General features: G+C 35.0%; 4 protein-coding genes across 14 annotated transcripts; 1 reads left to right on the top strand and 3 right to left on the bottom strand.

Moving 5' to 3' along the window:
* Positions 1-7,934: 7,934 nt before the first annotated feature.
* LOC18439977 (uncharacterized) lies at positions 7,935-9,528 on the bottom strand. The gene has a single exon (XM_006850131.2). It carries the CDS (start codon positions 9,485-9,487, stop codon positions 8,351-8,353), a length of 1,137 nt encoding a protein of 378 aa, XP_006850194.1. The 5' UTR covers positions 9,488-9,528; the 3' UTR covers positions 7,935-8,350.
* An 8,460-nt stretch (positions 9,529-17,988) lies between these two features.
* On the top strand, positions 17,989-26,561 carry LOC18439976 (protein translocase subunit). Of its 2 annotated transcripts, none has more exons than XM_088863093.1 (4): positions 17,989-18,092; positions 21,111-21,550; positions 21,816-21,937; positions 26,232-26,561. In XM_088863093.1, the coding sequence occupies exons 2-4, from the start codon at positions 21,304-21,306 to the stop codon at positions 26,397-26,399; spliced, it is 537 nt and encodes a 178-aa protein (XP_088719219.1). In that variant the 5' UTR covers positions 17,989-18,092; positions 21,111-21,303; the 3' UTR covers positions 26,400-26,561. The 2 variants fall into 2 exon arrangements, with proteins under 2 accessions (XP_088719219.1, XP_006850193.1); XM_006850130.4 differs by having other exon boundaries at positions 17,989-18,173.
* Positions 26,562-36,356: 9,795 nt separating this feature from the next.
* Positions 36,357-41,754, bottom strand: LOC18439974 (interferon-activable protein). Of its 3 annotated transcripts, XM_020670613.2 has the most exons (7): positions 41,474-41,622; positions 41,168-41,332; positions 40,332-40,387; positions 39,482-39,543; positions 38,359-39,174; positions 37,221-37,437; positions 36,357-36,890 (listed from the first exon to the last, which is right to left on the bottom strand). In XM_020670613.2, exons 2-7 carry the CDS (start codon positions 41,313-41,315, stop codon positions 36,762-36,764), a joined length of 1,428 nt encoding a protein of 475 aa, XP_020526272.1. In that variant the 5' UTR covers positions 41,316-41,332; positions 41,474-41,622; the 3' UTR covers positions 36,357-36,761. The 3 variants fall into 3 exon arrangements, with proteins under 3 accessions (XP_020526272.1, XP_006850191.1, XP_088719217.1); XM_006850128.3 differs by having other exon boundaries at positions 41,168-41,754; XM_088863091.1 differs by lacking the exons at positions 40,332-40,387; positions 41,168-41,332; positions 41,474-41,622 and having other exon boundaries at positions 39,420-39,527.
* A 2,968-nt stretch (positions 41,755-44,722) lies between these two features.
* LOC18439973 (RNA-binding (RRM/RBD/RNP motifs) family protein) lies at positions 44,723-60,661 on the bottom strand. Of its 8 annotated transcripts, none has more exons than XR_016052853.1 (9): positions 60,413-60,661; positions 56,075-56,558; positions 55,507-55,586; positions 55,289-55,422; positions 54,764-54,860; positions 47,013-47,181; positions 46,289-46,389; positions 45,742-45,828; positions 44,723-44,933 (listed from the first exon to the last, which is right to left on the bottom strand). XR_016052853.1 is itself a non-coding variant. In XM_020670864.2 (9 exons), the coding sequence occupies exons 1-8, from the start codon at positions 60,620-60,622 to the stop codon at positions 45,777-45,779; spliced, it is 1,320 nt and encodes a 439-aa protein (XP_020526523.1). In that variant the 5' UTR covers positions 60,623-60,661; the 3' UTR covers positions 44,723-44,933; positions 45,742-45,776. The 8 variants fall into 8 exon arrangements, 4 of the variants coding, with proteins under 4 accessions (XP_020526523.1, XP_088719218.1, XP_006850190.1 ...); XR_016052855.1 differs by having other exon boundaries at positions 55,289-55,419; XM_020670864.2 differs by having other exon boundaries at positions 47,020-47,181.
* Between the last annotated feature and the right edge of the window lie 5,947 nt (positions 60,662-66,608).

The raw sequence follows: 66,608 nt of genomic DNA, 5'->3' as shown, positions 1-66,608 counted from the left end.
CAGCCAAAATATTGTTTTTTCCAGAAATATGCTTGTACTCAAAATTCTATTGAGAAAACCCATTTGACCATCTGAGTAATTGAGGATTCGGAAGAATCTTATTTTTGAATTTTAGCATATTTGGAAAAACAGATAAATCCATTTCAACAAGGAAAGTATGTCCTATCAAGTGAAATTGGAATTTTTCAATTCCTCTTTTTACTGCAAGGATTTTTTTGAATGTTGAATGGTAATGGAGTTCAGAGTCTTTGAACTTTCCTTTGTTGTATCCACATATCATTCTGGTTTTATCTTTTTGTTCAAGTAGGATACATGCCCAAAATTCATTAGAAGCATCAATTTGTAAAATTCTTTTTCTTGAAGAAGCAATTTTTAGATAAGGTAAATCTTGAGATAATCTTTTAAGCTCTTGAACACACTCAATCTGTTTTCTTGTCCATGGTGGTGCTCTTTTTTTTAGCAATAGATAAAGATGACTAGTGAACAAGGAAAGTTTAGGAATAAAAGGGGACATATATATATATATATATATATATCATCTATATACATCAGTGCTTGTGTTAAGATTGGTTCGAAAATGGTGGTTAAAACTTTTTGAAAATATGTGGGTGCATTTTTCAAATCAAAGGCCATAACCGTCCATTGAAAATGGTAATTTGGTAAACAGAAAGCTGTTTTAGGACGGTCATCAGGGTGAATTCGTATTTGCCAGAATCCTGATTTCAAATCGAATTTGGAAAATATATGAGCATGAGAGATTTGAGAAAACAAGGCAATCTGATTAGGTAATGGGAATTTATCATCAGAGAGAAAAGTATTTAAAGGCTGATAGTTGATGACTAACCTTAGTTTTCTTCGAAGATCTTTTATTTACATAAAAAGCTTCACATGCCCAAGGAGAATTGGTTGGCTCAATTAACTGTTCCTTTATCAGATCCTGTATTTCTAGCTTAGCTTAATCCATCAAATCTGGATTTAAACCTCTATGGGAAGCTTTTGTGGGATTTATGTCTTCATTTCTCTTGAAAGGTAATTTGACATAGAAATTCTGGTTTTTCCATAAAGGGTTGGTACATTTTTTAAGGACTTCAGAATGGGAATTTGCACAGCAGTCTGATATAATTTTTTGTTTCCCTGATTCTAAGGTGCATGGTTGGTCTATACTGGCTATCCATGGTAAGGTGATGTTTCTAAAGTGTAATCATCTGGAGGTCCATTGAAGCTTTACTTGATTTAAAACATCAAATCCAAGTAAATGGTCTTTGTTGGGTAAATAGGATTCTAAGAGTTTATGCTGGATGACCACTTTAGGGAATAGTTTTATCAAAACGGGTTTGCTAATTTGGGTTATTGAGAATTTTTCACCGTTTGCGGCTCTAAATGTTTGGTTACATGTTTCTCAAAACTGTTTTGGTAGCAAATCAGGTTTTAAAATACTGGCAACTGCTCTTATATCAAAAAATGCTGGGATGGTTAAAGGTTTGGAATAGTGTTCTTGGAGTATCTGAACAAGGGCTGTTGGGGTAGGTTGGAAGGGTAGGTTATTTATTTCTGAAATTTCATCCCATGGAGACAATATCTCTGGAACAAGCTCGTTGCTTATCTCATTCAGCTCAAAATCTTCAGAATAAGAGATGGATATCAAAGTTTCTGGACTTTGTTCATCATCCAATGAAAACACAGATTCTAAATCATCATCAATTTCTTCATCTAAAACCTGTGATAAAAGATGTATAATATTTTTCTTCTTTTTTTGGTTCGGACAATCTTTTGCAAAATGGCCTTTCTTTCCACAAACATAGCATCTATCTCCTTTGTATTGTCTCTTTCGTCGAAATCTCGATCTTCTAAGAAATTTGAATATTTTGAATTTCTTCTTTTTTCTCTTTTGATCAGACTTCTTTTTTTCTTTTCCTGCAAGTGGACATGAACGCTGTTTTTATGCATCACATTTAATCTTGAGATATGGTTTATCACAAGATTTTCTTAATAAATGCTTATTTTTTTCCATTTGTTTCACAAATTCAACTTGATTGCAGAGTCTTTCTAAAGCATGGAGAACAAATTGGTATAATTCACCAAAAGTGGTATTTTGAATAGTAAGTCTTTGATTTTCCATTGTTTTTGTTGTTTCTTTACCAAGAGTAGGAGGTATGGATTCAAGATAAAATTGTTTCAAATTTATATCATCTATCCCTCCTATTTTATGGTATCTTTTGTTCATATCAGAAAAATGCTTTTCAAGATCTTGTCTCTTGAATGAACAACACTTACACTGGAAAAATTCTTTTCGGGCAACAATTTGTTCATGCTTAATTGGGCCTGAGAATTTAACAACTAAATAATTAAGAATTTCAACAATAGACTGACTATTTCTCAACTGTGTTTGTCTGTATTCTCCGAGGCTTGTATACCAATCAAAAAGGCGTCCTCTTAGCCTTACAATGACTTTAGAAATTGTACTGGCTAGAGTATTTGCAGGATTAAGCATCTCTAAATGCATCCATCCTTGGATCTCTCGGAATCTGTCATTCCATTTTGCTGGTGGAATGTCTTCAACAGTAAATCCTTTAGATGAATCTCCATAGGTTGGGATAGGCTGTGATTCTTGGTGGTTTGGAGGTCTAAATTCTTCATCTATATATGGGTCTGGTTGTTCAGGGGGGTTCATCATTAATAAGGATTTTGGGTCAGAGGAAATGGAGGAAGATTTTTCATCAAATGTTTTAGAATTATCAGTCATGTTTTCAGAGGATTGGGTTTCAGTTTGGAGGTTCAGTTCAGGTTGTTTGGTTAGGTTTTTGAGGAATGAACTTATATTGAAAATGGGTTCAGAATAAGAAAGTGTTTGAGTTGGGACTGAGGAGGCAGTAACATCTGGTTCATGGTCAGGTGTCAGGAACATCTGAGTTTCATTCTTAGGTACTTGTGGAGTAGATTGGGTTTGAATTGGAATAGGTGGTGAGGTAAAAGAAGGCTTTGGTATTGGGGTTTGCGAAGAACTCGGGATTGAAATATTTGGTTTGTTTCTCAATTGGGGAAAGAACATTTCTTCAGGAAATCTTTCTTCAGGAAATCTTCTTTCTTCTTCAAAGGAAGTTAAAGCTCTAAAACCAAAATATCTTGGAGGAATTGAACTTGTAGGTGGGTAAAGGGTTTTGGTAGGTGGTAAAGGGTCTGGACTTCTTAAAGTAGGATAAGTCTGAATATATGGGTTTGCAAGCAAGGGTTGGATTTGTGAATGATATTGTGGTTGAGAGTATTGAGATTTCATCCAAATATCTTTTTCAAGACTCTGTAATTGCTTTTCCAAAAAAACTTTTTCTTTGCCTTTTTGATTCAGTAAATAAGATTGCTCATGAATATCTTTGACTGTATACAAGATCTGCATCAATTCTTCATGCAAAGATTGAATCCTTTCTTTCAACTGAATAATTATACCAACTAATCCCTGTAACTACGAATTCATCACATTTTGTTTTTCTTCAATCCTGAGTAATGCTAAATTTTGTGATTTAGCATTATCAGCTTGCCAATTGAGGCTTGCTTCTGCTGGAGATATAGTTTTTAACAATCCAGAAGAATCTCTAGCTGTGAGATTTTTTATCTTCCATACATGTTTTTTATTTTCTTGAATTTTTTCATAATCATGTAATAGAGGAAAATTAGAGGCATAACTTGGACTTTGAGGGTCAAAGGCTAAGTATTCTGGAATTTGAATTTTTCTTTCAGATCTTTCATCTGAGTCATTCCATCCTGTTGGGACGATTTCTAGGACAACAGTGTTCTTGGAATTTTGACTACCATAAGTCACATAATAATCCCATTTTCTTGAGCTTTCACCAAGTAATCCAACTGTTGGATCACCTTCAATGAATCTCTAATGAAGTTTTTGTTGAGATGATATCTTCTTTTTATTTCTCCTTTTTGGTATATCATCAAAATCATCTTGAAGACAAGTGGAACAACTGCAACTATCAAACCAATTATGACCATCAGAAGTCTTCTGTTCATAAATAGGTTTCCCTGTTTTATCAAATGCAACCACTGGAACTTTTTCAAGAAGTTCCTGAAATTGGGTAGGGAAAATTTCTCTGGTTTGATTTTCAATAGGTCTTGGAGTTTGAAAACTTATTTGTACTGTTCCATCAGGCATTCTTGTCCTTCTAGAATCTAATTGCATCACTGGCTGACTTTGATTTTGAAAATTTTCATAATTTGTCACCCATGTAGATGGTATCAACTCGAGCAATCTTTCTCAAGATATTTGTCTAGGGATGTAATGACAGACAGGTTGGAAATTGTTATCAACTTTAATGAACAAGGCAGTATTTTTATGTTCTGGGGACAAAAGGGGTTACTATATCAAAAGCATGGTTCTGCAGTCTATACACCATTTGATAATAGAGTGTAGCTACAGTGGCTGTTTCAATTTGTCTGATTCTTGTAATTTGTAATTGAACTTTAAAAGCAGAACTCAAATGGGGGTCTTTAATTGGGATGTTAAAGTTTGGGAAGAAGGTAACAAAATGGTGCCAGCATTTAAGGTTGTTTGTACAATTCTTATGCAAGCATGCTGGTATTCTAAAAATCTGGAATCTAACAAAGCAATTCGGGAAATTGCCTCCATACCTTTTCTTTCATGAAAGGTTAAAGCTAATTTAATGGCTCCAAAATGAATATGTGTATACCCATCTTTAAGCCATTGGAAAAAAAGGTTTCTATGCAAGGTGATGGTTATGTATTACTTAGCTTGGGTAGCAGGGATTTGATGTTGATCAAAAGAAGAAGCTTGAACATATTCTTTGATGGCTTCAAGATTCTTTTTTCCACAAAGTTTTTTTATTTTTTTGGTCCAATTTAACCTAGACCTATCATAAACATGATAAGGATTAATTAATTGAGAACTAGTTTCAAAATTTTTTTCAGGAGTATAGGTTATTTCAAAAAGATGTTTTTGTTTAGAAAACATGGTCTTGAGTCTGAGTTAAAAGAAGAGGCACTATCTAAAGAGATATCCGAGACATTTTCTTCTGACATTTTGAAATCAGCTACAGTGTTGACTGTAAAATTTTTGAGAAAAGGTTAAGGCCAACTTTCTTTTTCTGATTAACAAAATATGAACTCCAAATACGCCCTTCTCGCCTTCAACAAAGCTCCTGTTATGTTAACATTAAGAAAGTATTGACAATGGAATATCATCAACACTAGTAGTTAACCTTTAATTCATACTATGTTTTCTGATGCGAGAGATCCTAGATCAACTAGGCAGTCGCAGAGCATACTAATATCAGTATGAGTTATAGATTAACCCAGTCAACAAAGTAAACTTTTAAGAACTACGCTCAATCACATAGCTCTGATATCAATATAGATGTGCATAAATATAAACATGTATATATGAATAACAACAACAACATGGAACAACAAACAACAAGCAGATAACATATTCAAGCACATTGCACACCAAAGTTTATATTAAAACACCATTTGAAGCTTTCAAGGGTATTTTGGTTATTTTATTTTAGTAGGAATATATTTATATATATATATTTATGAGTGCAAGTTTAATAGAGGATTGGACGTTCAAAATTTGGTGTCAAAATAGTTTATATAAAAAATATTAAAAATAAAATAGTCTAGAGATGTGATATTGTGTTTGGGACAACCTTAACTCTCCATTTAGAAAGGACGGTTGGATTAGAGGAAGTATATAAGTTTTATTTTGCCGAGGAAACGTAGAGGAAGGATATAAGTTTTATTTTGCAGAGGAAACGAAAAAAGCCTGCCCAACAAAAAAAAAAAAAAAACCACAATCATCGCGTTTTTCTTTGCATCTCTTCTTCTCTAAACTATCTCCTCCCACTTGCCATCTCTCTCTAAATATTCTCGTTATCTCTTTTTCTCCAAACTCTCTTCTCCCACTTGCTCTCTTTCTCTCTCTAAATAGCATGAAAACTTGATTGCAAAGCGAAGCCTTGAAATACACAAGCAAAGAGACTTACGAGCCCCTTTTGTATATCCGTCTTGCTTTTCTTTCTCAGCGGCCTCTTCCTTCTCTTTTCAAACATGCTTTGGTTTTGCATTAGCAATATCCCAAAAACCAGCCCAATTTATTGATTCATAAACATCATTGGTGGTTAATTTATTGATGCATAAACATCATTGGTGGTTTTTAGTTTCAAGTATTCGTATACTCCCTTACTTGGTACCCAAAAAAAAGAAAAAAAAAAAAAGGCCAGACCCCTGCTGCTATGTTTGCCCTCTCTTTTCTTCTCCATGTACAAGAAAAAAAACCTATTGCATAGAATGTTAAAACCTCTTCCCCAAGATTTCATCGCTCCTGGTTTTGGAACACCAATGCGGCAATGATAAAAGACCATCACCATGGATGATTGCTATGGTGTAGAGAGTGAAAAAGGCAGGAGATTGAAAGGGGAAGGTTTTAATCGGGAGAGCGAGGTCAAAATAATAAATTTAATTTAAACCTAATAACTATTGAGGACCCCTAGTTCGATGGGTTATGCAATTCAAACCTATTAACTATTATTCTAACTATTAAGAATAATTCAAACCTAATAACAATCATCATGTTTTTTTTTTTTTTTTTTTTTTTTTTTTTTTTTTTTTTTTTTTTTTGTGAAATTTTGTGCATATTCTCTAACACTTTTACAACCACCCACTTAATGTAGATAATCTTTTTTTATTTTGCTAAAATAAATGGCGTTGGTTTCAAATACATGGATAAACAAAACAAAGAAGGAAATATATGCTAAAAGCGTCATAATCCCTTTAAAAAATCGCCTAGGGCTTAAAGGACTTAGGGTTTACCATTTGGCTTTCATTTGTACCTCCTAAAATAATTTAAATTTCTCCCGTGGAACCCAATCCAATGCCCCTGTTCCTAATCCTTGACAAAGGCAACTTTTTAAAGAACACGGTTTTGGTAAGTTGCCGACTCACCTATTATCTGTCCCGTATCTATTAAGGTCTATCTCTGAGATGGATGATAAAAAATGTTCATCTACCAAAAGTTTAAAATGGAGGGTGAAGAAAGGAAATAACATTCTTTTTTTTAAAAAAAATAATTTCAAATTTAGATCATTGTCATGGTTGAGCTTGTTGAACTCTAAAATTTTAAATTGAAAATACATCTTTGAGATATATTTGATAGGGAGAACACACAAGAATAGTGTAAGTCGGCCGACTAACCAAACACGTTCTTTTTTTTTAATTTAGAAATAGGTACCAGAGAAAGTAACCTCTAAAAAAAGTATACAAAAAGATCTTTTTTTTAATTTAGAAATAGGTACCAGAGAAAGTAACCTCTAAAAAAAGTATACAAAAAGATCTTGGTATAAAGTGGTCACAATTAATCTTGACCACTAGGTATAAAATTGAAAGGTTACTTTTATTCCATTGCTCAAACACAAACTTCAAAAAAAAAAATTTCAAATTTTTACATCGAATGATTATAAATAATTGTGACAACCGTGTATCAAAGTTAAATGATAATACATAATTATGACCAATTGACCTTCTTGTGAAGGGTTTCAACCCTTAAATATTCCAAAAAAGAAAACACATAAATAGTACTAGACATCGTCGAGCAGGTGTGGACCAAGTCCTTACAAATCTTTCTCTCTCTTGGACGACGTGCCATAAGCAAGAGCCTATGAACAATAACAAGAATATGTATATATATATATATATATATAAAAGACATTGAAGCATAATGATTCTTAGATGGTTCTTAAAATTTAAAATTCAGAAAATCCTACAAAATATGTATTGTAATTGAGGGAATAAATATATATTATGTTTCTACACGATTATAGTATAGTATACGTCATTTATTTTATTTAAACGATACGGATTTGATACGTTCTTAAACGAAAATTACACCCATAATAGAACACACAAGATTTATATAAACACGAATGAAAGGTACTTCTTTATTCAAGAAGGAGAACTTGAAAGTTCGAAAAAAAGGAAGCCAAAAGTCCAAATAACATAAACCCTACGACCAACCCTTGGCTAAATCTTGGCCGTGCCCACGCAAACAAAGCAAAGCCTACGACCAACCCTCAGCTAAATCCTGACCGTCCATTAAAGGCCCACACAAACAAAAGACCCACGCAAACAAAGCAAAGCCTACGACCAACCCTCAGCTAAATCCTGACCGTCCATTAAAGGCCCACACAAACAAAAGCAAAGCTAAAATCTTGGCCCTCCATTAAAACCCACCAAAAAGAAAAGCAGAAAAACCTGAGGCACCCACAATTATTTCCCACTTAATAATTAATAATAATAATAAGATAAAAAGAGAGCAGCCAATCCTTCTTAGCAATCACACCTCATAGAAGTCATCACACACGTGTGCCATTCCTGGCTGTTCCTCGAGGCCCACCCACTGCTGCTGACGGGGCAGAAAAGGCTGAGTCATGGGCACATGTGGCAGCATCCTTGGATGATGACTTGGCACTTGCATGAAAGGGCCCAAGCTTGAAGAAATGGTGTAATTAGAGGTAGAAGAGGACCCCTGGTAAATAGTGTAATTGGGGTTAGGGTTTTGCATGGCAAACTGTGGTTCATATGTGCATGGTGCATCCATAGGCAACTTCATACTCCTCTCTCTATCCCCCCTTTCTCTCTCTTCAAAATCCACAAACTTAACATCTTCTCTGTCATAAAAAACCCCCAACTTATTATCCATGGGAGCTGAAAATCTCCTTACTCTCTCATCAAAACCCAGTAATTTACCACCATCGGGCATCCACCTCAATGGTTGTGCACCTATGTACTCCATACCTAAACTATAATCCCCAACACCCATGTCCACACCCCCCATGCCTGTATAATTCTCACTCATCAAGCCCAAGCCCATTTGGTTAATGGGGTCCATTGCTATGTAACTATCTTCCAAGCCCATGGGCTTTTTCACACACAAGGGCCTGAAATCAGAAGTTCTCATAGGATATGGAACCGTGTTTTGTGCCCTAGCCTCTCCCCCTTCCTTGATGCTCACAGAGGCCATTTCGAGTTCGATTCTCTCTCTAACTGTAGAGATCTTCCAGTCGAGATGCCTTGTTAGAGCTTCGATGCGATCCGAAGAGAAGTCGGCGAGACGATCATCCCATGATGGGTAGAGGATTTCCGCATTCTCTTTGCGCTTACACAGAAGATCTTCTCGCACCTTCATGATCCTTTGGGTTAAGAAGCTCGAGAGGTTCTGTTTCTTCTTGTCTTGATCATCTTTGCTGAGGCTCTGGAACCTCTTGATTACAGCCATGCAGGCGGATCTGTCTTCGGGCCACGTCTCGAGATCTCCGTTCGGCCCGAAGCATATGAAGCACGTATCTACGCCACAGAGAATCGAGAACTCTGAGGCCTTCTTCTTGAGACCTTTTCTTCTCTTTCTGAAGGTGTCACTTCTTGGATTTGCACGTCCCATGATGTTGTTCATGGGGAGCTTTGCACGACCCATCTCCGATACCAGTTTCAGAAAGAGAGAGAGAGAGAGATTGCAGTTTTAGAGAGAGAGAGAGAGAGAGCTCTGCGTCTGCTGGTATTTAGAGTGAGAAAATAAGAACTTGCAAAAATTTCGCTAGTTCAAACAATCGAAAATTTAGCTTCAAAGTAACATAAGAATTATGGCAGCTTTCCATTGCAAAATATCCTCTTTTCTGAGAATCTTACTAAATTTCTATTTTTTTAAATAAAAAAATCATGTCAACCCTTGTTCTTACCAAATTCACGAGGATTTTGAAAAATCAAATAACAGTAGATTTTTGGGGGTGATTTTATAGGGGATAAAGTTTCTATAAAGCCTAAGCTTTATGAAAACGAAATAAAGAGTTATGGAATCTCGGCTTTAAATAAACTGAATTTCCAATACCGATAATAAAAATTTATATTTAAAAAATGGTACAGATCTTACATATATATGAATATTTATTTTTAAAACGAAATAGACGGTCTAGATAATTTATTACAATATGCAGGATTTTTAAATCTTGAAATCCTAATTTTTTTCACAACCATAATGTTTAAGCCGCATGTAAAGGTTTTTCAATACTTGTAATGTAATTTGAGTTTTAAAGTGAGGCCTTACTTATTTTGATAGGGTTGAAGCCTTATCAAATCATTTTCCTTTTATAAGTAAAATTTTTACACGTCATAGTCCTCCTCTCTCTCAACCGTTGGATCTAAGCAGATGGTTGAGATTGTTTCTTTGTAGACGTCACAAAACCCATGGATCTCCCCCTCTCTTTGGTTTTCCTGGTTCTTTTTTTTGTCTCTCTGGACGAATAATCACTCTCTCGCTCAAAGCATTTAAGGAAACCCAAAAAAACCTAATACTTCTTTCTCTCTCTATCCGCCTTCTTTCTAGAGAGAGAAGCCCATGCCTCTCAACTTCTTCAAAACTAACTTCCTCTCTGTGATTTTTGATGGTAGATTGAAGCGAGGACATGCAATTTGATTGTGAATTAAGAGTCTTTTATCATCTTCATCCATTTGTTTGATCAAACTATGATAATTAGGTGAATTCAGTTGTTTGTTGATACTGTTGAAGGATTTGAGACCTGTGAATCACCAGTTGAAAAAGTTATGTTTCCAAGCTTTTAATTATACACTCAAAGGATGAGAACATAGTTTGGAAACTGACAGCTGAAAATTTACCAGCAGCCAATACCCGACAAATACAGACGCGTTTTAGAGAGAAAAACAAAATCCGAAAAGAAATCAACAAGAAGAATGTACAGTGGGGATAGGAGATCTTTGCCACGCCTCACAAGAGTTCAGAGAAGAATTTAATTTAAATTTTTTTTTATCAGCTGAGTCAGAAACATAGTGCGAAAGATGTGTTTCCAAAAGATAAAGAACATATTGTTTCAGTTTATTAGAATGTCTAATAAAGATGTAATGTTGTGAATTTTTTTCTTTTCATGGGGCCTGTAGAGTTTAGAATTGGCTGATGCTTTATGAGATACCTTTTCAAAATCAATAACAAGATACATCCGTGTCATCGTTTCCAAATGATGAAAGTGGATTGTCAAGAAAAAAAACTCAATTATAACAAGGAGATATATGTAACGCGAGCCATTTACTTTTTATAAAAGAAGATCATGTCAATCATTGGATGTGAAATCAGATGAATAGTATCATAGCACAAAGTTCAAAATAAATTTTTTCGAAAACTATGATACACTACATTTTAATATATAATCTTAATAACTAAAAAAAGTGGTGAAATTTTTTGGTCTCATAATATATAATCCTATAGATAACTGTCATTAATTTATCCTTGAGCGTTTGTTTGGACTGTACATCGTCACATGAAAATATGGGACCATGGCTTCGTAACGTTGTTTAATTTGAGATTTATTCGCTTTTACCTTTTGGGTGTGAAGTGTATCTTAGCATGTGAATGTTATGTAACTTTTTTTTTTTTTTTTTTTTGCATTTTAGTGAGGATGATACAACCCTGCTTGTTTTAAATTACTTAGTAAGAATGGTGTTAGGATTTAAGAATCTTTTTAGATGTGGAAATAGAAAGCTCAAAAGTTGGATCCTACCAAAATCGTGTACTTATTAGTTAGAAACAAAATAGGCAATAGCACAAGCCATGGTAGGAGAAATAAAGCACGAAACACTCATGCCATATGAACACAAAGATTTATGTGGTTCACCCCAAAAAGGCTAATCCACCGATACGGCAAATTGAAATCCACTATACCAATGAAAGTTGCATTACAGATTTTGGGACATTGAATTACTTCTATATCTCTCGACAAAACCCAGTCAAGTAAACTCTTTTAGACCCAATCTCCCCATCAGCACCATCGTCGACCTCTCATCTCTATTCCACAGCTAAACCACTGTCTAGGAAGAGACCATCTCTATTCTACAATTAAACCACTTTTCAAGAGAACCTTGAGAGGAACTGATTCTCTACAAGAAACCAGTCTCGCAATTTACAGAAGGTACATCCGTAGTGTTTCGCTCCATAGGAAGCTCTTTTCTCTCCAATGAAAGTTACATTACGGATTTTGAGATACAGAGTTGCCTCTATAGCTCTCGACAAAACCCAATCGAATAAACTGTTCGGGACGAGACCATCTTCATTCCATAGTTAAACCACCTCTTAATTTATAGAAGGCTCAGGAGGCCCTGCCTCTCTCTTTAGAAGAAGCCACTTTTTCTATATGGTAACTCACATACGACACTCTAATTCTTTGCACTTTCATCCCATATATATATAAGGTTAGGATTCCACATTAAATAGGAAACTTTCTATAGGTGTTATATATATATATCAAAACCAATAGTCCTAATCTTTTTCGATTTCTATTTTCTTTAGAAACTTATCAATATTAATCCCAAACCTACATAATTTGAGATTTTCTTATGTGAGTGATTTTGGATATCACCATATCCAACAAATGGAAGCCACAACGTGCAATTGAGTTATGGGTGTGCTGGCACCTCGACCTCAGCCTTTTTTCCCGCTTTTGATACTTGTTGTACCTATGATTGTTGGTGCCCGAAAACACTTTTTTATAATTGGTACAAGAAAACACACTTTTAGTACTAGTTGTTGATATTGTAGTAATTTCATTATTTTTCATGTAAGAATTATGGCTTGCAATTTCAATGTTGGGGGAGTCCTGAAATTTTATTGTAATTTTATTGTTTTGCTTGAACGTAGGTTCATCAATTTGCTTGAAGAAATATGACATTTTACTTGTTAAGATATCGGCCCTGGTTGATCTCATTCTCCCAAATCTCCACCTTCAAATATGAAATTCTGTGGTGGAATTGGCAAAGGAACGATGAACAACTGTTGGAGAACGATGCAGCACAAAATGCTTCTCTCTTTCTCCCCCACAGTACCTCGCTCTCATTGTCTTGGTTTAAAAAGAGAGAACCTGCATTTTTTATTTCAAAATTACCTTTTAGTATGAGGATGTCATCTTTGAACCACTTTTTAAATTTATTTATTTTTAGCTTTTTCGTTAGTAGGGCTGAGTTCTAAAGCGGTCTGAAGATGAGGACATCAGACCCACCACTAGAACTCAGGGCTCAATTCAGTTCTAGAGTGGTCAAGGTTTTCATCCTCGGATGGCTCTTTGTTTCTTTTTTGTAAAAGAAAAGGGCTCTCTGAGGATGGGAACCTCGAACCGCTTTAGAACCAACTTCCCATCCTCGGGCTTCTCTAGAACTGAGCCCAACAAATGAAAAAAGATTAAACCAAAAAAAAGAGAGTACAAAGTAGTCCAATGATTATGACATCTCGGACCGAGAGACAATTTTTATTTCTTTATTTATTATAAAAATACAAGTTGACCAACCTTCTGTAATTTTCACCCAAAAGTGGCATATTTCTTATTTTTCTATTTATTTTGTGTCGGTACGTAAATTACTCAAACTATATAAATATCTTGGGAAGTTTATGTGGTGCTTGTGTACTTTTCCAGGTCACACTGATATTCAATGAGTCCAAAAATAAAGGTACTAGTTCTCTTCACAGGACTATGTTGCAGTGTGGGTTTTTGCTTGTTTCTCTTTATTCTATGCTCACGTATATTGGAAAGTTGGATTAATTATTGGTTTAGGATTTTGTTGCTTTTTAGTTTGGGATTGTGAGTAATAGACAGAAATCAAGAGTCTCAAGGATCAAACAAGATAATCTATTTGCTCTAGAGAAGAGCCCACCTTCACAAATCACACTAAGTAAAACTTCTAATATCCAGTATTGCACAAGTTTCAATATAAAAGTATTACGAAAAATACAAACTATAAAGATAATCATTTATCATCAGAGACTTATCTCAAGGATTGGAGTCTTATCCCAACTATTTGGCATTGGTTACACAATCCTGCTCTGCCGTTCTGCACTTCAAAAGTCATACTCTCACTCAGACCATAAGTCGTCACTACATCTCTTTTCATTACTTTCATCTATTTTCTTTTAGACCACACATCCAATCTGCTTAAGTTTATTTTCCATCCACTTATCTCCTATTGGACCCAAGCCTTAATTTTCTTGAATGTATTCATTAACTACAAAAACCATGTACTACAAAAAAAAAAAACTTTGATGGCAAGGAGCATCCACAAATTTCAGAGTGAAAGACTGTGATGCATTGAGTTTTCTCAAAAACTAGTTCAAACACCCAAATTTTTCGCTTCAGTATAATATAAAGGGCAGCTGTCCTCTTTCAAAATATCCTCTTACGAGAATCTCACTAAATTTGTAGTTTTTAAATAAAAAAATCGTGCCAAACATTGTTGTTACCAAATTCGTCAGAATTTTAGAAAAATCAAACAGAAGTAGATTTGGGGGGACTTTAGTTTAATTAAAGGAGTGGAAACATTATTTGGTTTCCTTTTTTCTCAATATCCAGGCGATCGAATTTGAAGCTTGAAAATTTTCTCTTACCTATGCTTTTCGGTAATTCCCTATTTAGTCTTTGAAGTTTGGGAAAAATTAAAAAAAGGGTCACCATAAAAGGGCTTTTGCTTCATATGTATACAACGAGACTATTTACATTTAATATAAGGAGATCACAATCATCATTGATCGTTAGATTTGAAATTGAGTGGTTGAGGATATTTGAGCACAAAGTCTAAAATAAATTTTTTTTCGAATGTCGTGATACACTTTCATTTATTAGATAGATTTTTCATTACTAAAAGTGATTGTGACTTCATTGCACTAAAAATAAATGGTATTATAGTATATAATCCCTTATTTCGTCCATTCTTTACACAACGGTGATTGGGGTGGCAGGCGCCACATGATATATAGAGTTTCATTTTTGTGAAAGAGGTTAACAAGATAGGCTTGGGATTGGTTCAATTTTGGCCAGAACATATACTAGTAAGATCCAGGCTGAAAGTTTTGGTACGGGCCAATCCTAACCCAAAACCAAAGAGTTGAGGGCTGAGCCTAGCCTGACCTAGAAAAAATTGGGCTGGGCTCTATATAAATAGACAACAGTTATATATTATATATTAGTGAAAAGCATTTTACATGTTTACAATATTTTTGGGTTGGGCCCAAGCCGGGCTAGGACAAGCCAAGGCTGGAACTAAAAAAAATCCGGGCCTTGTTGGTCCGGACTAGCTGGGCCCACCATCCTTCTTCTATTGCCCAAACAAAGCCTGAAAAGTAAGCCCATGGGCCCTATCACCATTTACCAACTTAACATTAAAAGAAAAAAATTTATTTGGTCTCAATAGAGTTGGGTCCTAATTAATTGTTTATTTTTTCTTGAAATTATACTATAAGTATTTAATTTTGGTATAATAATATCACAATCGCTAGCCACTAGATGTGAAATAGAGTGAGGGGTGTGACATTGACCAGGTTCAACGCCAAAAAAAAGAAAAAAAATGTGATACACATCTAGCCGCCTGATTTTATGTTTGACAACTAAAAATAATTATAATCTTTTTGTACTAATGCGATCTATAATATACCATCTCACAAACTAAAAAGTATAGAAGATATTAATTATGGATTTGAAGTTCAAAGATAAATAAAACAACAAAGAAAACTTGAATTGATCATTTGGATTTGCGTACCCAAAATATATCGTATGTTTGGTAATTTTTTAGGACCCCTAATCACGTTTTGTGTAAACAAAAAAAAGGGCGAAATTATGGGTACTCATGGATAACATAAATATAATATAACTGATAATAATATAATATAATGTAATAATCCATATAATATTATATAATATAATGTAATAGATTATTACTGATTTACTCAAAAAACACATTAAATGTATGTTTTTCTATGTAACAAATAATAACAAGGATAAGAATACCTTCACACTATATATATATATATATATAAATTCTTCTCAACATCTATAGGTGAAAATGAATAGTGATTTCGCCTTTCCTCATCACCGTCCAAATTTCATCGCGTGGTCACGATTGTCCGGTAGTGTTTTATTTTTCATTTTTTTTCTACAAATAAAAATGACATGAAGTTTGGAAAGTATATACATCTTACTGAGGAGCATCTAATAAAAAATATAAACAAAACTATCTGCAAAATAATTGACTAAATAACCCCCAAAACTTTTCGGGGGTATTTTGGTTAATTTTTTTCATGTGAAATATTTTTTTTATATTTTTTGAAGATTTCCCTATTTTTGATGAATACAAGCTCCAAATTTTAGGTCATTCTGATTTTTAGAAAAAAAATAAAAAATAATAAAACACTACCGGACAATCGTGACCGCACGATGAACTTTGGACGGTGATGAGGGTAGGCGAAATCATTATTCATTTTCGCCTATAGATGTTGCGTAGTGTTTTTTTTTATATATAAATATATATAAAATAGTGGGTATTATAATAATATAATATGCATAATACTAATATATTATTATATATTAGAAATGATATTAATAATAGTAGTAGTAATATATTATTATTATTATTGTTGTTATTGTTATTTTTTGTCAGTATTATTCCTATTATCGCTACTACTGCTAGTAATATATTATGGAAAAAATTTATATAAGCTTGCAACCTTGTATTGCCAAAGTAAGATGCACCTCAAAAACCTTACGGTGGAGAGTGTTCCAACATCGGAGAACCCTCCAATTGATCATCTCAACCTTACTATGAATGAACATGAAGAAAGAAAAGAATTCCAAGCCCATAAAAATGCACATCTTGCAACGAGTTATCTAGACTATCTATTTTCAAGTGTTTCTTGATTTGCTTGATCTATATCATTTTTTAAATTTTAAATATTATAATTAAAGATATTAAGATATTTTTAATTCATCGTAAGGCTTCCGATCCTGAAATTTTATAAGTGCGCCTTACTTCTATAGTATAAAGAGACAACCTTATACAAACCTTACCCATATATTATTATTATTACTATTATTGTTGTTGTTGTTGTTATTATTATTATTATTATTATTATTATTATTATTGCTGCTCCTGCTGCTGCTACTTCGCTACTGCTACTATTACTATTACTATTGCTACTAAATATCTACCTAAACCTCACGTAGCTTTGACTATGGAAAATTGAAATCGAATTAAAAATAATGGTCAGTTAAAAATTCATCATCCTCACCTTCTTCCGGCTTATCACCGACAATTTTTTCAGGGTTCCAATAAACACGAGGGTTGCGCTCATTGTGGGACTTAACCCAACACCTAATGGCACGAGCTGACGACAACTATGCACCACCTGTGTCCGAGTTCCCGAAGGCACATCTCTTTCAAGAGGATTCGCGGCATGTCAAGCACTGGTTAGGTTCTTCGCTCTGTATAGAATTAAACCACATGCTCCACTGTTTGTGTGGGCCCCAGTCAATTCCTTTGAGTTTCATTCTTGCGAACGTATTCCCCAGGCGAGATACTTAATGCGTTAGCTAACATAACAAAATTGAAATCCAGTTAAAAATAATGGCCAGTTTAAAATCTAACCAAACCTATTATTTGGTGTAGGTTTTAAAAGAAAAGTAGAAATTTGAATCAGGAGAACCAAATTAAATAATCGTTCTGTACCGGTCCTCTAGCAGTATGAAAATGAATTTCAAGTCCTAAAATTAGTCCATCTCATAACACATTATCTTGACCGTCCATTCTTAAGATTTTTTAGTGATTATAAATATGGTAGATTTGCACTATTGTTAGACCTTTTAATTTATATTATCTTGACCGTCTATTTTCAAGATTTTGGAGTAATTATAGATATGCTAGGTTTGTAAAGCTTTTAATTTCGTTATAAGAGTAAAAAATAAATTTTTAGGCGACGATAACGAGAATGTTTAAGTCGTCACCTTACAAACCTCATCCTTAAGGATGTGTTTGATAACGGGAAGTAACTTTCTGGAAGTTTTGAAAAGTTTTGTGTTTGATAAAAATTTTGAACTTAAAACAAAAACTTCCAAGGAACTGTGCAAGTTCCAGCCTTGCGTTAAAACGAAAGTTCCAACCCGAGGGATGGAACTCAAAATTGGAACTTTATTTTTGTGAGCCCTGCCTGATAACCTTAGCTCCATTACGCATACCAGAAGCAAGTCCTACGCCGCCATCTTCAGGTTCGAGCTCTGTCTCTGCCATCGCCATCTCTTAGACTTCTCGGTTCGCAGATAGCCCCCCGTCCGCCATCTCTCACACAGGTTCGACCTCTCTCTCCACCATCTCACAGAGCTCACAGTTCGTAGATAGCCCTCCATCCGCCATCTCTCACACATGTTCTTTGGTTTCCATTGATTATTGAAAATGGGGTTTTTCTTTGATTCTCAGAGATAGATTTTTTTGGCTTAGAGAGAGAGAGAATCGTTTGGCCTAGTGAGAGAGAGAGAGAGAGAGAGAGAGAGAGAGAGAGAATCGTTTGAACTGAGCACAGAGAGAAAGATAATCGTTTGAACTGAGCACAGATTTGGGCTCCCCATGTTTTTTTTTTTCTATATACCAATTTCTCTTGCTCGTAAAATTAGGGTTTCTGCGAAGATATTCTAAGATCTTGTGATATTGGAAAGGCTAGGTCTTGTGTTTGCAGGAATCTTTAGATTTGAAGTGTTTATTTGTGCGACTGGTGTGTAGTTAATTTATGGCGTTGGTTTTGGAGGGATTTGGAAGTTGTAGAGGGTTTGATTATTTCCATCTCACTTGAGATTCATGAAATTTCGCTCTGAATTTTTTGTGTGGCTTCTTTCTTTCTTTGGTTCATGTTTTGTTTGAGGGATTTGCGTTGTTTGTTTTAGCAAAGAGAATTATAAGGGGTGGCCTCATAGTTTTGGCGTATCAATTTCTGTGTCTGAACTTCATGGTAAGCGTTTTGGTGATGTATGCTAAAAATGCTGTGTCTGAACTTCTTGGTAAGTGTTTGTTATCATTTTTTTTAGTGCTAAAAATGCTTGATTTGGTTTATCATCTGTGGAAGAAATTCTGTTGCCCATATTATGGAATCATAGGGTTTCCTTAATTATTATTTTTTTGCATTATTCTGTTTTTCTGTGTTTATTTGTTAATCATTTGATTTTGTGGGTTCCTTCTCCATGGTCATACTTTTTTGTAGAAGTCCCAAATGTAAATTGTGAATTTTGGCAAAAGCCTTAAATTTCATTGGACTGGTGTTATTAATTTTGCTTACCATTTTGAGTTATTGTTATGATTTTTGCTTACCATTTTGTTTTCATAGGAAATTAGCATGATGAAACAATGTTTTTGTTCGTATTGGATAATAATCCTTGTGAGAATTTTTTTTTTTTTTTTTTTGAGCTAAAGTCATTAATCTTAGTCCATTGCTTGTTGGTGGAATTTCCTCTTTGCCATAGATAAGCAGAGACTGTTAGTTTAAGATATTAAAGCCCCCATGACTGATCATCTTTGTCTAGGCAGTCCTTCGTTTAGTTTTATGTTTTCATATCTGCTGTTTAGTTCACACTTTGTTGTGTTTGCTAAGAACTGTGATTGGAATAGTTGCGGCCTAAGACTGGTGCAATTTTTGTTTGAGCAATCCACATATTAATTTTCTTGGTTTTCTTATACAGTGGGGGTACACTTGTGTTTGCTAAGGGCACCCTCTTTCCCTTAGCATTGCAAAGTACAAATGCGAACTTCAAAGATGTGAAGTGAATATCATAAACTCTCAAAACTGAGTAAACTTGATACTCCTTACTCACAAGCTGGCCATTCATGAGCCTGTATATGAGAGAGAAGTATTTCCTTTATTTTGGAAAAGTTAGGTGTTTAGTGGGTCGCCTTACCTTTAAAAGTAGGGCGACCCACTCAACATCTAGCTTTTCATTGATGTTCAAGAAATAACATTAAAACATATGAGAAAGGTCCATTGTTACCATGCTTTATCAACTCTTCATTTTTTGGTAAATTAACTAACTAATAATTTATTCTTATAGACAAGTTGTTCTTTCCTAATGCATGATCATCTAAAGCTCCATTATGCATAAATTTATTGTTCTTCTTTTATCCATTACAATAAAAAGACCAAAAAAAAAAAACTAGCTTTTTATTTCGCACTTTTTAAAAATAACACTTCTTTTTATTTTAATAGCAGGTTGGCCCAACAAATCAAAAGAAATGTTATAGAATTTCTACCAAAAAATAGTAGTTGGCATGATGGGTGCAAATAATGTTCCAAAACTGTATTCCAAACTACAAAAGGAGAATTCATTTTCACATTTTGCCAAACAACAAATGAAAAACAATTTTAAAAGTATGATAACTACGAAATACTTCTTTATTGCATAAATATTTTTAAAATCATATATAATTTAATTATTTTGCAGTTTTGTTACAGATATCCTTCTCGAAGACAAGGAACATTCCTTTCTAAGAGCCAAAATTTTCAACAAGTATGTAGAACAACTAATATACATGTCTGCATATCAAGTTCAACAAATTATGAAGAAGCTACCTTATTCTATTTTTCCTTTTCTTTCCCTTTATACATTTAGTTTTACCTTATTTTAATTTATGGTTCCCTAACCATAATATACAAAAATGAACACACAATCCAAAGCTTTCTTGATAGATTGAAATACTAGAGCACTAAATGTGTCCTCAAAATTTGGGTGCCATCATGTAAACCGAGCACAATAATACCTGAATGTCTTATAGTTGAACTAATCACCAAGGACAATATTGCATAAATCAATATTTAACTTTGCCATATTGACCCTCTCAGTCTAATTTTCTAAGATTCTGACTTGTTATAAATAAACATATGTCTAAGTAACATAACTGTTTATCAAACACCTATATATCATTTTAGGAGGCATGACATTTGAATTTATACATACTAATTGTGGTTTTTTTTTTTTTTTTTTAATACCAATGTCTTGGCATCTCATTTTGAGAAAAACAATTTGGATTTCTTACATGTTTTTAGAATTGGGAAAAATTTATATAGAATCGAGGCTCTAAAAAATCAAATTAGAGCCTATATCAAAACTTTCACTAGCAGAGGTTGTTTTGATGCCCAAAGATTATTTAATATAGAACCGAGGTTGTTGTGAGCCTACCTCAAAAATTTCACTAGAAACAAGGACTAAAAATTCCAGAAAGTGTGATCATGACTGATTCTCATGCAGATCGGAAATCCGGATCGAAACACTGTCAAATAAATTTCCCTCCAATCCAATGTTTGGAACACCAATGGGCATTGCTTCCCCGATCTCTGAACCGTGGAGTCTCAGTAAAATGGTGTGAGTTAGAGAGAGAAAATGGCAGTGGAGTGAGCCGTCCTTCTCCATTCCGTTTAGAGAGAGAGAGAGAGAGGGAGAGATGGCATTCAGGGTAATGAGTAAACTGGTGCGCCCCCTTCTCGGAGCCACCTTACCTCGTCTTCATACGCCTTCCCCCTTCTCTCTCCCCTCATTTTCTTCTTCTTCTTCTCTCTACCTTTCATCCTCTTTTGGTTTTCGGCCCGTTTTGGCGATGATGGGCCTTCACAGCTTAACGGACACGCGTTTCCCGAAGAGAAGGCCCGGTCTCAAGCGTCGCAGGAAGAGAGCCAGTCTCAAGCCTCCAGGTTTGTATGACTTCAATCTCCATTGCTTACCAGGGTTTCTTTTTCTCCCTTGATCCATGATAGAGGAAATAGGGCTTTCCTTGCCTTGAATTTGTGGTGGACCTGTTTTTGCTTAGTAATGGTGTTTTTGTGCTTGAAAGAATACTGAACTTAGGGTTGTGATCTTTCTCTTTTCTCTATCTCTATCTCTCTCTCGCTCATTCCTCTCTGTATTTGATGTGTAGTGCTTGTTAATGGTGATGTTATGTAAATGGTAAGAGTGCAGGGCCATACACATGGATACAGTATGTGCCTGGTGAGCCCATTCCTAGGAGCCGACCCAATGAAGGGAGTGTGCAGGGCCGGAACCGAAGGAAGCGTGCCAAACAGAGGGCTGCCTTTAAATTGGTGCGATTCTCTTCTTACTTTGAATGCCATTTGGGTGGGGTGGGTGGGGAAGGGAAGGGGGGGGGGGGGGGGGGGGGAGGGAGAGGGATTCATGGTTGCTATTCGAAAGTTTATAAATTCTATTGGCTTTCATTGCGAGACACAAACTTGTGCTTTCCTCATGCTCGGATTATTTCTTTTTCATTTTATTTGAATGCAACTGTTGCATTGACGATGCATTAACTGGTAGCCTATGTTGATATTTGATTTCCCCCCCCCCCCTCCCCCCCGCCCAAAAAAAAAGAAAAAAAGAGGAAGAAGAACGGATGTGTTGGTATTATGGATGTTTTCTTCTTTTCAATTTGGTCATGAGTTTGGTTGCATTTTTGTTCATATGAAGATGGATTGGTTCCTTTTCTCAATGTTGTAGAGCATGATTCCTGGTTAGTTTTAATTTTCAGTGTTATGGACAAAAAATAGGAAGTACCTCAATTGAATTCATTTATGGTGATCTCTGGTGTCAAATTCTTGGCTCAAGACATCATTCAAGGCTAGCTTGTAAATTCATTGCTTTTAGGGTTTAGGGTTTATGAATTTGGTATAGAAATGGGTGTTAAAATCAAGCAGGCTGCTATATTTTACCATATCATTTACATACATTTACATTTGGTTGAAACAAGCAAGGGAGCTTTCTTGGTATTTGTCTACAAGTTATTTTTTTTTTTGTGAAATTAAGAGCAAGTTATCAAGCTGTAGCATTTTTGAAGTGCACACACCGAAATGAGGCCAAAAAGTGGTATTTAAAGGAGCTACCGACACACGTTCTAGCATTACTTCAAAAGTAATATAATTGAGGTTTTTTTATTCTTTTATTTTATTATGCCTTTCTAGGATACTAAAATTAGGGCTATTTTATCTTTTATTTTTTAAAGTTTCTTATTTTTTTAAGTCTCTTAGGTTATTCATGTCATTTTTTTTATAGTAGAGAATTGAGTGGTAGAATTGAAAATTTAATCTTGAAAAGGTGAAGGACTAAGATTTAACAGTGATTAGGATCTCTTATAGAGCAATTTAGAGTTTTTTCTCTATAAATATGTAAATGTTGCCCAAGATTGTAGATAGAGAAGAGGAATTCATTTTTGGGTCTTGTGAAAATATATTTTTTGGTGTGGACTCCTTTACCGGCCTAGATAGAGGGCCAAATCTCCCAAAGAGTAGGCATATTGTCTCACCTTTTTATTTATTTATTTATTTTCAATTTTTGTTGCTTTTTTTTTTTTTCCTCCATGACTTCTTACATCAAGTGGTATCGGAGCAGCATAGGATCCATCACGATGCCTCTCAAACCCACTCTTGTAGTCAAGGATATATTGCCACAAATCATGGAGGTTGTGTATCATCAAACCAAAGAGTATTAAATCCAGCAATGAAAGATTTTCAAGTTTCGATAGGAAAAATTCGAAGAGAAATTGGTGAAAATAATCAATGATTAGAAAGTACTGATTGGTGAGAAGAGGGTGCTCGCAATCTAGTAGATCCCCCATCAAATCTCAACCTAGGGCTGAATCGGGCTCAACTACCGACTCTGGGCATTGCTTCCATTCAAAATGAGAAAATATTGAGCTAAAAACCATGAATTATGGAGCATATTCAAGATCTTGAAGGTTGATCTCCCTGAGTTTCATAGTAAGCTCCACATTGAGGATTTTATTGACTGATTGCATTTGGGACAATATTTTATTGAATATAATGAATATTTGAAGGAGCTTGAAAAAGAAATCAAGATAATGCTCGATATCCTGGATTTCTGCTATAAGTTACACATTAACTGGGAATTCAACTTCGAAAATATGGAGTGCTAGAATTTAATAACAATTAGGGTTTCTTGTGGAGCTCATTAGGTTTTTAGGTTCATTTATTTATGTTTTTTATTTTTCTTTGAATATGTTAAGTGCTGGACAAGAATATAGATAGCGTAGAAGAATTGATTTGTTTTGGGTCATCGGTTGCATAGAGATGGCCAAATCTCTTAATCTTTAGGGTGGACTCCCTTGCAGATACCCATAGAGGGTATTCTCTCTTCTCTTTTTTCTTGATTTGTTTATTATTATTTCTTAATATGTTCTTTTATATATATATATAAATTCTTCATCTGTTTTACATCACAAATATGACCTACAAGCGTTGCAACACATGGCTTCCAGAGGAGCCCTAAATCTCCATTGGCCATCTACATTTATCTGATTTAAATATCCATCGGCCATCTACATTTATCTGATTTAAAATCGAAGGTCTTTTTTTGGGTGGACCCCATTGCAGCCTAGAGAGGGCCAAATCTCTCAATCTTTTGGGTGGACTCCCATGCAGATACCCATAGAGGGTATTCTCTCTTCTCTTTTTTCTTGATTTGTTTATTATTATTATTTTTTAATATGTTCTTTTTATATATATATATATATATTCTTCATCTGTTTTACATCACAAAGATGACCTACAAGCGTCACAACACATTTAAAAAGTGGCTTCCAGAGGAGCCCTAAATCTCCATCGGCCATCTACATTTATCTAATTTAAAATCGATTTATTCGCACCTAGTGTTTTTGCAGTTATCGTTTTCAACTGTAATATGGTTGCCCCCAACCATTGTTTTAGGCTACTCTAAGGCTTGTTTCTGATATTTCTCTAGCACCTTTTAATAAACCAAATATGATTGTTTTGAGCTGAGTAGAACTATTCTCAATGCATACATCCTTTGATGCTCCCTTCATCCATTAAAATAGGTCCTTTCCATCATCTTTATATGTTTTTATTTAAGAATCCGGTTCTGTTCTTTGACTTCTTTATGGTTATGTCCACTGCTTTCTCCAAAGAACTTGATGTAGCCTTTACTTTATATCCTTGGATTCAGAGATGTGTGGCTTCCAAACCATTATAAGGGTTTGATATTTCAAGATGATGAAGTAGTGATGGAGCTCTTGGTGTTAATGGTGGATATATGAATGGTAGAATAAATGAAGAGAGCAGTGTAGAGCTTGGAATCTTAGAAAACTTCTTGGCATGATCTTGCAGCTTTTGGCAAATTAAACCTGAAAGAAGGTTTGTCATAGAGTATTGGCATTTAATTCATTGATTTTCTGGAATAAAATTCATCTTATTTAATGGTTTTCCATGTGTTTGTCCTATATTACTTCTGTAGGAAGTTGGTTGATTACTGTGATTATATATACTTGGGAGGATGTGGGGCTTTTAGGGAGCTGGAGCCTTTATTAAAGAGAGTTTCACAGAAGTTTAACTTTGGCGTCTACTGTATAAGCTTTTCATTTGGTGTTTTATGCCCGAATGTGATTTAACTGTCGCTTATTTATTTTTTGTGAAGTTTGGATAGTTCAAATATGCTATGCCATTACGCTTGCTGGATAGTTCTACTGTATAAGCTTTCCATTACGCTTTCAAAGAAGTTAAACTTTAGTTAAACTCCTATTTACTCCTTTTTCTTGTTACCTTTTTCATATTCGTTAACTTCACTTTTCTCTTTCAACCTTGAATTTGGAGTAGTGAGTATTAATTTATAGGGTACCTATCCCCTATCATAAACGTGCTGTAGTCCGTAAACATCAATGACCTAGATTCAATGGCTTCCCTTTGTTTTCATTCTCGTTATGAAGTTTCTATGACGAAAAAAGGGTATCCTAGCATTCTACTCTTTCAAATGTTGCTCACCTACTGTATGTAGATGTTACCACGATGTTTTATGACACAATTGCTGCTCAAGAGATAAATAATATTGCAATGGCCCTTAAATGCTATTGAGTGGTTTTGGAGTTGGTGATGGATGCGTGAAAGAGATTGTTTCCCTTTTTTGCGTTAGTGTGGCAGGTTATGAGAAAGGATATTTTAGAGTTTTCATAATTCAATTTTTGGGCATTGTCAATGATTATATTGGGTTTTTCATCTATCTGTGGATCATTTCTTTAGGTTGTTGACTATAAAGAGGTTGACTATAAAGAGCATAGGGATTTTCAAATTCGCAACTTTTGCATGATGAGCTCCTTAGACTTTTGAACAATTGAAGTTGTAGGGGAACCAAAATTTTATGAAATGTTGAAAGAAGGTACAACTATGAATGCGTAAGTAATTTTGTTTAACACTTTTGAACAGTATTTTTCACTGGAACTTGCCTAGTTTTCTAAATGTTGGATGTGGTTCACACTTCAAATGTACCTCACATTGAAATTTGTTGACTCTCCTAATGTTTAAATGCCCGAGTTGTTTGATTCTTGCCAAGACAGTTAAAAGTGTGCATTGTGGTTGGCAGTCTGAAGCCAAGAAACGCAAAGCTCAGGTGGCAGAAGCAAGGCGTAAGAAGCTTGCAGAGAGAAAAGAGCGAAAGATGGCAGCCGTTGCGAGGGAGAAAGCTTGGGCTCAGAGACTGATAGAGTTGCAGCAACTCGAGGCTGAGGGGAACAAGGCAACAGCCAATTGATATCTTCGTAAAACATAAGTGACTGGAGAGGGGGGGAGAGAGAGATTGACACTATCATGTTATTCATAGGATTTGGATATCCCCAACTGTTTCTTAGAAAAGATTCCCTTCTTGTATGAGAAAGACAGTGACTGAGTTTCTGAAGGTGGATATTTCATACCATTTTGCGGTTGTTCTTTCCTACTGAATGGCTTTGGGACTTGAGCTGTATAAGGGCGGCCTCAAATCCCAATCACTTATAAAATGGTAAAAGGATAGTCGGCTCATCTAGAAGCGTCCGTTTTGGAAATGGAAAGCTTCATTTCTGTTGTTGAGTTTCCATTTCTGTTGATGAGTTAGTGTCGTTAGGATTGGAAAATCTAGTTAGTGTTCATGGGTGGAATTCATGTTATGCCTATTCATAAAGATAGTGTGATATTTCTTTTTGACAGTTTTGTTTTTATTTAAACCCAAATATTTCTTCTCATCTTAACTATATTAGTAGAGTGCACTTGCTTTACATGTGATTTGAGTCCACTTATAGGAAATCAAAAAGTTTAATTAAGAATGAGAATAGTATGGTCTTAGAGAAAGCTCAAAATAGTAAAATAACTAAGGTAAAATTAAACTATCATATTAATATGATATTTCATATGAAATTCATGATTTAAGACTGTGTACGCCCAATGTACTCTAGTTAATGTATGTTGAGAAGGCTTAATGTCCATGAAGTAGTCATCCAAAATTTGGGGATATGATAACAGTGTAAAGCTAATTTACTTGCTACGATTTTTATTCAACTGAATATCTATGTATGAAGTGACAAAAGGGCTTCCTTTTCTTTTCTTTTCAACATAGAAGTTCTATCATCCCTCTTATCCAACCGTCCATTCTGAATGGGGGGTTAAGATTGTCCCAATCATAATGTCACGTTTCTATATTATTTACAAACTATTTTGATATTAAATTTGGTAAAAAATAAAAAAAATATTTTCAATAAAATAAAATGACCAAAATACTTCTAAAAGTTTCAAAGGATATTTTGATCATTAATTTTTATTGAAAAATTAGTATAATATTTTTTATAGGTATGCCCCGCCCCAATGAGAAGATGGGAAGTACTAAATTTCATATTCATACAATATGCATTAAAAAATTAAAAATAAAATACTTTGAGACATCGGATCTAAGATGAAAGATCTCTCGATTACAATCGACGAGCTGGATGGTAGGGGAAGGATAAGAAGTTGTAAGGTGGACGGGATCTCGACTCTATACAACTTTTTCTTGAAAGGTGAAAATTCGTTTTGCTCCATTTTCCTTCCGGCCATATGGAGCGACACGTCGGTTACAGTCGCTCTTTTTTGTCTCCAACTCTAACGGGTCCCCTTCAACGCTACTTCTGAAACTCCAACTCCTATCCATCTCTGTCCACTTCGTATTATGAATCCCTTTAATAAAGGTGTTTCTCTCTCTTGGCTATCTTGTAACGATCTTCGTGTTGAATCATGAAAGGCGAGGCGGCTTCATGGTTGAGGATCATGAAAGAGATGAGGCCTTTGCACTGCACCTCACTGCACTGGTTGTGGGTCTTGGTCGGGAATTGTGCATTTCAATCTTACTGTTAAAGAAAAAGTATTGTCGAAGAGATCTTATAACCCGGATCAACACCGAAAGAACCATTCAAAATGAAAGCGTGGCACGTTGCAAACCATCTTGAGCCACACCCAACTGCCGCATGTCAAGCAAGGTGTATATATAAAATGACACGACCCCGGACCCAAAACAAAGGGTGAAGGATGTCGAGCAACAAAGAGCAACCCAAGTCGGTGAGGAGGAATGAGCAGGAGGGATCGGGCCAGATGGCCAATCGGGTCAGCGGACATGCCAATGCCGGCGTCGGCGGGCAGCAGGCGATGGATGGTGGCGGGCAGCAGATGGACGAGCTGCCGCTTGAAAGCAGCCCTTATGTAAAGTACTCAAACTTAGAGGATTATAAGAGGCAGGCTTATGGCACTGACGGACAGCACCTTGAGCCTGTCAACAACCAGCGCGGAGGCGGGGCCACCGAGGGTCCTACTCTTTCAGGCAGTGGCCTCAGTCAAGCTCAGGCTAAGGCCATGGCCATGGCCATGGATCAAGCTAATCGCAGTGGCATTCCTTGAATGTCTTTTATTCTAATTTTATTTTCTTTCCTCAATCAAGCTCAGGCTAAGGTCTAAGCCTTTAATGTCTTTTATTCTAATTTTATTTTATTTATTTATTTATTTATTTTTCTAAAGGCTATAATTGTTTAATTTGTTTCTGTTTTTTTTTGGAGGGTCAGCTAATGTTGTAAATTATTGGAATCGGGTGTAAAGAGAAAGAGAAGGTTAGCAATAGAAAAATATAGGATGGTGGTAAAAAGAGCGAGACAATGAAATATTTTCTTTATCTTTCTATTCAGTGGAGTCTTTTATCTTCACAGTTCCAAGGCTGCACTTCATAATCATACCCTTTCTTAATGGACTTAGATATTGTTATTTATAAATAACAACTCTCTTAAATATAAGCCAAATGAATTTTAAAATTTTAGATAAATTTATAAATGAGCATCTTGCGTCGTTTTTTTTTTTTTGGATGCAGTATGTATAGAGTCGAGGCTCTAACCAATCAAAGTAGAGTGCATGTTCAAATAGTATCGAGAAATTTTGTTTCAATACTGGAAATCTCTCTGTGATTGCCTTCAAATATATTTTTATTTTTAATTATAAAATTTAGAGCTTAAAAAATAGTGTAGGTCGAGCAGATATATGAAAACTTGAAAATCTTAAAAATTGACGGTTCATTACAAAATTGACTAATTTCAAAACCTGAAATCCATTTTTTTTCTTATGTCCACCTAGCTCTAATTCATATAGTCTTCAATTTTTCTATTCTCGTGAATTATTGACTCACGATACCTGAAATAATCTCTTTTTAAGTATTTTACAGTCATCAATCTTAACTATTTTTTCATTTCTACGTTCATTTTTTACTAAACTTGCATTCCATGTATTCTGTCTTAATCAGGCTAATTTTAAAATCTTTAGATTCTAGGGCACTCCAAAGCCTAACTTTGTGTTGATACCGCCTCTGGTCTCATCAATCAAAATTGTCTCCCGTGAATAACATGCACCTCGGTACCTCATCATGTAGATATATAATTAACTTGTCCATAACCAAAATAAATAGATATGAGCTCAATGATAACTCCTGATGCATGCGTGCTGTCACTGAAAATTCACATGTGTCTCTAATTGTCTTTATACTAGCTAGCGTTCTCTCATACATATCTCTCACCACATCAATATATCCTCTATAGATTCTTTTTTTTCCCAACATCCACCAAATTAACTCTCTAAATAATCTGTCGTATTTCACTAAATCAATAAATACTATTTAGAGGTCTCTTCTCTTCTCCCTAAACTTCTCAATCAATTGTTTAAATAGGAAACTAGCCTCAATTATTGACCTCTCTAACATAAATCCGAATTGATTTTTTGATAAACAATAAGTTGAGGATTCACGAAAAGATATGGCAAAGTTTTATGCTAGATGCCCTACCTAAAATAACCCTCCTCCTTTATCCAGACTTGGGGTTGGCATGGCTGGGTTGGGACCGGCCATGGTGGAGTTACTAGCAAAAATATAAAAACTCCTTAATTTATAAGTGATATAATTTTGGTACATGTGGTGTCGTAAATCTTCAACCCAGATGTAATCAAAGATTTTTCCTTAGCATTTCATCCCACTTCTTGATTGACAATTATACTTAACATAATGATGCAATCATTATTCGAGGAGTATGAATTTTTCATCTAAAATCTCCCATCAGGGTGCTTCAAATTGCACTTCCAATCATTTTCGATTATTTCATGAAAGGCTAATGGTGAACATTTTCCATAAATTTGCTATTTGAGACTTCAAATCTTAATATCAAGGGTAGGCATGAAAATAGTAAGGAACTTTCTTGACTAATTAGGAACTTATTGGTATTGTTTAATTAGGAAAATAGTGATTTCCCTAGTTCCACATTTACTTTTAAATTGGAGAGCACTTGGAGTACTAAATTGATGAATATCCAGGAGTGATCAGGGTTTTTATTAAAATTGTTTAATTGCTAAGCAATAAGGTTACAATTTTTCTAGTTCAATATTTGCTTTCAAATTGGTAATGGGCTTTTGAGGTAAAAGTGGTGCAGATGTGAATGTGACGTCTTGGATTTCATTCTTATTTTTTAGTATTTAAAAAAAAAAATATTTCTTTTCAAATTGGAAAGAACCTAGATTTTAAATTTGTGGGATTTGATGAGATACATGCAAAAGAATAGAGAGGGACAAGAGACATGGAAGGCTAGAGAGATGTGAACTAGATTACGTCTAAATTTAATCAGGTGGTTAGATACTTAAGATTCTAAAATGAAAAGAGGAAAGCATCCCTTATCACCATTTTATTTTTTATTATATTTTTATTTATTTATTATTGTATTTTTATAATAGAGGAGATATTACCCTGAATGGTAAAATTGAATTTAGACATTAATTCAGAAAATGTTTTGTGTTTCTTTGGAGAGAGACTGATCAATTCTCTCCATACACTTGAGTTGCCCGGAATGTAGGTGGCCGGAGGTTGCTTTTAGTATGCAAAAAAGGCCTCCAGCTTTCCCACCTTGACATGCCCACTGTGGACATAGATATGATTGATGAGGTTACAGAGATTCGGCGAATGAATCGGCCCGGAAACACTATAAGACTAAGAGAAAATAGCATTCTAAAAGTGGCCATACCAGACATGCATATGTATCCCACCTTTTCCTTTGCTCCCTTGCCATGGTTGCAGGAGTGCCCCTACACTTGATTTTACAAACTAGAATCCATGGTCATTCAAAAAGGAGATGGCGGAAAGAACCCCTAGGAAAGTTTTTGACATACCGATTGTCGACATAGAAATGATTGAAGTGGTTTCAAAGATTCTCAAATGAATTGGCCTGAAAACACTATAAGACCAGGAGAGAATAGACGATAGCAAAGCATCTTAACATTCTGAAAGCGGCCATACCATAGATTCTTATATGCGTGATGAATGGAAATCTTTATGACTATCTCTATTGACATCGAACCACCCATAGTTATTTGAAAGAGTCACTGAATGAGGTTGATGAATTTTCAGAGAAGGGCCTCATGAGGGAGGGGAAGAGTGCTTAATGTTTCGGATGGCGAATGTTGAGTTGCAGAGGTTCGGGTTGCGTTTGGGACGTAATTCCAATTCTGACAGATACCATGGGTGCCTTTCCAAAAGAATTGGAAGAAGTCATTTGGAAGGATAGTCGGATTGTGGAGGATGAATCTAAAGTTTCTCTTCACTGAGAGTTCTCTGATAGCCATGGGTTAACCCAGAAGTCAACTTGCTTGCTATCACCAACTACCCAACGCACATTCCATTGCATTCATTTCAGTCCCAGGGCTATCCCCCTCCAAGCATGTGAGCAGCTCTTAGGCTACGTGGACCGGATTGATGAGTTGTAGAAATATTGGTACTTGAAGAATCTAAACGGGAGCAAGGATGGTTTGGTAATGATTCTCTAATCTAGCTTTATCATGCCTACCATGGGAAAGTCATGAGCTCGATGAATCCTGAAACCCCTTTCATTAGTAATCTAACATATAGTCTCCCAACTCACGAAGTGCAAGCCCCTATTTTTTGACGCCCTACCCACAAGAAATTGCAGTGGCTTCTTTCAATTATATTGCGAGTGCGGCTGGACAGGTAGCAGGTGAGCAACCAGTAGATGGACGATGCGTAAATAACAGATTTCAACAATTGGAGACACATCGCGAAGGATAAGGATGAAGCTTGCCAAGAGCCTTTATGACCAATGATTTTCCCAATAAGATTATGGTTCTCAGTTTACTATGAAAGAGCGAGAGACAAATATAGATGGCAGGAAGGTCGTCCGACCCGATTTGGAGTCTATGTAGCATGTGGGCTGTCAGACTCCGCCGGACCCCAAAGAACAAAACCTTGCTCTTATTGCAGATTAGTTTTTGACCGAAAAGTCGTCAATGATGTGTCTGGTTATGGCCACTGCGACGAACGCCTCGCAAAAGATAAAAGGCATTGTCTGCATAAAAGACTTCAACTTCTCATATCTTTCTAGGGAAGGGGGCCTGTGGACTTTAAATTTGCTCTCTCAAGTGGACTCACTTGAGATTCTTTGGTGTGGTAACGGTTATTACTATTTTAGTTGAGGGCCTCACTAATCTAATTGTTCGTGTGAACTACCCCAAGCATGAGGAAATTCAATGAATTTATTCAAAACTAGAATTTAATTGATCTATTTGTAAATTGGATTAACTTTCACATGGAGTAATAACTCTAGGCACGATCACCACATGTACAGAGCACTTATGGCAGCAGAGTGAAAAAGGTCTGAACCCTAAAGTTTATCTCAAAGTTATGCTAAGGTTCTCCTCGGAGCATAAACCGTTATGGTTAGATGAGGGCACGGTTTCTCTGCGGTCGATCCGCATGTTGTAGAAATGCAGGCTTCGCAATAAAAATATTTTTTAAATATAATTTGATGATTTGATCTTAATTTTTAGATAATATATAATCTTTAACATGAAGATCATGACTATGAAAAAAAAAAAAAAATTTAAAAAAAAAACTATAAATAATAATTACATTAAGAAAACATTTGGATCTTTTATTATAATTGTTTTTAGATGGACGATCTATTTGCATCCATCTTTAAGATGAATGCTTTATACTTTTGGACCGCATATTGTAGAAATGCGGTCCAGCTCGCATGAAACAATTTTATGTTAGATAATGAAGGTATAATTTATGGTCCATGCCCATTTTAGTTCGAACTAGCCTATTTGGGTGAAAATGATGTGCCACAAATGCTTGGCAATGTACAAGTAAAGGAAAATTGTTTCATGCCGTAGGGACCACATTCTTACATTTGTGGTCCCTAGGGTATAAAGCATCCATCTTAAGTATGGATGCAAATAGGTGGTCCATCTAAAAACAATTGAAACTAACGGTTCAAATATTTTTTTTTGAATTTATTTATTTTTCATATTCATGATTTTCATGTTACAGATTACATAACCTTAAAAATTAAGTCCAAAAATCCATCTTAAACATATATGTTTGTGAGGTGACTCATTTCTACGTGGACTCATAGACACCATGTCCACAAGTAAATGGTAAAGGCGTCTCCCTAAGATACCCATTTCCATAGAACCAAATGGGCTTTGGATATGTGATCAAAGCTAAAGCTAGTATGTGTGCTATGTCTCATGCTTGAATTTTTAAAGGATTTCCCATTCTACTAAATCCCATTTTGTCCATTTATCTCGAAATATTAAAAAGAAAGGGGAAATGTATGGGTTTTTTTTATCGGGTGTGATTTATGGAAACCCCTAAAAAATCTAATTCCTGTGGCCTTCAATTTTAATGACTTTGAAGCTCTGGAATTAATGTAAATTTGAACTTTTGAAATAGATGGTCTAAGAATGCGCTATCGTGTATGGCATATACTTCCATTTTAAAGGCTTGAAATCCAGCTTCTTAGATATCTTCATAGGTTTTTCTATACTAGAACTGTATTTCCCGATCAAGTTTGAGATGAGGTTTTTACAAATCCATTTTATCTCACTATTCGTTTTTTATTTTTTTTCCTTGATCATTTATTTGTTTTTTTTTTTTTCATTATGTGACTCCTTGATTTTCTTTTTCTTTTTATTTATTTTTTTCTTTTTCCATTTGTGTGAATCACATGAGAGGAAAAAATCTACATGTAAGATCTACAGGATATCTCCGTCATGTTGGTCCACATTCATTTATTTACATTCATGAACTTTTGAAATAGATAGTCTTAAGAATGTGCAACATGTTAACCAGTGTCTGACACATAATGTCATTTTAATGGCTTGAAATCCAGTTTCTTAGAGATTTTTGATTGTTGAGGTCGAGATGATCAATACATAGGTTTTTCTACACTAGAATTGTATTTCCCGATGAAGTTTGAGATGAGGTTTTAAAAACCGCATCCTACAAATCCATTTTATCTCGCTATTTGTTTTTTATGTTTTTTTCCTTAATCAGTTATTGTTATCAAAACAATCATTACTTTTTAATTAAAAAATTATTTAAATAGGTAATTTTACCATTAAACAAGAGCAAATTTAAAATTTTCATAAAAGTATAATGGCATTTGGGAAGTTAGTATCCTGGAACTTTATTTGTAGATAGGATTTGTCTTTTAGTTAAAATTTCAATTTTACCTCTTATTGAGATGACAAAAATACCTTTTATCTTATAGTAATATTTACAAATTTGCCCCAAAAGTAACTTTTTTTAAAAAAATAAACAACAAAATTAATAAATCCACACTTCACAACTCTCTCTCTATCTTAAACCTTTGTAATTTGAAGGGTGGTGAAGTTTAGAATATCCCTATCTATATATATATATATATATATATATATATTATGTAAGATCTACAAGATATCTCCTTGATGTTGGTCCACATTCATTCATTTTCAATTAATGTAAATTTGTGAACCTTTTAAATGGAATGTCTAAGAATGTGCTACATGGTAACCAGTTGTTTGTCACATATTGTCATTTTAAAGGCTTGAAATCTAGCTTCTAAGAAATCTTTGATTGTCGAGGTTGAGAGGATCAATATGTAGATTTTCGACATTGGAACTGTATTTCTCGATGAAGATTTTTCTACACTGGAACTGTATTTCCCGATGACCTCCTTGATTTTCTTTTTTTTTTTTCTCTTTTATATATATATATAAAATCTCCGGGATATCTCGGCCCACATCCATTGATTAAATTTGCGAACTTTTGAAATGGATGGTCTAAGAATGTGCTATCTGTGACATGCATGGTAACTAGTGTCAGTCACATACTGCCATTTTACAGGCTTGAAATCGAGTTTCTTATATTTCAAGGTTGAAATAAACAATACGTAGGTTTATCTACACTGGAATTGTATTTTCCAATGAAGTTTGAGATGAGGTTTTAAAAACCACGTCCTACAAATTCATTTATCTCGCTAGTCGTTTTTCCTTTTTTTTGTCCTTGATCATTTATTTTTATTTTTTTTCCCTTGATTTTCTTTTTCTTTTTATTTGTTTTTCTCTTTTTCCATTTGTGTGAATCACATGAGAGGGAAAAATACATATGCAAGATCTACAGGATATCTCCATCATGTTGGTCCACATTTATTCATTTTCAGTTAATGTATTTGTGAACTTTTCAAATGGATGGTCTAAGAATGTACTACATGGTAACTAGTGTCTGTCACATGCTACCATGGCTTTAGAGATCCTTGATTATCAAGGTCGAGATAATCAACGCGTAGGTTTTACTATACTAGAACTGTATTTCCCGTTGAAGTATGAGATGAGGTTTTAAAAATCACGTTCTACAAATCCATTTTATCTCGCTATTCGTTTTTTCTTTTTTTTTTTCCTTGATCATTTATTTTATTTATTTTTGATTATTTGACTCCTTGATTTTCTTTTTTCATTTTCTTTTTCTTCTTTTTCTCCTTTCCATTTATGTGAATCACATGAGAGGGATAAATATGTGAATACAGGATATCTCGCTCATGTTGGGTCTATATTCAGACCGAGGAAATATATTGAGACGAGGTTTTAAAAACCACGTCTTACAAATCCATTTTATCTCGCTATTCGTTTTTTCTTTTTGTTTTTCTTGATAATTTATTTTTCATTATTTGACTGATTCCTTGATTTTCTTTTTTCTTCTTTTTTTCTTTTTCCATTTCAGGATATCTCCATCATGTTGGTCCACATTCATTCATTTACATATACTCCAGACGGAGGAAATGTACTCAATTCTCTTTATTCCAAAACATAATTTACATGTTTATATAAAAAAGAGAAAACCACCACAACAATAAAAATATAAAAGAATGAGATCAGCCTTTATTTTATTTCCAAGAGGGAATGAAAACCACCCCCACACACAAAAAACTTACATAGTTTCATATTATTGAAAAAATAATTGTTCTCCAAGAGGGGCAAAAAATCGAATGACACCACAAATCAATATTAAAATGTCAATTTGTAGTAAATTTCTCTCACAACACTAAATATAATTCGACTTACCTCATCTTGGCAAAACAAATAATTGAATAAAAAATAATTATTCAAAAAATAAAGGCCTCTACCAACCACCATCTTGGCAAAAAAAAAAAATGAATAAAATAATTATTCAAAAAATAAATGCCTCTACCAACTACCCCATCTTGGCAAAAAAAATAATTGAATAAAATAATTATTCAAAAAATAAATGCCTCTAGCAACTACCTTACCCATAAGTGCATGGCTTCAAGAACCAAAACATGGCTAAACTCTTGGCTTCCTCGGCAAAACTAAAATTATCTTGGTCGTGTATGTCTTTTTTGTGCAGCTTAATCTCTCCAAGAATTCCTCTTTCCTATATAAAACACAAATGTTTGCAAAAAAATCAAGCATGGACCATTTATATTCTTATGTAAAATGAAATTGAGAAATGATCTTATAGGACTTTTCCCCACTCATGTGTAGGATCTCAAAGGATCACCATTAAATTTGATACGGATCTATAGAAAAATCAAGTCCCACATCCATATGATAATATTTTTAGAGATCCATACCAACTTTTTCTAAAAGTAGTCCCTACACACACGAATGGGGGAGGGTCGCATAAAACCAAGCAATGTGGACCATTCTATTCCGATTTAAAATGAAATCTAAAACACCCACACAGGTTTGAGAGTAATAATACCGTGCGTGGTGGTCTCATTGGCTTGAGAGGAGAAGTGGTACTATTATTATTATGAGGAGTAGGAGATCGAAGCTTGGCGGGAGAGGGGAACTTCTGTGGAGTTGGTGGGCATGACCGTACTCCGCATGGCTTCACTAATAATAAGCTGCTGCTGCTGCTCTCTTCATCACCGTTGATAATATTATCAACCCCACTTCTGCAATTCTCATCATTGTTCCTGTAAGTTTACGTGCAAGCAAATTAAATCAGTAATACACACCAACGCTTTTTAACTCGATTTGGGCCAGCTATGGCCTGAGCCGAGTAATTCGGTCGAGTCTTAGTGGATTCGGCTCATAGTGAACAAGTTAAAAAAAGGTAAAAAATTTATAAAAGAAAAAGAAAAGACCATTTAAAAATAAAAATAGGAAAGCATAAAACCAGTAATCGCATTCATTAGAAGTCCATAGAAGTTCAAAAAAGTAAGTAAGAGATGGATTATGCAAAATTTTGATTTATACCTTAAAAATAATATAAATAAATAAAAATAAAAATTAGAAAATGATGATAGAAAACTTCCCAAAGCATTGTAAAAACCATATGTACGATTCAAAAATATATTTCAAATCATTTTTAACAAAAATTAGCATTTCTAAATTAGATTATGGTCATTTTACACAGGGACCGGTCTCGGCCGAATCTTGAAACATTAATTACCGAACAGAGGATAATGATAATCACAATCAATTATTAAAAAAGGCAAATTGCAGTAGCCTAGAGCTCAGAAAATGGGGCAAAATCTATAGTTTTCATCCTCTCAATAGTATTCGAAAAACCAGTTTTCCTCTTTTACTTTCTCCTAAATTATATTTTATAAAAATAATGTCTCCTTCATAATTTTTTCTTTTCTCCAAACTAAGTTTCAAAAATAGGGTCTCTTTTCCATATTTTAAAAAACTTAAGTATGCTCTGATAAATTTTCAAACTTAGTTCATCCGGTTATCAACCAAATAAGTTTAAAAAATAGTGTCTCTTTTCCATATTCTCAAAAACCAAGTGCGCTCTGATAAATTTTCAAACTTAGTTCATCTGATTATCAACAAAATTATAAATAAACAGATATAAAAACAGAAGAAACAATGAAAATTAGAGAAGTTACCTTTTCCTCCATGATTCAGGGCTGAATAATCTACTGCCATTCAAATTCTTCCTCTGCTTCTGTCCACGCCATTTATTCTCAACCTCTCCTCCTCCTCTATTGTTTTCCGGCAACCCCAACTTGCCGGGAAATTCAACCAACTCTTCTGAAGCCTTCTTCTCACTAGATTGCAGAGCATTTTGGCAGGAGATCTCACGGGAAAATTTGCCAGAAAAATCTCTCGACCCACCATCGCAACTTTTTTTTAGAGAACTATGGCCGAAACTTTCAGTGAAGTTCTTGCCGGAATTTTTACCAGAATAGGAATTTTCATCGGAAAGTAACCCAACTCTTTCTTTCTTGTTTTCGCTCAATTTTTTGCCGGAATTTTCACTGAAATTGCTTGAATTCTCACCGGAAAATAATCCAACTTTCTTTTTCTTGCTTTCTTTCAATTTTTCGGCGGAATTTTCACTGGAATCCATTGAATTTTTGTTGGAATGTAACAATGTTTCGCCGGAATTTCGATTGAGAGCGAGTTTTTTAAGTTCTGAGCAAAACTCAGATATTTGATGAAGGATTTCTCGGCCAGCGAAGAGATTTCGGGCGGACAACGTGCTCTTTAGCTGAGGAATCTTAGTTTCGGTGATCTTTTCGTTCTTTGCGGCGATTTCGTTTGCGCGAGGTTTTTCGCTGAAAGTTTTGTTTTTCCGGTACTTGCTGGGAGTGTTTTTGATATTTCCGCTTGTTTCGGGGGTTCTTTTGTAATTGGGTTCCTCATTTTCTGATTGGTCATTGTGGCGTGGTACAGGGCCTCTTTTCTTCAGCTTCGCGTCCCTGAAATTGATTTTTTAAATAAATTAATTTAAAATGAAAATAATAATTTAATTCAAAATGAAAATAATTCATAAAAAAGGGACCACCAAAAGGAACCATTGAATTGGCGGAAATGACCCTCTAGGACCAAATTATTGAAATAAAGCTTAAGACTCCATACCCACTCTTACACAACAATTCAAAATCGATTGATGTTAATCAGATTTTAAAAAAATAAATAAATAGTTATCATAGTTCAAAATTACTTTTCTGAGTAAGAGGGCATTTTGGTCACAGATATAAGAAGAGGGCATTTGTTACAACATGCCTTGGGTTTATCTCTCCAAATGGCATGGGATCCGAGCTGCTTCCGGATCGAAGATGCTTACCCTGCAAAATAAAAAAAATTTATTTAAGGGTATTCTAGTCATTTATACATCTCATCTCAAATAAGGCAAAGGTTTATATATAAAGGTGAGGCCCTAAGCAATTAAATTATGGTGCTTTTCAAAAAAATAATTACATGTTTTGATGCCCAAAAATTCCTCCGATCAATCGTCTCAACCTCAAGAAATATGAAAAAAAACGAATTTTGACCTTTTAAAAGTAATGCATCTTGTAATGTATTTTTAAACCGTCAATTTTTAAGAACCCTTGAATCTGTTCGATATATATTATTTATTAAGTTTTAAATTCTATACTTAGAAATAAAAAATAAATTTTCAGACATCAAAAACCCTCAAATAAATGCCTATCATGTCCTGGTTTTTTCTTTATTTTCCAAAGGCAAGCAATGGGTACTGATGACATTAAATAATTGTCAGGGGTGTATTTTGTCATCATGGAAGTGTAAAAAATCAGGTTGCGGGAAATAACGGTCAGAAACTTGGAGTGTTTTGTATTTTCGAGAAAATAAGGGGTATCATCACAGTGTTGTTTTTCGAAGTTCTTTACGAATCATAAGGGAAATAACTGCCAAAATCTGGGGCGTTTTTCGGTATATATTTTCTCTACATTGAAATATACGTAAATTTCAGGTGCGTTTTATTGTCACGTCTATGCATGAATGACGAAAATGTCCTCGAATAATTTGGACTTCTCTCACTCTATTCAGTCATTATAAACAAAGGACATGGACATTTTAGTCAAATATATATCTCTCTCTCTAGATATATTACCTTGTCGAAGGGCGAAGAACTCTGAAAATCGCTGAGACTCTTCGGATGCCTGCAATCTGGGACACAGAAAATGGATTTCATAAAAAAAAAAAAAAAATAGACCCAAACTTCGTCTCAAGCTAGAAAGAGCGAAACATCAGATGAGAGAGAGAGAGAAAGAGAATCAAGCAGTTAATTTGGTGGATAAACTTGAGAGAGAGAAGCTAATTTCAGGAGAGAGAAATTAGTAGCAAAGAAAAAGAAATTTGATTTTGGATAAGATCCACAAAAAAGAACCAATATTCTTGAAGCCAATTGGGAAAAAAGAAATAGAATCAAGCTCAGAGAGAGAGATGAAGCTAATTCAGGAGAAAGAAAGTAGAAGCAAGAAAAGTGGGTTTTACAAAAAGAATTTTTTAATGAATTGTTTTCACAGAGAGAGAGAGAGATTTGACAAGAGAAACTATCTTGTCGATAAAACAAAGAAAATAAACACAGTGAATTGTTTTCAGGTGAAATTTACAGAAGACGGAAATTTCCTGAAGACAATTAACAATAAACAAAAGAAGAGAGAGAGAGAGAGAGAGAGAGAGAGGGGGGGGGGGGAAGAAGAAGTAGAAGAAACTAATTTCAGGACCCCAAAAAAAGGGTAATCGTTCTGGATGACAACAACAGAAAGCCCAATTTCAAGAAACCAAAGAAAAAAGGAAAAAAAAAAAAAAAAAAAACTGTTTTGTGTGAGATTTACAGAGAAATCCCAAATTCTTGAACCCAATCAGCAAAAAGAAAGAAAGAAAAGAAAGAGAAAAACGAATCAATGGTTTGCCCAAAGTTTTCAAATGAAGCAATTTCCTCACCAGCTCGACAGAACCAGGCTTCATCATCATCAACAGATTCATCTGGCTCCAAAAAATCCACCCATTTCGGGGCCTTTATGCTCTCGTACATCTCATCTCTCACAAACCTGCTATCTATGTTCTTCCAATCTATCTCCAGGACCTCCATTTTCTCTCTCTCTCTTCCTGCGCTCAAAACAAGAAACACCCACAAAAACAAACAAGAAAAATACAGAAAGAAATGAGAGAATACAAGAACTCACTTGAGAGCGAATCCAATTATCCCAATCTAAATGAAAACCTCAGATTAAAAGAACAAGAAATTACAGAGTATGTTGCCGAGAGCGATCCAGCTACCTAGCTGGTTAGAGAGAGAGGGCGAGAGAGAGAGGGCGATCGTGTAACGGAAGGGGATTTGCTTTATGAATGGAGCTTCCGTTTTTTAATTAAATTTTATATCCGTTGGGTTTAAATTTGACCGTTAGAGAGGGCTTGTCACTTTTATATTGTAGAAAGAGGATCCCTTGGCTTTTTTTTTTTTTTTTTTTTTTTTTTTGGGATGGGAGGACGAGAAGCTTTTCTTTACTTTGCTTCATTAACTTAGGAGTGATAAATGATCACTATAGAGGATTTAAATAAGGAAAAAGTTTATATCGGGTTGCAACTTTAGAATGCAGAATTAAAGATGCATGAAGAACCCTTTAATTGATTATTCCGATATCGAGATGTAAAACAAATAAATAAAAATTGAGTCTAAAAAATAATGCATTTTGTAACACTTTATCTAGATCGTCCATTTTCAAAAAAATTATATGTTTATAGATCTACTTGATTTTAATCAGTTTTTTACTTTAAAATTTTATAATTAGATATGAAAATAGATTTTTTGATGATCCTATGAATTTTTTACACCAAACTTACATGTTATGATAAAATTAGAGATACTCCTTAATCGGATTGTTCAAGGTTGCAACTTTACACACTTAAAATAAAATTTATCCCCCAAACACATTGTCACTAAATTGATTTCACGCTCATATATTTTTACTTGTTTATTTGTTAAATTCTTTTTATTTTGGATCTTGAATGTTTGATTCTTTTTGTTCAATCAGCCGAGCTATCCTCCAATCCTAATTCCTATGGGCGATTGAAATCGACATTACGTTTCAACTAAGCTTTAGAATACCTAATGTTCTGTCTGTAACCATCAATATGCGCCCATATAGTATGACATTTGATAGAACGGAATGGCAGAACAGGATTCGCATAGCCGAACCCAAATTGTTGGGATAAAGTTGGAATGATGATGATGATGATATATATTTAATTGGGTTGCGTAGGGTCCACTTTGACCGAGGGACTACCCTACCAATTTTAAAATGAACTTGGACCCAAACTCCACCCAAATCAGGTCTAAGTCAAATGGACTTAGACTCGACCCCAATCGGCTCTAGGTAAAATGGACCCAGACTTGACTCATTTGGTCAACTAAGTGGGTCCACAACAACTAGTAGGGCCCGGCCCAACCTGATCAGATTTAATAGAGTCCAGACCAGGAACGGACCTTGATATATCATGAATTCGGTCCGTAGCCCTACCCTACATTTGTTTTGGTAGGCTGGGCTTGGGACACGTGCTGGCCGAGCCCAAGGCCGACCCGTTAACTGCTGTATTTGTCGACAGCTATCTTAAGAGTGAGAGAGAGACGGCTTCCAATTATGAACGAACCTAAGGTTCGTGGCTTGTGGACTTATGCCTCCTAACTTGCAAAAGATCGAAGTCGAAGCTGATTGGGAACATGTGTAAATTGGGTTTAATACGATGCGTAACGCATATGCAAATAAATCTCATGGTAAAAAATTTTACCACGCTATAATCTAATGCATGGTGAAACGAAACAAACATTCTTTGAGCTTTTATTTTCACATGCGGATCTACTAGTCAAATATTCACTATTTTTAATATAACATTTATTATATAATATTTTATTTATATCAAATAATATATTTAATATATATACTACATTATATATTAGTTTTATATTATTATTTATTTCATTTATGTATAATTTGTATTATATCAAATATATGTTTTTATATAATATATTTTATTGATGTAATGGATATTTACAACACAATATATACTATATGATAACTTATAATTAATATAAACATAATATTTAAATAGTATTTAAATCAATATAACTATATATTTTTAATTATAATATTAAATGTTACATATACAGATTTAATATACGTACAAAATATATTTCAATACCAAATTACCAAACACGTATAATTCATTACACAATGTTTATTAAACGTGTGTTTGCATAATATTTTCCTACAAAGTGTTTACATATGTAAATATTTGTCCGGTTTAAATATTTGTGCACTAACCAAACGTGCCCTAAATACAATGGAATGGCGCCAAGGTTCATCGTTTGTGGAAATTGAGGCAACTGCCAAATGAAATGAAGGATATAGCTTGCAAAACGAAGAATACGTTCTTTAAAAAAAGCACTTTAGATCATCCCACTGTCCACTCCCTCGGGCAGAAAACAGACACCAGAGATTTTTTTTTTTTTTTTTTTTTGTTTTATTTTGGGAACTATTTAAAAATCACTGAATGATTTTCTTATAAAAAAATAATAATATTTTGAGTTTTCTAACGTTTAGACCTCACCTTTGAAAAACTAGATAATCTCCTGTCAACCTTTAGATATTACTTTTCTCTGGTGCATTGCGGTGCGATTGGTTTTTATCTAATTTCACATAGACCTCTCAAAGTTATTTAAATTCATAATCACCCCTGCTAATTTTTCCTATCACAAAGCACTACTTTTTACGAATATATATCATCATGCCTGTTCCTCACATCTCCACCTTTCTTTATTTTTACTCATTGCCCCGGGGAGAATTATTTTTTCCTAGCAACTCCTATTGCTCTGGCTTCTTTTACCTTTTTCTTTTTTTTAGTGAAAAAAAGAGAGAGGATTGGGAAGAAATTGTGTATTATGTTTAAGATAGCTATTGGGGCTAAAGATAAAAAAAAATATAGCGATTTTTAGGGCAAGATAACAAGAAAGGTAGGGAAGTGAAGAGGTATTTTTGTCATTTTATTTTATAAAAAATATTTTTTTATATTTTTCATTAATACGAGTTTAACAGAAAAATGAACATCCAAAATTTGGTGTCAAAATAGTTTATAAAAAAAAATTAAAAATAAAATAATGTGGAAACATGACATTACGATTGAGACAATCTTAATCATCCAAAAATGGACGGTTGATTAAAAAAGGAGGATAGAACTTCTATGTTATAACGGGAACATAAAAAGCTTTCCCCTTTTTTTTACGCCTATGTATCTTAAGGTCGAGATAATTGGATCCTGAGTGTTTTTCAAAATCGAAACAACTTTCAGTGAATTTTTGAAGTTTCGCCTGAGTTTGATGGTTCAGGGCCTCAACCTTACATAAAACTTCTCCTTTTTCTTTCTACATAAAACTTCTCCGTTTTCTTTACCATCCATAATTTCCTCTCTCTCTCTCTCTCTCTCCTGATTATACCATAGGCATCTTCAAACACACATCTCAAGATATTTCACCATAGAATAATTAATCCAAACTTATACTTAATATAACAAAACAAAAAATAGAAAAAAAGAAAGCGGGATGAAATGATTAGGTTTGATTTAAGTTCATGCCGACTGTTGTGGCATGGCTTTCAACCACAGCGGCCGTCCTACCATGGCACTCCCATGTACAGCAAGGTAAGCTGAGTTCATCCTGCATTTAAATTCCAGCACACAAAAAATAAATAAATAAACTAAAATAGATAATCAACAATAAAGCCATGGAAACATACTTATTTGATTATTAATTTTTCTCAAATATATTTACGACCTCATTCATCAAAAGTTTCTTTTGTGAATTCCAAACAAAGAATTTTGGGAGGATTAAATTACTAGCATGTATAGCACACTCCGGGGGCACACACTAAACACTTACTCCATTGGGCAACCCACTAAGGAGTACCTTTTGAAATTTTGGGTGCGGTTTGTATAGAGCCTAGACTCTAACAATCAAATTAGAGCCTACCTTCAAATAGTATCGAGAAACGTGGTTTTAACATTAGAAATCTTTGTTATAGCCTTAAAATATCTTTTTATATTTATTTATAAATTTTAAAGCTTCAAAAATAGTGTAGATCAACCGATCTATGAAAATCTTGAAAATTAACGGTCCAACTATGCATTACAAAATACACTATTTCCAAAACTTGAAAAAAAAAATTTATTATGTCCATACTTTTTGATATCGAGATGATCAATTTGAAAATATTTGAACACCAAAACAACCTCTTCTAGTGAAATTTTTGAGATAGGTTCAAATTTGATTGTTTAGAGCCTCAGCTCTATATAAACTTTTCCCTGAAATTTGGTACCGACTAGGATCACCAGCTGAGTATTTCCATGAAAAGAGAGTTGGATTTTGAGCTCCTAAATGCTTAGATATGACTGTATTTCAGACAGTCTATGTTCAATATCAGGACGTCAGTTTTTTCACGCACATAAAGAATGCATATGAAGATTACTCTTTTTAAGAGGTCATTTCCCCAAATCCGGGATCTTAAGAAATGCTCCAACGTAGGGTTTTTAGGGAATGAATGCACAATATGCTCCTGCAGGAAATGTAATCTTTTATCAATCCTCTTTTTTATAATTATATATTTTTCATTGGTTCATTTGGAAACCTTTAACATAATTATTTGTACATATTTTCATCTTCTTCTTTTTGCCCTTTCCAAATTTTAATGAATACCCCACAATATTTGAAACATCTAATAGTTCAAATTATAAAGTTGTCTAACAGACAATTAGGCTTCAAGCCTACATCCACCATCCATTCCTATGGACAAATGGTTGGAGACTTAACTATCACGGGAGGCATAAGTACATATGCCCAGTTTACCTAATCTCCAACCAAACCATTAGTAGAACGGATGATGGATGCAGGGATCTGAGTACCATATACTGTAGATAGTCCATTGAGTCAGTGAATACCCCTTTCACAAATATCACATCTATGGCATCTAGCTAGTGAAAGAGGAAGTGCTTCAAATAGAGAGTATGATCACTCACTTATCAATGTCTGGTGGGGCAAGAGGATCGAAAACTTCCTCCTTTTGTTCAACATTTGGGATGACACCAACCATTGAAACCATATCTTGAGCACCTTCAGCCTGAGCAAGACAAAAGATGAATGAGCAACAGATTTTGCTTTTTAATTATGATAAGATGAAATTCACGATAAATCAGACAAACCAATGCATGAATCAAACCAACAAGATAATCTCTTAGAACTTAGGGAATCTACCAAATTCATAATCTTTTGAACTAGCTTTCAAGCCAATAAATTTAAAACAAGATGTCAAGCCTATCTTCAGATTCACCAAAATATCTGTTCTTTATCATTTGTTAACCACGTTAAGATAAACAAACCGCAAACTCTAAAAGGAAAACAATTAAGAGCGGAAACCTTTTTAAATCCATCATTGCACGAAGATTTCTCCACAAGACTCTTGACTGGATAAGAAATGGACTCCATAACAAGCTTTTCCTTCTTTTTTTTTTTTTTTTTTTTTTTACATTTTACAAAGCAGCCACATTTATTTAGTAGAATCCTAGTTGACGAGATAATAGCGCTCAATATTCAGCAGTAAATGTAGAATATCAGCATGACATACAGTCCATTTCTTCTCTTAAAGAAGGCATTTACAATTAACCATTGTGTTTTACGAGAAAAAATAGAAACAACTTAGAAATCAATAAGACAAATACATTAACAGTACTGACGGAAATTTACTTCTTGCCTGTTGTGGGTAGTTCCCATATCCAGCATAAGCACCATAGGCATATAAAGAGGGATCTTGAGTAGCTCCATAGGTATAAGCATCATATCCTTGCCCATAACCATAATAAGCTCCAGCCCACTGGTTTGGATCAGCTTGTTGGCCCCACACACCAGGTTGGTCCTGCAAACATACCAATAGAAAACAGAGCACTAAGTAAGATGCACTAATAGAAAATGAATATTTCGGTCGATCAATTAGCATAGAAACTTCACAATGATAATTGAAGACATTGGTAAGCTCATGGCCTATGCAGCCCCACTGCATTTGATATGGAGTCCATGTGCTGCCCATTTCATTCATATGCTAGAAGACATTGGCGAGCTTATGAGTGTGAAAAAGATCGCGGAACATAGCGAAGACGACAAACAAATGCATATCAAACCACTTCCTAGTCCTAGCTTTGATGAGGCAACACACTGATGAGAGGGAGTGAATATCAATTAGGTTCGGCATCATATAGTTTGCTGCCTCATTCTTGTCCATGAGATCCATTTTGAGGTCACAAGCAAGTCTCAAAAAGATGGCCCCAGAACAACGAGTAAATGCCCCTATCTCCAGGATCTTGATTGCAAGAAAATTTGGAAGGGACAGTCACTAGCAGGAAGTTATTAAATAGTTACGAGCAGATAATGGCAGCCACAGCATCCATAATGGTAGTGACGAAGATGGCAGACATGGCTACAAAGCCTATAACGGGGTTACTTTGTGAAGCAATTGATCAAGCAAAGAGCACAATAGTTGTGGTAATATTTGATCACAGATGGAACACAGATTGCGCAAGCCAATTCACAGTAAATGGCACTAACATTTAAACATTTAACTATATGCTAACTATATGGCCGTTCGAATTTCGTATATTCAATTATAATTTATGACTGATGAGGGTTCACGTAATTAACATGTGATCTTCTCTTAAATGTCTATGCAGTCAAGATCTCTTCTTCAACCTGGGATTCAGACATGTATCAAGACAATCACTTCACCAGGAGATGAAGGAGGATGTGAAAGATACCATAGAGAGATTTGAGCAAAGTGGAAGGAAGAAGATTGAAGTCTGAAGGAGGTAAAAAGTAATTTGTAAAGAAATTTCCAGATAGCATTTGTAACAAACGTAAGCCACATTTATAAACTACTAAACCTCATTTTTTCCTCAGCTTTCTATTTACATGGATGTACTAAGGGAAATTCACAACCAACCTGGCTAGGAGATATTGCGCTCAGCTAGATCAAAGTTATCTGTCAGGTTCTTTCTTATGAATTATTTCTTCTTTTTTTTAACAGTATACTGGACATTGCTTATGAGTCACTTTTCAGCAAAATGGTCAGAACTACATGGAACTAGAGCACCCTATCTACAAAGTAAATATTATCGAGGTATTCAAACCTGTTCTACTACGGGGTGTGAGCAAAACTGCATGATGCCTAAGGAGAAACAAGTTGACTATTGCTAGCCATCAAAAGTTGGTCTACTTCCACTAAAATTTGAACCTCCAAAAGAGGTATCTAAGGACGGCAGCCTTCGACTGTAGTTCAATTGACTTAGATCATATACATGTAAATGATCCAGCTACAAAATGGCCAGTGAAAGTGGAGGAGCCACTTCTTAATAAAAGGGTATAGGAAGAAGAGATGGGCCCCATCAATGAAGAAGGAGGTGGGAATAAAAGAGGTGAACAAGTTGAGGGAGAAGTACAAGTTGAAAGAGGAATACAAGTTGAGGAGCAAAGGGAAGATGTAGGAGGAAATGACGATGACAATAATGCGAACATTGATACAGATGGTGGTCACATAGAGGTGCCTAAGGCCAAGCAGAACCAGCAAGGTGGGGGATGAGCATAAGAGTGGATTAGCCTCGGGGACATAGGGTTAAAAGGAGCTACCCAAGTTTCTTACCCGTCAAACTCAATCCTAAATCAACACGCATATACCATTGTTTGAAAACACAACTCACATAAAGTACCTGGCCCCTGTCCAAGCCAAGTTGAACAAGATGTCTCTGGCTCGGGAAAGGCCCCCAAAAAAGGAAAAAAATGTCCAAAAAAAACAAAAATAAAAAATTAGTAAAATCTAAAAACATACCAATTGAAAAAGTATATAAACCATGAAATATGAAGGCTGATGATATTGGCTTGAAAACAATTGAAAAAACCCAAAAATATGGGAAAAATATGAAAAATAAAAAAGTAGAAAAGCAGAAGATCAAAATTATAGATCAATTGTAATGATTTACTAAAAATTTCAAATATATGAAATTAAAATGAAAATATGAAATTCACCCAAAAATGTAGGGCCAATCTCCCAATCTTCATGCTTGGTACAAAACTATGCCTCCAATCCTTATGAAACCTTTCCTTATACTAGTCAAATCAAAACCCCCAACCAATTTGGAATTTTGAGTTCAGATTTAGGAGACCTGAGCTCTTGAAAATCTGGATGAATAGTGCATCCGAATTTTAAATCTATTAAAACTAAGATTTTTATGTTATGTTTTGGGGGGCAAAAAAGCCGAGGTTTGGATCAATAACCTAAAAATGGGCTTGCGATTCAAAGCTCTTCAAGAATCGACCCAAAAGAAATTGCAAAAGTTTTAAATTCGGGCAGGACCCTTGTTTGAAACTTCAGATCTCAAAAAACTCCGGATCCCGATTATTTTTTAACTCTCAAATCCAATGTTTCTAATGCATAGATCAAATAAAAGTCTTATTAAGGCTTGGATTTGGGTGAAAATGGGGGACTTTAGCTCTCAAAATCAAAGAAAGAGAAATGAATGCCGATGCCCGCTCGCTTGCTGTATATCTAACCATATGCAATACTCAGTCAACCTAGCTTGTACAGTACTCAGAGGTACTAGCCTGGGTACTGTACAGGGTACCCAGGGGTACCCTATTCACACCTCAACAGGCTCTCGAGGTTGAATCACTAACCTGAGATCGAATCGACTAGGTCAATCTTTGAACATTAGAATATAGTGTTTTGAAAATCCAGATAGGCCAAGCAGAATGCGACCTTAAAAAAAAAAATCATTTTTTTTTTAAAAATCATTAAAAATATTTTTTTGGGTTCCCAAAAAAATAAAAAATAAAAACCCTACAAGTAGTGCATTAGGTATTTTCATTAGTTTACAAAAACACGTAAATATTTAGAGGTTGTTTCCTATTTGAGTGCTTGTTGACCATTACATTCATTTCACATTAGAAATGAAGCATACAGTTATCATAAATATAAATACATTGTCCAAAATGGAGCATATAATTATGAGGATACAACTTAATAGCAAAACGAGCGACCACAGTCTTCATCTCTATTACGTTGAACCCATTCTTTGAACTGTTGAAACAAATAATTAAGCCGGATGAGGTATAAGTCTGGGGATTCAGATTCATTAGTATCTGGCTGACGATACCCGGCCCAAAGTTCATGAATGAATCGGGCATGGTGAATCACTCTCCTTCCCCAAGACCACCAATGTTTTAAAAACCTGTTTGCTGACATTCTAATTTCATACATTCTAATATTAAATATAACAAATACAACTTATTATTGATCTTTTATTATTTAAAATTTTATATAGCAAATATAAAAATTACAATTTACAAGATAGTACTTTGTATAAGAAATTAGAGTGTTTTTTTTTAGCCATTACAATTACAAAAAGAATTATTAATAATTAAAATATATTCCCTAAATATAAGAAATACATTCTACAAGATAATATTTTTTAAAAAACAATTCTTAGATTATAAGAAATGTTAATTTAAATATGATAATTACATTTTATAGGTTAATACTTTTTAAAGATAGATACTATAATTACATAATATAATAATAACTATTAAATAAAATATATATTCTATTATTCCTTAACCGCAAGGTCTTTTCCTAGCTATTTGGGATCGACGATTATGCTCTATCAAAAGCCATACCCTTAATGAGGTCATAAGTCCCTATATCTTTTTTCACTACTGCCAACCATGTCCTTTTGGGCCTATCCCTTACCCTTTTTTAGCCTTCTACTTGAACCAACTTGCACCTCTTAATACATGTCGTACACGGTCAGCGCTGCACATGGCCAACACACCTAAGTCTACTTTCTCTCATCTTATCACCTATTAGAACCACACCTAAGTTCCCTCGAATATATTCATTTCGAATTCTATCATTTATTGTTTTGCCACTCATCCATCTCAACATCCTCATCTTAGCTACATTCACCCTATGGATATGTTGTTTCTTGACCGCCCAACATTCCGCTCGATAAAGTAAAGTTGGTCTCATAGTTGTCCTATAGAACTTCCCCTTCAGCTTCATTGATATGCGGCAATCATATAAAACTCCGGTTGCACATCTTCACTGTGCCCACCCAGCTCTAACTCTATGCATGACTCATTCCTCAATCTCTCCATTATTGTTATATTGCATTCCAATTATTATTTAAAATATAATAACTTTTAAAAAAGAATTATACATTCTATTGTAGTAATCTCTCAATACTCTTGTTTCCCAATCTCGGTTCTCTAGAAAGACTCATAAAACCCACCTCTCTCTCTCTCTCTCTCTCTCTCTCTCTCTCTCTCTCTCTCATACTGCTACAATCCAACAATTCTCGTCTTTTCCTTCAGCTAAGGCCTTCCTTGCCCCTCTCTCTCTCTATCAAGACTTCATTTTGCATTTGGTTTGTTCAAGTGGGTTATTATTCACAATTCTGGGTAAAAAAAAGGGGTATTTTGAAGAGGTCGTGGCTGAGGCCTGAAGAATGGGGAGAGGACTAAAGAACGAGGAAGAATAGAGAGAGAGAGAGAAGAAGAACAGAGAGAAAGAGAGGGGGTGGAATCCGATAGATTAGAGGAGCCAGAAGAACGGGGAAGAATATAGAGAGAGAGAGTCAAACGACCTGAAAATTGGAGAACAAAGAGAAAGATAGTGCTTTTTTCTAAAGGCTGCCCTGGTTTTAGAGAGAGAAAGGAGTGCCCTTCTCCCTAGTGGTGTGATTTTTAGAGAGAGAGAGAGAGAGGAGGTGCCTCTCCAGTGGTATGAAGGTGTGATTTAGAGAGAGAAAGGGGGAGGCCTCTCCAACGGTGTGATCTAGAGATAGAGAAAGAGAAGAGGCGCCTCATTTAGAGAAAAAGGGGAGATTTTTCTCACTTAGCAAGAGACTATACACTTCCTAAAACAGTAATTAGTCTGTTAGAGCTGAAAAATGAGAAACACAAAAAAAAGGGGGGCTCAAAGAGCGTTGATTTCTGGTGGATTGTTCAATCCACCAATTTTGCTGAAACGGATATCCAGATATCTGATGGAAACATGCAATCTAGGGAAAGACTCGGTTAATTCCCAATAACATCAGGGACCAGCCCCATCAGTAACGATCCCAGGTCTAAATTGGCATTTTTTTAAACACTATTGGGATATACCATATACGCAACATCATGATGATTGGAATCATAGAGCCCGGGGTGAGTTTAAGACTCCTCATCACTCATTTGGCATTAGATTATTTAATTTGACTTGTATATTTGAAATTTGATTGCTTCTATAGATCAATTGTTATATACTCCATAAGAGAGAGGCGACAAGAGAAATGTAATGGATGAGTTAGATGTAACAGCAGGGCAAGTGGATCAAATGACATGGAAAGAGGGTCTTAAAAACCAAAAACAAGAAGAGGTGAATTAATAAGAACATACAGCAGGATAATAGCCACACACGCATTCAGGTACTAGTCAGTAAAGGTAACAAGTAGGATGTTCATTAAGAGATATACCATAGGAACATGAGAGCAGCATGCCAATCCGAGTAGCACCTTGCTCATGAGGAAGACAACGATAAGAGCTCTAATAGCCAATAAGGCCACATACATGCATCAATGAACAGGATGGTGTTTGCTGTTAAGAAACAGCTGTCTAAGTACATTCACAGAAAAACAACATTTAAAGGATGATTACTTAAAGAGTTGAAAGTAAAGATATATTAGAGGAATCATTGAAGGTTTTGGACCATAGCTGCCAGGATCTCCAAACAAAGGTGGCGATTCTGCTCCACATTCTCTGCAGCGCTCCAGGAAAGGGATCTCAATTTTAAAAGTTTGGGATCTTCATCCCCACTGTTACAGAGCCCAAATTCCTATTGTTAGGGATCTTGATCACAACCTTAAGACCAAGATAAGAACCAAACTTGTGATTTTCTTAAATCTATAGCCAGCTACCAATACAACTATAGTTTTAATATAGTTGCATTACTTACTCGCTATATATAAAGAGATCCCCACTTTTAAGAGTATATATAGTCCTCGACTATATATACTTTTAAGGTTTGGAGTCCCTAACATTTGGGGATGCAGATGCCTAACATATTCATTTGTATGGACAACACTACCAACCATAGGAATCTCCTAACATCTCACGATCCCCTGCTCCCTATCCTGATCCCAATCCCCCTCCTGCATCCAATCTCAACAACTATGTCTTTGACATGAACTCCCCCCTGTGCTTAACAATATGGAGAAATAAAGAAAATACTATGAGCTTTATAATTTACTCATGGATTAACATGCACTTAGGCCAAGACTAAGGGTGGCAATGGGCTGGGTGGTCCGGCCCGTCCCTCAAAAGCTAGGGCGTGGGTGACAAAATGTGGTCTGAGGAGCAAGCCAAGGCCGAACCGTCATGGCCCGAGGGTAGGGCCAAGCTGAGCTTGGGCCAGGACCATGACAGGCTGGCCCGGTTTGGCCAGGCCCCGCCCTTTTTCCTTTATTTTTCTTTGATTCTATTTGGGCCAGCCCAGCCCAGACAGGGCCAAGGCCAAGCCTAAGCCAGAGCCTCTTTGGTCAGTCAGGGCCAGGCGGGGCAAGGGTCGGCCCGTTGCCAGCCCTAGCCAAGACAAAATAACATATAAAGACAGCATAACACAAAGATCAAAAATAGATTAGGTAGCAAAAGCACCCCAACAACTAGAATATGAGAGATAAAACCCCAACAGATTGAGTAGCGAAGGAAATAAATTTGCTATCTGGGGTTGAACCAGGGATGCAGGGTTGCAATTGTCAACACTCTTGCCATCAAAACCAGGTCCCCAATTCCAAAGACAATAACAAAGTTACTGAGAAAAAAAAAGGCATGCCAGCTTGAATTCATTATAATGACGAATTTCAAGCGTTCAACACTTGCCCTCCCTCACACCAAGCCCAAATGTAGAAGGCATTAAGCAGGTCAGCTTTGTTTGGTCATTGGTACTCAAGGTGCAAAAGCACCTCACACAAACAGGGTGTCCTACCACGAGGGCAGGGTTTTTCCAACTTAAATCCTTGACATTGTTTTCTTTTTTTTTTCACTCCCAATAAATAAAAAGAAAAGTCTAATTGTCTAACCTATCATTACACAAATGCCATATAACTGAACTAGAAATTGATTTATGAAAAACCTAAAAATCTAAACATAGCAGAACTGTGTGACAAGAAGCATCAATACCACAAACTCCCCTAGCCAGCTTCCAGATGGATAAAATCACATTGCCCTTTCAAGTTCAGGCTATTTCATTTCATATCAAGAAGCATAACAAACCACATTCAGATGAGGAGAGACTAGATGTTACAATGTCAATATTCGCCTCTTACTGGTAAGAACAGGCTTAATTATCCAGAATAAATTCAACCACATATATAATTATATTAAATCGAGAAATATTGGTTACACCAATGGTCTCTTACCAATTTGTTTGCAACGCTCCGTCCCCATGAAAGGCGGACTGTCTGTTGACCAATTACAGTTCCATGAATCCTTTGCAATGCTTCTTCGGCAGAGGCCCTTCACGGCATAAACAAAAGAAAATAATTTATCCAAGACTAATATTGTAGAAAGGTTTAAAGAATAGAGCAAAGCATTGATCTAGCCCAAATATATATGGAAGAACGAATATGGTAATGAAGCCCCAATAGTGTCATCAACTTGCTGACAAAAACATCCATCAATAGGATCACTTTCTCCTGAATCAGAGGGTGAAAATACAATGAAAATAGAGAACCATACTAGAAGCATTCTTAAAACCAAATTGAATGTGTGGCAAATGGAGGGGACACTGGAAAAAGGCATCAAGAAAAAATAAAAACCTGCAATTAATAAATAATAAGAATGTGTTTACCAACCAATAAAAGAAAGGGGCCTTGAGTTTGTACGTTCAATAGCTAACTCAAACAGAAAAATTTCACAGCCTGTCACGATAATCCTCATCTTACCTATTGCTGAACTGGACAAATCCACATCCCCTACCCATCGGTATCTTAACATAGACAAGCTCCCCAAATTGTCCAAAGATCTGCTTCAGCTCATCTTCTGTAACATTAGGGTCCAAACCACCAACAAATATCTGCTGGGAAATGAAAGGTAAAAGAAGAATAAGCGCCCATGACATGCAGAAAGCATGCAGCAGACTAAGAAATATGAATTCACTTACTGTAGTATTAGTGATGTCATTATCAGTAGGAAATGCTTGGACAGGAGGAGTGGTGTAAGTTGGTACTTGATAGGCAGCCGCTGGACGAAACAATTCAAAATATTTCAGCATAAGACATTGAAAGATTTATCCAAGCCAAATCTAATTATGAGGATTTCTTCTATGGAAAGACACAATGTGCATTTCATAGTAAAAACAACAAATTATATATCAACACAATTGCAATGGGAAGCAAATTCAAAAGAAAAAGTGCCGACAGAAAGAATTTAATCAATCAGATCTAGTGACAATATGCCACAACAAGTTCCTTCAAGGTAGAAGTCATTATTCTCTAAAAATGTGCCCATTGAGACTGGTAAATATTAAGGGAAACACAATATGATTGGAACTTTTTACTTCTTCCTAAGGTAGACCAAGCCTGTCACAGAGAACATATCAAAAATACTGGTGCATCCAACCATGTGAAAAGTCATAACTTCTCCAAACTCTAAGATCATCTGGATTGCCATTTTGGAGCCCTAAGAAAATTCACAGGGAAGAGCTGCACACTATTTCTGTGGATATTTACCTTTAGGTGTTGCATACTGCTGCTGTATACCAGTAGATTTCTTTGGAGTGGCTGCACTTATGCGCATGGGTCGGGTTGAGCAATAGACACCATTCATCTCTGTCATGGCACGATTTCTTTCATTCTCATCAGAAAATTTAACAAATCCATAACCCTTTGAGCGCCCTGTGTTTGGATCAGTCACAACCTTGGCTCCTCTTACAGATGGGTATTGAGCACGGAAGGTCTCTTGCAATAAATAGTCAGTAACATCAGGAGCCAGATCCCCAACAAAGATGGAATGCTCAGGTCCAGCATCTGGGCGCCTTTCACCTATGCCAAAAGAAGCCCAATTCATCCTAAAACATTGCTCAGTTCCAGGCATCGGTGTTCCGTTATATGTTTGCAAAATCCTTTCAGCTGCTGCATGGGAAACAAACTCCACAAAACCGTAACCTTCTGGCTGACCAGTGATCTTGTTCCGTATAATTTTTATAGAAATCACCTATCATTCAAGCAAAATAATTATAAAGCAGCAATACAGAATTGATGAAGAAACTGTAGTTCCAACAGAAGCAGATCAATAAAGATATTATAGCTTCAAACATGCTGCCATTAATGAAAGAAATAAAAAGAATCAACACAAAAATGTAGCAAATGAATATTGGGGCTTTGGCACCATATCACCTACGAAATGTTGACTGAGCATTCCAGGGGTGGCTAAATCTCTGCAATAGAACTCTGTCTAACACCACTCCTATATTATTCACCCTGTTATCAAGCCCAACCACAATAACGGATGCAACATAATTTTTGCATCTGATACAGGAGATACAGATCCATCATTCTTCTCATTCAAGCTCACCATAACAATAGGAATTGAAAAATGCACAAATAAAGTTGATAACAGCTAAAAAACAATTAAGAAAAGAGAAATGACAAATAGGAAAAAAAAAAAAAAATTGAGAAATAGGAAAAAAAAACTTATCTTTAGACAAGCGACGTCACAATATAAAATACAATTACTGCATAGCTAATGCATAAAACTGCTCAAGACATAAGTTCCATTGTAACAAAAGAGCGATCACCCATTCCAAGCAGAAAATACCGAAACTCATAGAAAACATTGTTAGATACTGGCAAAGAATCCTATATATCCTCTTCAGGATCACGACTGTTTCAGTGTTTGAAACAACCAAGGCATGAGTGGCTGGTGTTTTTACTTTTTTTGTGAGACTAGATACAGGATGACATCGATATGTGAGGTATCAAAACGCAACCTAAAAAGAGAACCAAGGAAAACAATGTTCAAAAACCTGGTGACTGAAGCTCCGGAACCAACAGTGAATCAAAAAGCAGCCTGCCTAGTGCCTAGGTAGGTCTCTTGCGCGGGGAGTCCCTGGGCGGTCGCCTAGGCGCCATGGACCCCACCCAGGGGCAAAAAATGCCTCTCATTAAGGGGCAATTTTTGTCTTTTTTACCCCTAAATTAGGGAAAAAGGGTTGAATCTCTGAAATCAACAACTTGGGAGAGAAACTACGGACAACAACCGTATCCAACTAGATCACATATCTTTACATGATCCATGTGAGTGGTTGGTGCAAGTGGAGAACCACTTCTCAATAAGAGGTTACTTGTAGAAGAGTTTGGCCCTACTGAAGAGGAAGGGAAGGAAGGTGGAACTGAAGAGGAACAAGTTGGGGGACGTGCATAAGTTGGAGGAGGAGTAAAAGTTGAACAAGAGGGAGATGGAGAAAGAGATGATGATGATGATGAGACCACAAAACCAAACAATGGAGAGAAAAGGGGCACAAAGAGCAAGCACGAATAGATAGGTGGATGTAAGTACAAGGCAAGGACTAGCCTTGGAGGCTTGGGTTAGGAGGGACTAGTGAAGTTACCTAACTGACAAACTCATTCCTACAAACATGACCATGATTGGGGTGAGTACAAGCATCCCCATCATTAATACCAGTTGTAAATTGAGTTAGTTGGTGTGTATAATTGTAATTTTGAGTGCACCTATGGAACTCAATATTGTTATGTATTCCATTTGGACTGTTGATCAAGTACCTGGCGCTCTAAAGACTAAAACCCTCCATATCTATAAGTTTGTGTATTCTATTTGGATTGTTGAACAAGTACCTGGCACTCTAGCAATTAACCATATCTATAAGTTTTCTATTTTTGTTAAATACAAATAATATTTTTCTTTTCTTCTTTTTTCTTTTCCTCATTTTTGCATTTAAAAAAAATAGCTTTTTTTTTATTTGTTTATGCCGTTTTGGGGGGAATTGGGATGACTCACCGAGTTTACTCTGAGGGAACCATGCCCGAGTCTAAACATAGTAATGGCTTTTAAAAAGCTAAAAGAAAATATATGTACATATTATTTGGGCGTGGTTTGCATAAGGTTGCAACCTTAAACAATCCAATTAAGGTGCGCCTCTAAATTTTATAACAAATGTAATTTTGATATAAAAAATTCCTAGGATGGCTTGAGAATCCATTTTCATCTCTAATTATAAAATTTTAAACTCCAAAAATGGTTCAAATCAAGTAGATCTACAAACACATGAAAATCTTGCAAATGGATGGTCCAGATAATGTGTTGCAAGGTACACTATTTTGTGGATTCGAAATCTTTTTCATGCCATATTCATACATCTCGATGTCGACATGATCAATTAGAAGGTTTTCGAACATCCAAACAACCATTTATGATGGATTTTTGAGGTGTGTCTTTAATTCTACATAATGTGAGAATATTGTTTAACTAATTGTAAAACCTTCCAAGTGTAAAAAATAAGTTTTAGATACCCATAAGATTAAACTGTCCCCATAATACAGCTCTTCGTTTTTAAGATTGGTTTAAAATACTTTTGTCAAACACCAAACGTGAACATTGGGATGTAGTGAAGGAGAAGGGGTACATACAGAGCATACATTCGTCCATTTTTTGATGTTAAGATCATAGGTTTCAGTTGTAAGATAATAGATGATTTTACAAAAAGTATCCAACACTGGAGAATGCCATAGATTTATTTAGGCGATTGGCCGGTGGGGTGAGGCATTACTGAGGCTGTAACATATTTGTCGCCAAACATCTAACCTCTAGATCTTTTATCTCATTTTACTTATGAGGCCTTCAGGAAGCCAACTAGTTGTCCTCCCTTAAGTGGCATTTAATAAAGACAAAAATATGTCAGTAATGGAGCATGTTGAAAAGACCCATGTCAAATACAGCATTGCAGCACTAAGTGAAACCAGGGTTTGTAGCATCTAAGTTGACTTACGTATATCCATGCATGTGAAATTATGCAAAGATGGTGATGGGATGTGTTCTAGATTGCGGCTATGGAGTATGGAACACACACCCCCATCCCTACACACACCACCACCACCAACCTACCAATTGTCAGTCCCGGCTATCCCACAAATGTGAAATTTATACGATTAGATCATTGACATAGAACTCTTCACCTCTGGGTTTGCTACAAGTAAAGTCAAGTTATTCGTATTTACATCCTACAATTATTTTAACATGACATTGTCTGATTACTTCATCGCAAGTACGAACAGGAAAGAAATTGTATTCTTGCTCGCTATGTCATCACTATTCCTCCCTACAGTATCACTTAACAGGATTTATCAATTTCACAAACAAAACTTCAATAACCTTCGTCCAAGAACCAGATGGAAAATAAAAATACCTTGAAAAAAATAAACTCAGAAGTTAGCAGACATGAAAAACCTAGGAACAGTGAGTAAACCAGAGAGAAACAACAAAACCCTTAGAGAAAGCCAGCAATATACACTTGCTATGTCCTCACCATCCGCCCTTAAACTACCCAGTTAAATAAAACATTCTAATTTTCCAACAAAATCTTCAAAGCGATACTGAGCTGGAAACTACATAAAAAGCAAGAAAACCTACAAAATGAGTGTGCTCATCATCCAAACTTAAAACTATAACTCAGTCCAATCTCTGCTTTCACTAGGAAGAAAAGAATTAAAGAAACTTCGGAGTTAAATTCTGACTTGAAAAAAAAAAGTAAAGCAAAAAAAAAAAAAAAAGGAATTGCAGTTTGCTAGGTTTCCATTCCTAACCTATTTCTTAACCAAATCTCTGCAATTCAACGAGAACACTTCAAAAACATATGGTCACGTAAAAACCTAATAGAAACCATAGAAAATCCTAGAAATTATCCATCCCTGAGCTCTTACTTCACCGGGTATCCATAACCAAATAAATGGGCAAGGTAAACGGGATATAAAACAATAAAGCCCTAGAAAACAGCGCATTCGAACCAGATTGATGATAAAATAGAAACCCTAGAAAAATTAGCGTGTTCATACCTCTCCTGTGTGGGAGAAACAAGTGTGGAGATAATTCTCATCGACCCAATACTGCAAATCCCCAATCCAAAGGGTTCGTATCTCTTCTACACTGGTCGGCTGATGATAGCTTTGAGAATGAGAAGAACTCCATGACGATGCTGAATGTTGAGCTTGATGCGATTGCAGAGCCATCCATGGCTGCTGCTGCTGCTGTTGATGAGGCTCCATGAAATCTTAGAGAGAAAAATTTTAGTGCGCGAGAGCTTCAAACGAAAGGCGCGTTTGCTAGTTTTATAGGGTCTGGTCCCACGCGCAAACATGATAGCACGTGTATGAACGATTGTTACCCCGTAAGATGCAATTGCCGTTATAACGTTTGTTGCGCCTATAAAGGAATATTTTATTATAGGAAAAACTATATAAATATCCGTTTTAGTTTTCATTATTATCAAAATACCAAGTATATTTCTTTATTATTGATATATCTAATTTTTAGACTTCATAACATTTTAAAAAAAAATATGAAACTACATATTTTCGATTTTTCAAAAACCGAAACCAAGTCAATTTCAGTTTTTGGAAAACCAAAAATTTTAACTTTTCGATTCTTCAAAAACTAAAAAAAAAAATTTCCCTTTTACCCCTCTCTCTACTAGGTAAAAATGGTTTTTTTTTAAGTCTCTCCCTATCACCCAAAGTCTTTTTTTTGGGTAAGTTTTCACCCAGCGTCGATTGAGGAATTCGGCTTGGTCAAGATATTCCATAGTTTGAAGAGCTTGAATTGACAAGAGATCTATTCTTGAAGGTAGGATATCATGGGTTGGGTCATCAGCTTTCCATTCTCCGATGTATAAAGCTAAAATTGAGTCATATTGAGAGAGTCTATCGAAACCAATAGAAGGTGAGAGCATGGAAGATCTATAATGGCATTTTGCAACTGCAAAATTACCTTTGAACTAGGCCAAGAGAGCATCGTTGAGTAAAAGCGTGGGGAAATTGAGTTAAGGCAGGATTGGGTGGCTGCAAAAGTATTGGGAGATTGAGTTGGAGCAGGATTGGGTGGTTAAGGAAGGGCACTAGTTCGATGGTTGGTACTATTAATGGAAGAGAGAGAGCGAGATAGGATTGGGGCATGAGAGAGAAGAAGGGAAGCCATTAGAGGTTTGCGTTGAGACCTCGTTTGGCCATTGAGAGAGAGGTTTAGTTGGTTAAATTTATGAGAGAGGAAAGAGAAAATAAAAAATTCGGTTTTTGATCTTGATTGGCCAATATATAGAGAGGTAGAGAGAGAATACGCCACAAGAGAGAGAAAACATTTTTCGTGTCTTCAAAAACTGAAATTGATGTGATTTTGGTTTTTGAAAAAATGAAAATAGGTAGTTTTGTATTTTTTAAAAAAAATTGTTATAAAGTCCAAAAAATGAATATATCAATAATAATATAAAATACTCGGTATTTTGGTAATAACATACACTAAAATGGATATTTAAGTAATTTTCCCTCATTCTATATGGCATAAGACCATATTATATACTTTTCCGATGAGCTATTTTAGACTCTTTTTTTTGGGGGATTGTCTACAAAAAGACCATTTATCTTTTCGACATGAAGGTCACAAGAGCCTAGGCTTAATTGGTTTGTGTTTGACGATTTGCAATGCTACGTCCTAAGCTCAATTCCTACCAAGGATAGTAGCCCTCTCCCCCCTGACTCACCCAAACAAAAAAAAAGATAAATGGTCTCTTTATAAAAAGGGGTGTGGTTTATATAAAGCCGAGGCTCTAAACAATCAAAGTAGAGTGCACATTCAAATAGTGTCAAGAAATGTGGTTTCAATATACTGGAAATATTTGTGATAACCCTCAAATAGATATTTCATCTCTAATTATAAAAGTTAAAGCTTCAAGAATAACTTAGAGCACGCTGAGCTATGAAAACTTTAAAATTTTAAATTGACGGTCAAAAAATGCATTACAAGATGCACTATTTCTAAAACTTGAAATCCATTTTTTTTTCTCATGTTCATGCATCTTAATGTTCGATGATATTTGAGCATCAAAACAACCTCTTTTAGTAAGATTTTTGAAGTACACTTTAATTTGAATGTTTATAGCCTCGGCTCTATATAAATTTTTTCCTTATTAAAAATCACTTTTTTTCCATGGTATTCTGGGACCTATTTGAGTGTTTTGAAAAATAATTTAACTTTGAGCTCTTAAACACATAGTTATAACTATCCAAAAATTAAACTGTTAATGTATTAGATATGGTAGGAAAAAAATAAAATATCAAAAACAAAATCTACTACCTCCATGCATTTTGGTTTTCATTATTATTGGAGACACCCCAATTTAACCAATCACCCAATATCACACACTCAATATCGAATATGTAAAATTAATAATTCAATAATAAGCTCAAGGATCGTATGTAATAATTTAAGAAAAATAAATTAGATATGGAAACATAATCATGAGAATAAATTAGATAGACAAACCACATCATGAATTTAACATCGTTCACCCCGTAGGGCTACGTCCACGGGCAAAATGGCAAGTAATTATACTATTAAAGAAAAATTTACAAGGGATACAATGTTACCTCAATAGAAAAAATCGGTGAAAACCATCACAAAAAAATACCTTATTGTGATCACCCCAAAAACCACGATTTATCCTGTTTCACTTCGGATGATCCTAGGACATGAGAAATACATGCTCATACAATTTTTCCACTAAAAATATGACAATAAATCATTTTTCACCTCTTTCCATTTCTCAACATAACCCAAGGAAGCCCAAGCCCCTTTCTAGAGAAAAAAAATATTTCAAGCCAAGAAGGAAAAATCATGTATACCTAATAAACCATTTTTTATTTTTATACAAGTCACTTAGTTAAAAAAAAACAAAACTCAAACAAAAAGTAAAAGACAGATACATTTAGGTGATTTTCTATTACCATTAAACAGTTATAGATCTTTTAAAAGTGGATGTAGTCAGGTAGTGCTAAACTTGAAGAGCAAAGTTAGTTGGCTTTCCATTAAGTTGAGGCTTAAAGGAAGATGGATTCAACCATTTGCTGGGATGTATAAAGCTTAGTTTTGATGGGAACTCTTTCAGGAACCCACACCTGGTCGAGAGCTGGTTACAAATTTTTATGGTATAGTGATCTTTTGCTACTCAAGGCCATGTGGTTTTACCACATCAAATATGACGGAGTTGTGTGCTCTTTTAGAAGGTCTTAAGCTAATTCAAGAAAAATTGAGGTTACTCCATAATGGAGGGGATTCTCTTAATTAGTGCAGTAAGTTGTATAAATCACTATAGAGTTTGAGGTCGGTACAAATACAAGTAATGATAATTTGCAAATAGAAATTGCATCTAAGGATAAGAAAATAATTATTTACTTAAAAGTATTATCATCATCATCGTCCAAGCTTTAAAACAATGATTTGGGGTCCAACTATATGAATCTTGTTTTTCCAATTTTTTCTATCTAGAGCCATACACACCAAAAGTCACCTCCTAACCGGTGTTGTATGAGGTTTATGATGCAATATGTTACCCACTTAAGTATATTTTCTCTCATCTTATTGCATGTTAACGCTATATCTAAATGCCTTTTTATATATTTATTTTGAATTCTATCATTTGCCACTTTCATCTTATCGCCTATTAAAGCTATATCTAAATGCCTTTGTATATATTTATTTTAAATTCTATCATTTGCCATTCATCCCAGCGTTTTGCTTAAAAATATGCCTATAAGAACTTCCTCATCTCAACTTTTTACTTAAGAATATGCCTATGTTATTAATCAATGTAACACAGTAAGAAACTGCAGGCATAAAAACAAGAACGAGCATAATAAATAAATAAAAACCCAAAGTCTTTAATCTAATACCTAAATTTTTTATTTAAATAATAATAAATTAGATACTATAAATTTTTGTGGCGGAAGTAAAAAATGAAAACCTAAAGAAGGGCAATTATGTAAATATCCATCTTATTTTTTGTTATTATCAAAATACCTAAACTTTCCATTATTACTCATTAGTAATAAAGTTTTCGTTACTACAAATTAGAAAGTGAAATCTTATGACAATTGGATTCTTCCTTGTTACAAAGGAATCCATGTTCAAAATAAACAAGAAAACAATCACAATATAATAACTAAAATTAAATATTAAAAATTAAACAAGCAAGTAAATAATTTAATATCAACTTACTTGAATTTTAATCTATTTATTACTATTTTATTTAAAAGGTGAGGTTAAATAAAGTGTGCACCTTAAACAATCAAGGTGCGGCTCAAATTCCACAGGAAGATACAGTTTTGGTGCCACAAATTTTATAATAACTTGAAAATCTTTTCTTAGTGCTAATTATAAAATTTAAAGTTTTAAAAATTGTGTCAATCGAGCAAATATATAGAGACTAAAACATCGTGAACTAGATAGTCCAAATAACGTCTCATAATATAAACTATTTTGAGCATTTAATTTTTTTATTTTTTTTCATATCTATGCATCTCACGGTCGAGATGATCAATTGGAGAGTTTTCCAATATGGAAACAATTTTTTCCAGTGGGATTTTGAGGTATAATTTACTTTTATTATATGAGGCTCTTTTTATAATATAAGGTTTACACAAACATTTTTCCTAATTTAAAATAAATATGCAGATGTATTTTCATCTAATTTATCAATTGGAGCACGATGAAAAAATTTATATACCTCGCATGAAAAGTATATGGTGCGCTCACCATCTAATTAATTAGATGGTGCAGACTGCATCCACATTCCCTCTCTCGAACCCCTCAAATCCCCATTCTCTCTTCCCCTACAACCTTCCCATGGATGTATCCTTGCGGGTCTGCCCTGAATAAAATGTATGGGGTCTAGACCCAAACCTGGACATGATCAGATCCACCCAAACTAAAAAATATAATGTGGGACCCGGAGCCCGGACGACCCTACTAGAACTGATTGGACCCAACCCAAAAGGTTAAATTATATTTAAATATATTTTATACATTAGGGCCCGAAAAATATTATTAGACCTGGACCTAAGCCCGAATAGTATTCGGATCCAAATCTTGGACCCAGACCTGACCGGCCGGGTCAAAATTTTAAACCCATATCTAGACCTGGATTGGGTGTACCCTTAGGATCCCTGGTCAGGTCCGGTCCGGGTCCCTTGCCACCCGTATCGCCCCCGACCTCTCTCTTTTTGACAATATTTTCAAAATTTGATTGATAAGGAAAATTCACTCCGTCCCTCTCTCTACACCCATTATCGTCAAATTCTTGCGTAAAAAAAGGATGAGGAAGACGACCGTAAAATGGCAATTCGTCAGGATTGTGATATTTTATAGGGAAAAGATTTGCGACTCCGTACTGTGCATTTGCTCCCTCGGTATAACACGTATATTAGATGCACCTTCTTCTACCTAAAACTAGAACCTAGCTGATAATTTCAAAGAAAACAACAAAGAAAAAATCAAATAGAATTCTCTATGTGCCTCAAAAAAATTAATATCCTATGATTGAACACGAACCACCCAATTTTCATAGGGCACTACATAGGTGTTCAACAATTCAAAATCCAAACTTATTCCATAAACATAATCGATACTTAAATTCCAAAATTTTAATGGAGTTGAGCAACCACCTAAAAGTGCTATTGTTCCTCGATCACAGTCCAAACCATTTTATGGACAACGACGAGCAACATGATCCTCATGCAAATCATTTAAGGACAATTTTGTGTGAAGGCTATAACAATGATGCCGTAAATGGTAAAAAGAATTGTATACAAAGAGAATATTTGTTTTTTGTACATGAAGGTTACAATTATATATAACCATCTGATGTGAAATTTGATAGCTTGGATGTGTCATAAAATTTGAAAAAATTTATTTTGAACTTTGAGCTTTTTCATTGAAATAAATGCGACTACCCAATTTCACATCCAATGGTCAAGATTACCTCGTTTCAGCAATTCAAATTTGGTTCCTGACATGTGGTTAATGTTCTAATCCCTTTTTATTTATTTTCTTCATTTTCTATTTTCATATTCCTTCGCTCTATCCTCCATTGCTTTCTGGGGCGATCTAATGCGATGAGCACAATACATAGTCATGAAACAGAACAATAATTATTTTGATTGATCCTATTGGCTTTGCTCATCCTAAATAGATATCTTCAAAATA

Source organism: Amborella trichopoda, chromosome 3 (genome assembly GCF_054954075.1).
Source record: "Amborella trichopoda isolate Santa Cruz 75 chromosome 3, AtrichopodaSantaCruz75HAP2 v2.0, whole genome shotgun sequence".
NCBI classification, from domain to species: Eukaryota; Viridiplantae; Streptophyta; class Magnoliopsida; order Amborellales; family Amborellaceae; genus Amborella; species Amborella trichopoda.
The sequence above is the reverse complement of the archived record's forward strand: the minus strand, read 5'-3'. Positions and strand labels throughout refer to the sequence as shown.

Excerpts from the sequence above, each read along its gene's own strand:
- LOC18439977 (XM_006850131.2), bottom strand. The coding sequence starts at position 9,487 with ATGGGTCGTGCAAAGCTCCCCATGAACAACATCATGGGACGTGCAAAT.
- LOC18439976 (XM_088863093.1), top strand. The coding sequence starts at position 21,304 with ATGGCATTCAGGGTAATGAGTAAACTGGTGCGCCCCCTTCTCGGAGCC. Across the intron at positions 21,551-21,815 it reads AGCCAGTCTCAAGCCTCCAG|GGCCATACACATGGATACAG; the intron begins GTTTGTATGACT and ends GTAAGAGTGCAG. Across the intron at positions 21,938-26,231 it reads AGAGGGCTGCCTTTAAATTG|TCTGAAGCCAAGAAACGCAA; the intron begins GTGCGATTCTCT and ends TGTGGTTGGCAG.
- LOC18439974 (XM_006850128.3), bottom strand. The coding sequence starts at position 41,315 with ATGGAGGTCCTGGAGATAGATTGGAAGAACATAGATAGCAGGTTTGTG. Across the intron at positions 40,388-41,167 it reads AGCCTGGTTCTGTCGAGCTG|ATTGCAGGCATCCGAAGAGT; the intron begins GTGAGGAAATTG and ends TCTGTGTCCCAG. Across the intron at positions 36,891-37,220 it reads CAATGAGACCACCACGCACG|GAAAGAGGAATTCTTGGAGA; the intron begins GTATTATTACTC and ends TGTTTTATATAG.
- LOC18439973 (XM_006850127.3), bottom strand. The coding sequence starts at position 60,622 with ATGGAGCCTCATCAACAGCAGCAGCAGCAGCCATGGATGGCTCTGCAA. Across the intron at positions 56,559-60,412 it reads GTTTCTCCCACACAGGAGAG|GTGATTTCTATAAAAATTAT; the intron begins GTATGAACACGC and ends CTTGAATGATAG. Across the intron at positions 54,861-55,288 it reads TTTGTCCAGTTCAGCAATAG|GGCCTCTGCCGAAGAAGCAT; the intron begins GTAAGATGAGGA and ends TATGCCGTGAAG.